This window comes from Gouania willdenowi, chromosome 12 (genome assembly GCF_900634775.1).
Source record: "Gouania willdenowi chromosome 12, fGouWil2.1, whole genome shotgun sequence".
NCBI lineage: Eukaryota > Metazoa > Chordata > Actinopteri > Blenniiformes > Gobiesocidae > Gouania > Gouania willdenowi.
In genome coordinates this window covers 23,544,544-23,601,499 of record NC_041055.1, presented here as the reverse complement: position 1 = coordinate 23,601,499, position 56,956 = coordinate 23,544,544, and the positions used below count along the sequence as shown (strand labels likewise).

The 56,956-nt window shown below is 39.1% G+C and overlaps 1 protein-coding gene across 2 annotated transcripts; it reads left to right on the top strand.

The window, feature by feature from the left end:
• The first annotated feature begins 5,611 nt into the window (after positions 1 to 5,611).
• Positions 5,612 to 56,162, top strand: sema4d (sema domain, immunoglobulin domain (Ig), transmembrane domain (TM) and short cytoplasmic domain, (semaphorin) 4D). 2 transcript variants are annotated; one of them, XM_028463062.1, is made up of 21 exons: positions 5,612 to 5,748; positions 19,633 to 19,746; positions 26,764 to 26,822; positions 38,240 to 38,373; positions 41,397 to 41,542; positions 42,214 to 42,276; positions 43,995 to 44,093; positions 44,170 to 44,263; positions 44,389 to 44,505; positions 45,931 to 46,082; positions 46,319 to 46,494; positions 46,626 to 46,782; positions 47,372 to 47,594; positions 47,668 to 47,780; positions 48,216 to 48,388; positions 48,561 to 48,607; positions 50,099 to 50,476; positions 51,907 to 52,128; positions 53,243 to 53,455; positions 54,370 to 54,461; positions 55,950 to 56,162. In XM_028463062.1, the coding sequence occupies exons 4-21, from the start codon at positions 38,277 to 38,279 to the stop codon at positions 55,968 to 55,970; spliced, it is 2,583 nt and encodes an 860-aa protein (XP_028318863.1). In that variant the 5' UTR covers positions 5,612 to 5,748; positions 19,633 to 19,746; positions 26,764 to 26,822; positions 38,240 to 38,276; the 3' UTR covers positions 55,971 to 56,162. The 2 variants fall into 2 exon arrangements, with proteins under 2 accessions (XP_028318863.1, XP_028318862.1); XM_028463061.1 differs by having other exon boundaries at positions 50,099 to 50,482.
• The last annotated feature ends 794 nt before the right edge of the window (positions 56,163 to 56,956 follow it).

Sequence of the window (56,956 nt, the reverse complement as noted above, 5' to 3'; positions counted from 1 at the left end):
ACTGACACACTTGTTTCTGAGCTTCTCTAACTTTTTGTGTGATTTTAACCCTGGTATTCCACTGAGTAACTCTAATCCTTAAACCTGTCAGATAATTGTATACAGTACCACGTGTAGAATAAATAGATGCCTCGAATGTAAGTTTGCACATAATAGTTGAAACACTCCCATCGCATCCTCAATAATCAAATATCATTTACTAGAAGATGGAATTAAAATGGTAGGCATTGTGTCCTCATGTTTACTGCTTTTGAATATATCACCCATTGGATTTGTATACATACCCTAAAACTTCACACAAATGCAATCTTATTATTAGTATAATATAAGTGGATTCTGGCCCTGACCTTTGACTCCTGTGGCATTAATTCTGGTGGTACCAGCTGACACCCACACTACAATCTCTTTTTGACAGATCTCTGACCAGCTCAGGGGTTTCCGGTGTTGTGAATAATTGCAGTCTGCCTTGTAGCATGGATACACCAGCTTGTAACTCTAAATATATCACACGAATGTGTCTGAAGAGGAGCGCAAGCATAACCGTCATATATTTCTGGCGGTAATCCATACCCTCTCAATTCCAACCTCAATCTATTGTGTCCTTCTGACACTCACTGTTCTTGTTACGTATAGGCTTTGTCACATGTTAATTTGGATTCTATTCCAGTTACAGTTTGATACTGTGTGAACAGGCCTATACTGTGTGCTGCTGTACTGTCCTGTATCTTAATGTCTCTCTATCACAGCGGAGGCCACAAAACAGTGATTGTATGTGATCTGAGGGCTACATAATCAACATTTATGTCAGCCTTTAGAATAATGACTGATCTGAGCATTAAAACGGGTGGGGGTGTCTTTTTTTTGTTTTTTGTGGTTTTGTTGTTTTGACAGTTTCTAGTCATTGTGTTTTTGTTGTAATTTTGTGTATTTATCTGTCATTTTCTGCATTTAAGTTGTCAATTTGTGCGTTTTTGGGGTCACTTTTTGTATTTTAGTTGTTGTTTCCTGTCATTTTGTGTCATTTTATTGACAGTTTGTGTGTCATTAGAGCTATTCTGTAATGTGTTGTTGTTTTTTGTGTTTTCGTAGTCATTTTGTTTGTTTAAGTGATTGTTGTGTCTGTCTGTGTTGCCATTTTGTGGTTTACGAGTCATTTTGTGTGTTTTTGTGCACTTTTTGGTCAATTTGTGTGTCTTGGGTGTTATTTTGTGTATTATGTTGGGCTTTATATTCCTTCCAACTTCTTGAAATGCAATTTTTGGGGAATTGTTTTGGGGCCGCACAAAATTAGACCGAGGGCCAGATGTGGCCCCCGGGCCGCCAGTTGCCTATGTTTGACAGACCTGTCTTAGGTGCACTATTTCATTTGAGCTCCAGTATTCCATTTATGTTTCAACACACATTCCTGGGTCACCTGTTTTCTCTTAGCAGCACATGTTACAGAGTGAGGATATAAAGCCAGCTGTTTTCTGTGCTCATTTCAGGCTGCGCTCACTCCCCCCTCCCCTTTCAACTCCAGCCAAAACTTCCAGACCAAGGTCTCAAATCTCCAGGGGCTAACAAGAGTATAAACAATTTGTAGATCAACTGATGATGCAGCGGAGGTTTGGCATTTTAGAAGATATACGGCAAATCCCACCTTATTGAGTTAACCCTCCTATTATCCTTGGGGTCAAATTGACCCCATTTATTGTCCATCATTCAAAAAATAATAGTTGAGGTTTTTTTTTTTTTTTTTTTGCAACATATTTCATGACTTTTCCTAATTTGATAGGTACAATTGATTAAGCTTAGAACTATCATGGTGACCTTTTTTTTTCTTTTTTTGATGAGCTGATCACATGGTGCCCCCATTGCTGTTCATCTGGGGTCAAATTGACGCCAAGTTGTTTTAGCTGCATAAAACATGTCTGTCAGAAAGGAAGAAGAAAAGAAATATTAACCAAAATATAGTACAATATAAAATAATACAACAGATATAAATATAAATAAATAAGAAAGAAAGAAAGAAAGTACACACAATACGCACAAGTACAGTAAAAATAAGAGTGCAGGTATCAAGGTGGATGTTTTGTTTTTGTTTTTTTGCAGCAGAAGAGTTTAGAATGAATAATCCCAAATATGTTGCAAAAAGGAGATTAAAATAAGAAAATAAATTTGTTACGAGAGCATAAGAAGGGGGGGTGGGGGGTGGTCACCAACATCAATCAATGTAGTTTATTCTGTGAGAGTCGTGAATGTGCACCCTAAATTAGAAAAGATTTGGATGAAAGATTTTCAAGATACACTCTAAAATTGACCTGATGGTGGCGCTGCAGGAAAAGTCATATCATCACCACAACCAATAGTGTTCTTACTCTTGTGGTCATTAATGAGAATATTTGGATGAAAACTATTCAAGATAAATTCATTCTAATTTAAAAGTTTGGCCTGATGGTGGCGCTCGAGAACAGATCAAGGTTTCATTATTAACAGGTTATATATGCATTCAAGTGCCTGACACAAAAACTTGGCCAACTAATTTCTGACAATCAGGCAAATATCCCTAGGGTCAGATTGACCCCAAGGGTAAAATGTGTTGGTAATATTTTAGATTAATAGGAGGGTTAAATTACTTTATATTTGTCTTTTTATGACAAACCCACTATGTGGTTACAAAGATGGATTGTGATAAATCCCAGTCTTCTATTAGCAGGAATCAAGCTTTCATTCAATGATGGTATTGTATTCAGCTCACAGGTCCATGGAAAACCCAAATTCCCCCTCCTTTGCCCTGAAAAACAAAACAAAAACAAAGGTCTGTCTGTATTTCCTCTGTGTTGTTAGAGGATCTCTTCCCCTTTTTGGAAAACATTGTCTAACCTTTGACACTCTACAGTGACCTAGAACCTCTAACCCTAACACACAAGAGTTCCAGTTCAAGTTATCTTACCAACTAATTAAAATAACAATATAACTAAAATAACTCAATAAAATAACGACTGTCATGCTATTTTTTTTTACAAATTTCTGATACAAATATTGTATAAAGCTTTTCATTCTTCCAGATGCTGAAAGTTTGTGGTTGATAGATAATTAACTATTTCCCCTGCTCTAAGTGAGGATTATTTTTTCCCTCCGAATGCAGAAGGGTGTTATAGGAAAATACTGAACAAATAAATAGACCCGTTGCTATATAGTGGGTGTGCACTCTGTGGTCACTTCCTGCCAGCTGTTCATTATGGTTTCAGCCTTGAATGAAAGAAAAAAAAAGAAAAAATACTATAGATAGATTCTTGAAGAACAAAAAACAGAGAAAGCACACTGTGAAAAATCCCCAAAAGTGCAACAGAGCAAAAGTACAGATGTAAGTAAGTAAGTAATGTTTATTTATATAGCACCTTTCACAGACAGAGGTCAGAAAGTGATTTACATATCAGCTCATTCACACTCACATTCACACACCAATGGGACAGAGCTGCCATGCAAAGTGCTATAGTCAACCACTGGGAGCAACTTGTCCTCCTGCCCAAGGACACTTCAACACATTGACCGGTATGATGTGTGTACAACACACACACATGATGATAATTTAAAAGATGCTAAACTCCCTTTAACAAGTTCTTATGAACTCCGTGCGGGCCTGCGGAACGTCTCTGCGCCGAATAGCATGTACCATGTTCTCGAGAATTCAGTAAAATGATTCGATTCCACTAAGTAAAATAAATGAAATTGTGAGACGTAAAATGGTAATCTACGTTAAATTGCTTTTAAAACGATATATCACATCACTAGGTTCCGATTAATTTAGAAATGACTGGAAAAGGGGGTGGTTCCCCGTCCCCCTACCCCCTTTCAAAAAAGTCTCTGAGAGGCTCTTGACATCCGCTCATAGAATGTCCATGTCAAATTACAGCCCGATTCAATAAGCATTAACGGAGGAGTAGTCCTTTAAAAAATGGCGCCTCCGTGGCACATACGGAGTAATGGGCACCACTCATATATTAGTATGTGTCAATGATTCGGTACCACCAACTGTCGCAATATTTGACTCACAAATAAATGAGAAAACGACTTTAATGGAAATTGCCTAAAAAAGTGGAGCAGGCCCCCGGGCCCCTAATCAAATTGAGCAAGGCATAGTCGTAATCTACGTTGAATTACCTTTGAAACGATATATCACACGACTATGTTCTCATACATTTGGAAATTACCGCAAATGGGGGGTGGACCCCCTACCCCATTTTAAAAAAAGGGCTCAGAGCGTCACATCATATTAATTCATAGAGTATTCATACCAAACTACATTCCGCTCTAACGAGAACTAACAAAGGAGTAGTAATTTGAAAAATGGGGCCCCCCTGGCACCCTTGTGACACATACAGGGTAATGGGCCCCATTTATATATTGGTATGTCACAATGATTCAGTACCACCAACCGTCGTAATATTTGACTCGCAAATAAATGACAAATCGACTTTTTTTGTTTCTTTTGGGGCCCCAGTGACAACAAAGTGAGTGGCGTTTTGAGTCCGGTGTCATGTACTGAGTGCGCATCGTACTGAGATTGTATGTACGCATTAATGCGCATGCGCACTACCGGTTTTAATCTTAGTACAGAGGTAAACTCAGTACGTGACACCGGCCTAAAAAGTGCGACTGGATTATTTTGAAAAACAAGGAAAGGCCAAAGCTGAATAACTTGAAAAACAATTGTTTTTTAAATGTTATCTATCTATGTTTACAGTGCAGCAAACCTCCCATACTGCAAAATTAACCACTACATATCCAGTCAAGTATCTAATACACTATAACAATTATTTCATCATATTCTTCCCCCTTATTTTTCATTTGGAACCCACCTATTTTTTTTAGCTACACTATAATCAGAAAGGGAACTTTATTGCAACTTTATTAAAAACAATTTACCTAAAGAAACAAATTATAATGGTGCAATACAGATACATGTATACGTTTTTAGTTATTCTTTTTTTAAACAGACAAACCTCAACAACTGAAAGTATATACTTTGCAATAAACAAGACACTTTGTATAAATAATTTAAAATAACAGGAAACAATGCCAAACATGTGCAAAAATATATAAATATTGGGCCCCTCATCAAAACAACAAAAAACAACAGAGAAGCCCAAAATTTATTTAAACGAAAATAATAAATTCCATGAACATATTTAAATATAGTTGTCAAATTAGAGAAAAAAGTGGATAAATGTAAATGCAAAATTTCCAAATGAGGTTAATCTTCGAAGTCAAAATGTATTGTGTGGTGTATCTACCTCAATGAGAAAAAGGGCAATTAAATGCTCGACATTAGAAGAAATAATTTTTTTTGTTTGTTAAAATTTGACTTATAAAGGTCACTATGGACCCCCTGTAGTTTGCGCAGGTACTCCTCTGGGTACACGTACCTCTGGTTGAGAATCACTGCTTAGAAACATGTTGGAAACCTTTTTGAACAATTTGAAAAAAAAAAAAAAAATTAAATGAAAAGTTCTTGAAAATCTCACTGACATTTTTTTTTAAATTATTTTAAAGAAGAAAAAAAAAAGAAAAGAAAAAGTCGAAAAGCTCGGCTTGGAGCCCTCCCCTCCCCCTGTCTTACTATCGCAGCCCCGGGAGCTTTGAGTCCACCAGCCGCCACCATGCTGAGCTGAGACACAGACACCAGCCGGACTTTATCAAAGCGACTTTCCCCTGTTTTGCACCTGGACTTCTTCCTCGGACCTAGAGAAAGCTGTCAAAGCCACAGTAAGTATTTATTTCCCTCAATGAAACGCTGTTAGGTTCGCCTCACGAGGATTTAGTGATTGTCCCTCAGCCTGGGCTCGTGCTCCAGCTCGAGCTGCACTTGTTCCACTGCACCGAGTCACACTTTAGACAAAAAAGCAGCAACAACATGTTTTAACTATCTCTATTGAACACTAACGGTGCTCTAATAGTTCGACACAATTTTATGCAATATTTTAAAACGTATTTGTGTAAAATACAAAGCTGGTGTGCCTCAGTGAAGCGCAAATGAGCTACTTCTGTTTCCTCGGGACTTGTCGAAGTAAAAGGTCACGCAGGGGTTTCTACTCATGGCGTGTCTAAAGCCTAAATCAAGGCTGACCTTTCATGCATAACAAAAGACCTTCATTGACAGCCTTGAAGTCCACAGCAATGCAGACAGTTTATGTAAGGAGCCAAAGAATGACAGCCAGTGACAAATACCTGCTGCTGCATTCACTGTCTGAGCTGTAAAGGATGATTAGTGCACATCATTTTCACCTGCGCGAAATTTCTAACTCTGTAGAAAAGTGCAAAATGCAGGGAGTAACAAGAAGACATAGTCATCAACATCCCCCGCCAGATTGGCTGTCATTAATTCATGACTCACAACCTTTTCCTAAATGTCCTAAATCTAGGAACTTAGATGTGTACATAAGAAAATATTTTCACATCAGAATATAACATTACTAACTGTCTTAAACGGTTTCTAAGAAAAGCTGTCCCCTTTGAAGATACCTTGAACAGAGTTTAAAAAAATAAAATAAAAAAAAGCACAAGGGCAATAACCCCAGAAAAAATATTTGCGCACTTCTCATTTTCGAACTCCATCAAGGTATTGATACCCTGAAGCCACACACCAAATTTCGTTATCGTATCTTAAACGGTTTCTGAGAAAAGCTGTCCCTTTTGAAGATACCTCTAACAAAGTAAAAGTAAATAAACGGAACAAGGGCAATAATTCTGGGAAAGAAAAAAAATTACGCGCTTCTCATTTTCGAGCTTCATCAAGGTATTGATACCCTGAAGCCACACACCAAATTTCGTTATCGTATCTTAAACGTTTTTTGAGAAAAGCTGTCCCCGTTGAAGATACCTCGAACAGAGTAAAAAAAAAAAAAAAACGGAACAAGGGCAATAACTCCAGAAAAAAAATTGCGCTCTTCTCATTTTCAAACTCCATCAAGTAGGGATGTAACGATTAATCGTAAGGCAGTTAAAAATTGATTCATAGGTATCACGGTTCACATCGATGATCTGAAAATTTAATCGCAGTACTTTTTTTAAACAGCAGAGGGGGCTATATATTTATCCTTTTCATCCAAAAGTGTAGGCGGCGGGCGGAATCTGCTACTATTTTCTGCTCCAACATGTTCATAAATGATTCCTTACCCCTTTAGCACCGAAAGAATATCTGTAATATTACGTGAATATCTGTAAAAGTCACGTTTTTCTATTCGCTTTGTATGTTAGCGCATAGCATCTCTTCTTCACTGCAAGAATATCTGCATGCCAACTGACCACTGGGTTACTGTTAATACAGTGCAATGACTGTTTTTTTTTTTTTTAAGTCCAATTGTTAAGGCACACAATACATTTTCAGTTGCACTTTTAAAAAGAAAAGGAACTATTATGTAGTTTTGCATTGTTTACTATAGAGCCAGAATTTAAATTAATAGGCTTCTTCTTCATTTGTATTATTCCTTTATTTATTTAATTCAAGATTTATTTTTAGTTAAGTTTATCAACGGATTCTTTTGACAATGAAATATTAAAGGAAAATACTACAGTATTTTTCCCCAAAAAAATGAAGGAATCTTTTTCTGTCATCATTTGTCTACACTCCCATTTTGTAAAATAAATCGTGAATCAAATCGTATTGGGAGTTGAGTGAATCGTTACATCCCTACCATCAAGGTATTGATACCCTGAAGCCACACTCCAAATATGGTTATCATATCTTAAACGGTTTCTGAGAAAAGCTGTCCCCTTTGAAGATACCTCAAACAGAGTTTTTTTAAAAAAAAAAAAAAAACGGAACAAGGGCATTAATCCCGGAAAAAAAAAATTGCGTGCTTCTCATTTTCAAACTCCATCAAGGTACTGATACCCTGAAGCCACACACCAAGTTTGGTTAACCTATCTTGAACAGTTTCTGTGAAACGCTGTATCCTTTAACTCGGACGGACGGACGCAGCTCAACCTATATCCCCCTTTGTCACGGAGGGTAATAATAAGCAGTTAATGTTAACTTAGATCTCACCTTTAGAATGGCTGAGTGACGCACTGCACCTGACTGGGACTCATGCTTTTGCTTTTGCAGAAGCGAACTACAGGTTTTAAGAGGAAGTAACTCCTGTGATCTCATGCATTGCAATTGCAGTCATCTGTTGTTTTAGTAAAAACTAAAGGGATGTTAAAGTTATTCATTATCAGAATCAAATTTTTTTATTGTTGTGTGTGCAAGTACAGGGAGGTTGCTTTGGGGTTTTGGTTGCGTAAATAAAACAAGTCTTAAAATATTGGGTAGAATAAATAATTTTGACAGTAACAGGGGGACAGTGATATGGTAGAGCTCAGCACTGTTGGGGACTTGAACCTGTTACAGAGGGGAAAAATATTGGATATTGGTCCGATATTAGAAAAAAAAACCAAGTATCTGATTATATTGGCCTGCATCTAAGATATCCAAAATATGCACTCCAATACATAATTTGTTTTTATTAGATTTATTGAGGTCACTTTTCAGGGTCTTCTAATTTTTTTATTGTATTCAATTATAAAATATTCTTATGTTTAGGGTTAAAAGGCATAACCCATTGGTTAATAATAAATGCGGGTCAGTTTTCCTCATACCTACTGCTACCTGATTATTGGTCCGTTTGATTAATATCACTTGATCAATCTTTTTCTAACATTCCACTCTACAAAATAAGTAATTAAAGTCTGTATAGTTTGTCCAGATTAAAGCTGAAGTATGTAAGTTTTTTTTTTTTTTTTTTTGGCTTTGTTTGGTCAAAAATCCACACTAACCTTTGAGCATACTGTAATTCAAAGTGTTCTGAGAGGACGCTGGACCTTTGCTCATTCCCTCGGTTCTGTATAAGAGCTTTAGAAATCCAGGAGCGTGACTCTTCTTTTCGGCCAATCAGAGATCTTTTTACAAACAAAGTGGTCCATGAGCTGTTTTGGGGCGTTACTATTGGCCGCCTGACTAAACTTGATGCGTCTTAATGTCCTATTAGTAGTAAAAGTGCAATAGCTGACATTCCAGCGGGAGAAGACTCCATTGCGGTGTTGGGCACAATAGTTACACGGTAAAGCAAGCAGAAAAAGGAAGACCGACGTGGTGTAGCAACAGTCAAAAGGACCAAATATACATGGGTGGACATACGTGCCACATACTGATGATAACAGATGGGATAAATTACATGTAAACTTCAGAGAAGCATATCCAAAGTGTACCCATTTGCAGTGTGGTCGTGGAGTGGTGTGGGTCTGTTTTGACCTGTAGCTTGGATCGCTGCAGCAGGATAGTATCTAGAGTGATATAAGCTTTCATGTTAGAGTCTAAAACATCAGAAAACTTTCAAATTACTCAAGATAAAGTCCCTGCATTTGTCACTAGTCTCTGTTGAGAAAAACGTCAATAAGAGCTCCGCAGTTGTCCGTGTTTACAAAGATGCTGGTGAATTTGGAACAGGGAACGTGCTTGATTGCAGAGAAGTCTCACGAGTCTAAATACTGCAGCTTCATTATTGTATTGAGCAATACTCAATGCGGCAATATAGGTTTTATATTCTTACTTTTTACTTTTGTTCTTACTAATTACTTTTGCTATTCTGTGGTGTTGCTGCAACGTGTGAATTTCTCCTATGGGTATCAATAAAAGTTTATTCTATTCTATTATTTATTGGAAGTGAAAAAGTTGTATTGGGACACCCCTAGAAAAAGCTAATTTTGTGGGGTTTTAGTTGCGATGTCTTGCTGCCTCATTATTTAAAAAAATGGTTTTCCATTCCAAGTGCCTATAGTATAACATTTTTTGCTTTCTCCTAATTTAATACAGTACCTTATTTCTTAAGCAATCAAGCACGTAAGCAGCAAATGAATTCTTTCATAATAATAATTCTCCAGTCACAGCATTTTCCTTCATTCTCATGTTTAATCCAAATAGAACTGAATGTTTTTCACTGTAAAGCAACACTCTGCTCTTTATATACAGGCTTGGTTTACGTTTGCACAAGTCATGTGGAATTTTCAACCATGTCCGTCCAGCTAAGTAGATTTCCCTTCAATCCAAAGGTTATTGTGTTCACCTAAATCTGTTTTCCATGCTTCATTAGTGTCATTACCTTCCCTCTCTGATTTGCTCAGTGTTTGACTAAAATTCACTGGCAGTGACGTCCAATACCTCATGGCCCCAATCAGTGGATTCCTCTCCTGGCTCATTGATTTTAATTCTCTGCTGTCTGCGTCACAATCACAGAGTGGAAGCAGAGCAGCTACCCCCGATCATGTCAGTACGATGGGCTGGTGGGACATGCTGGCACCCGTACCAGCCAGACCCATGTCAGCTATAGACCCTGAGGTTGGCTGGGGGGGCTGCACAGGATATTACTGTGTGATCTTTCACCAGTCGGAGACAAATGATTAAATCACTGCCTGCTGCTGAATGTTCAGGCATTCAGGCAGCGACGAGTCTGACTTTCCCTCAGGAAACAGGTGGTGTCTTGTTGTTGTTTCATGTATGAAGAAAACTAAGGAAGATGTTGTAGATCTCTTGTTATCTTTGAAAAAGATACGGACCAGACAGCCTTGATTAATGTAATGGAGTCCTGCACTTGTGATGCTTTTATTAAGCGTTCTTTAAAAACCCTGTTTGAGTGGAAGCTGATTGATCTATAAGTTTCTCCTTTCATCTTCATCATCTTTCACCACTGTAATTTGAAGCACGAGATTTTAATCTATGAAATGAAATTGTACCCCCCACTTTTCTGGGCAATACCTTGATGAGTCAGTGTAATTTACAAATTCACATAATGTGAATAATTATGATTAATTACGGTCAGATCTGCAATTCATTAGTTACTTTTTCCTTTTAATTTATATTAAAATAAATAAAAATGGGGTAAAAATGGAGTTGCGGTAAGAATTGCATCATTCAGACGAGAGTCTTTTTTTTTTATTTTAAACTTAGTGGAATGGCATTTTGTTGTCATTGTCAGGGTTTTTTCTTTGTTTTGACGGAGTGTGTGTTTGGGTTTCAGAATAAAGCTCTGTTTTTTTTTCTTCTCTTTTTTAAAGGTCGGTGCTCGGTTTGCTCTGAGTCGAGCGCAGCCATACATGACAACAAATTTTAGCCTATCTCACTTAATTCAAGGCACATAATCACATGCTTGTTTTTCTAAACAGTCTAAAGTTTGTTTCCTGTGACTGTTTGCTTCCTTTGGCCAGATGTGAATATGCCTGGAGTCTCTGGTGGGGGATGATAAAGCAGCAGATTCCTGCTCGGTTGAAAAATTAGGTCTTGCGAATGAACTCCCAATGATATGGTTTGATTTACTATGAACACCAACAGACTATGGAGTTAACTACAGAGTGCTGACATGCTGCCGCAGTTACACACACGTTGGTCACGGTACCGTAGCAGAACTGAATCAGCTTAAGGTGTGAGGCGAGCATTTGTTTCCTACTAGTCAAAACAGTGTCGCCCAGAAATTTCTATAGAAAATTGTAGAAATGTTTTGATTGTGGCATTAATGTGCATCAAAAGCTTGACTCACTTTGGATCTTTTGTGAGGTGAAAATGCAGGAAAATGTGCAGATAAACTTGACCTAACCTTTCCTTCTGCTGCTTCTGTGTGATCTGACTCTGTTCTTACAGAAAACTCTGCAAACGATGGCTGTGTTTGAAATGGCACACTAGCGTACTGTACACTACAAATTCAACGAGTGTACTGTCTACTATTTACTATGAATAGGATGATGATGACCAGTGAAGTATACTTCAAAGTTTCCCAAGATGCATTTCAAACCTACGACGACAAAAACCTGAAGCACACTGAGGCTAAATATCTCTGTTGATTCGCCACCTTTGAAAGTTCTGAAATGATTTTAAGTGAGAAAGTGACCAAGTAGAATATCAACGTGTTGTCATTTGATCTATAAAACTCACAAATACACATTTCATAACAAAATTTGGGAATTTTTTTCGGAGACATGCCATTGTGCTACTGACAAAACTTCCGGTTAACTTCAAAACAAGAGCCCTATTTACAAAACCCTTAAAAAACTAATGGAAGACAAAAAGAGATACTTTTGTTTTGAAAAAGGGATGTTTGATTTTTAGCTTGAAGCCTGTCCCAGGACAATTTTACGTTCCACTCGCAATGCATCATGGGGTGGTTGAGTATGACTAGTGTGCCCACCGTGCATACTTCAAAAATGTCCCGATATAGTATACATCCGGGTATTTCTCGCACACTCAATCTTTTCAAACTATCTAATGTAAACGCACTACATACTAATTTTGACGTCAAACTTAGTATGAGTAGTACGTTACTATGCCATTTCAAACTTGGCCATAGTCTTTAAATCAAAGATTTCCACCATGCATGCTACAAAGCCCTGATGAGCACTAGGGCTGCCAACTTTGGTTGTTTAGTCGACTAATTGGTCGATGTCGTCGTGGTCAACCATCAATAATATCAGTTTCAATACCGTAAAAAAAAAAAAAAAATGCAATGCGCTTATATAGATAAGGATTAAATATGAAATATAATTTATTTAATGCCGAAACATGATTCTATGTCCAGCGACAGCTGAGTCAGTGCGTGCTGCGCTGCAAAAAAAAAAAGAAAAAAAGTGTAGCACTTTAGCTGTCAGTGCGCAGTGTGCTGTCCTCAGAGCAGATCAGATCAGAGAGCAGAGAGGTAACAAATGAAGACAGGCTTGAATAGGTTTTAATTGTCTGTTTCAGGTTGGGTCAAAGCTTGAATAAAATGGTCATAAATGGTCTGTGTTTAAAATCAAATCGGCACCACAAAACGCCAAAACAAAATATTTGTCTCTCTTTTTCTTTCTCCTCCTCTTTTTCTTTTTTGGTCGACTAATCGCTATGTGTGCCATAGTGTTGGTCGACCAACCATTTACTTGGTTAACTACAGCCTTAATGAGCTCAATAGTATTCTTCTTTAATGTCACAATTTCAGGAAATGAGATGTATGACCTACACTCTGTGCATTGTTTTGGACCTGCAGGATATAAAAGGTCAGAGGTCAGCCTTTGCTGCTCCCCCGTTGAGATGAACTGGACATCTGGCTGACCCCCTCTATAACAAGACCCCAACACCCTCCACCTAATACCATACCCATGTACCTCTGCACCCTCAGGCTGGACTAGCCTCCCTTCTCCATGCTGACAGCGTAGCAGCTGGCACTGTATCAGCTGCAGACAGCGGCATGTGTTGGTGGTTAATGTGTTCATGCATAATGCATCGCCACATTCCAGAGATGCCGTAGCAAAACTCTCCCATGATTGAGTTGTGGTTTCAGATCAATGCATAAACACAAAACTTTATGCCCAATTATTTCAGCATGTTGGTGAACAGCAAAAGTCAGAATCAACCCACACCCTTCAATGCTCATGACAAGAAGAAGTTGTTGCGGTGTGCACAGGAAACAGTTGAATATAGGTGACAATGATCCTACAGCCATCAAAAACAGGAAATGTGTGGGTTGCCTTGCCCACAGCTAACAGTGATGCTCCTGAGACTACAGGAAGCACACTGATTTACTGGAGTGCCAGTGACAGTAATGTTGTGAAAAGATTCCCAGCACTGTGTTAAGCTGGGTGCACGCAGCTGGAAGGGAATGGAGCAGTGAAAGTGAGAGGAGATACAGAACATTGTGTCACTGTGGAGGAGATCTGTTTCTGTCCAGTCGAGAAGGTGTGTTCCATCTTTGTTTGACCTTTTCCTTGTATGAAAGGGGTTTAGCTGCCACTTTGAACCCTTTGTAGATCGTATATCGTCAGAAGAATGAGATCAGTTGGTCAGTTATCAGTTTAGTGTTTGTATTGAAGGACTCAAAGGCAGAAAACATTCCTGTAAACAGTAGGTTTACTCCTAACGTACATCTCTTTATTTTAAAATATTCTTAGAGGGAAAAACTATTTTTTATATAAGCATCCACAAAAGTAAACATTACCGTCCCACGGGCAGGCAAAGGATGCAACACATGCTTCTTTTGGTTTGGTGGATCAGTGTTTTATTGCTTTTAAATCCACAATGAAAACTAGGAATGTAACGATTCACTCAACTCCCGATACGATTCGATTCACGATACTGGGTTCACGATACGATTCTCTCACGATTTATTTTACAAAATGAGACTGTAGACAAATGTTTTTTTTGGGAAAAAAACTAGAAAATGCTGTACTATTTTATTTTTATTTTTCATTGTCAAAAGAATTCCTTGATAAACTATTCAAAACAATGCAATTTACCTAAAAATAAATCTTGAATGAAATAAATAAAGGAATAATACAAATGAAAATGAAGCCTATTAATTTAAATTCTGGTTCTATTATAAACAATGCAAACCTGCATAATAGTTATTTTTCTTTTTAAAAGTGCAACTGAAAATGTATTTTGTGCCTTAACAATTGGACTTTAAAAAAAAAAAAAAAAACCCGTCATTGCACTGATTTACGTCATATTTGTATGGACCAGCAGAGGGCGCTGTTAACCCAATGGTCGGTTGGCATGCAGATATCTTGCAGTGAAGAAGAGAAGCTATGCTAGCAGACAGAGCTAATAGAAAAACGTGACTTTTACAGATATTCAAGTAATATTACAGATATTCTTTTGGTGCTAAAGGGGCAATGAATCATTTATTAACATATTTAAGAGTAGAAGGCAGCCAGAAAGAAAGTATTAGCAGACTCCGCCCACCGCCTACACTTGTGGATAGCGTACTTAACAAAAGTACTGCGATTCAATTTTCAGAAAATCGATAGCAACCGTGATACCTATAAATCGATTTTTAACTGCCTTACGATTAATCGTTACATCCCTAATGAAAACTAAGCATTTAGGTCTGCTCGTTTACACCAGAGTAAGAGGAAATGATTTGTCCTCTAGACTCCATGCTGCCATTTTAGTTTGTGTGTATGACATTTCTGTTGAGATATTGGATTTTTTTGATTTTTAGATATAAATGCATATTTTTACATTCGGATACTTTAAAGATGGTGTGAAGCAAATTCTGACATTTTCTTGTAAACACATTAAATGGGTCATAAATGTATTCCTTAACACGTACAAAGCCATTCAACCATTTATAATTTAATTGTGGAGCTAGGCTTCAAAAACTGTATTTCCAATTTCTGTGTTCCAGATTAAATGGGCGGGTCAGAAATCAGGGAAGCATTACGTAACGGAGCCATCATTAGCATAAACCCGACCCTGCTGCTGAAGCGCACCGAACTTCCGCTGCCTCCAGCGGGGGCAATTCGGCCCCTAGATGAAAACAAACCACATATTCACATTTTTTACTCCACCCGGGAGGGATGCAGATATTCGGAGTCGGGGTGAGCAGACCTTTCCGCTGATATCTCGTTTGTCCCGATCCGAGCACATTTGGAAGCACTATCAACGCTGGAGACGCTTTCACATTGCTCTTTCCCATAGACACAGTAAGGAGGCGGTGCCCTTCCTGCGTATGGGCGTGGTTCCAGCGCAGTTAACTGACACTCCCCCAGCGTCTCAGAGCAGAGAGAAGTGCTTGTTTTTCCATGATTTTGAGACCTAATTTTATATACTCAGCAATTATTTTCAGCTTTCATTGTACCATGATGGAAAAACAAACACCTGATACTCTCTAAGAACATAAAGCAGTTTTGATTAGTCAGCTTATCCCAGGTGTGATATTGTTGGTCATGTTTATTGTTAACACAATGTAAGATGACACCCAATGTGGGTCTAACACTCCCACAGTTGTTATTGCACCTGTCACCTCTTTTACTGGTATTAGTTTAAGCTAAAATGTTTATTTGTATAGTTTGTCTTTTTTTTTAACATACAATTGAAATTCCGTCCATGATAAATTACTTGAAGTGGAATCAAACCTGCAGTCTTCAGTCGCTCCTTTAGCCATCCCCTCTACAATAGACACACTCTAACAGACACGTTAACCTTACTTCAACCCCCTCCCCCCTTCTTCTTGCCCCTTTTCTACACCCCCAAACCCCCTCCCCCTCCTCAGCGATTGTGTCCGTTGACGCTTTCCAGAGGCATGATATTTGCACTCTGCTCCTCACTGACGGGGACAGGCAGCGCTGGCTGTGTAGGGTGGAACAGGTCTGCAGAATAAGCACCATCTCTCCACCCTCTGCAGCATCTTGTGCATTTTTTCCGCCCATCTGCAATTGTCGAGAGCGAGAAGGCAGCAGATGGAAATTGACTTGGCTCTAAGAGGGGAAATAAGATATGACATGACGTGCTGGATGGTTGTTTTTTTTTTAACATCTGACTGTTTGACTGTCACACACGCGATTAGTTTCTTTCCAAGTAATAACGGTGTCACCGAGGCGGATTGCCGAATCCTTCCCGGCTGCGTTCTTCCCCTCCCACCTGCAGGATCTTCCCAATGAATCATGGTAAGATTTCCGTCACACACAGACCGTGCGTTGGCTGCTGCTGGCATCTCAAAACGTTGACACTTTTCTGTTGCGGTGGCAGAAGATGTTACTGCTGACTCTGTGCCACGCAGATGCCTGGTGCATCTTTGAATAGTGAATAATTCATTGTTGCGGTGGATGGATGGTGTCTAATGTTGATGCAGTGTGTGAGATGGTGTGAAGTACTGCCCAGTGCATGCATAGTGTGTTGAATCTGATTGTGGCTACATTTGGATTGTGAGGTTTAGGACTTTAGGATTTAACAATACTACATTGATTTCTTCAAGATCCAGGAAGGCTTGCTTTGCCATTAAGCTTTTTTAGGAGCTTTATATTTTGATTGCTGTGTACTAAAACACTTGACTAAAGGTTGTTGTTGTTTTAAAGTTTGAGAATGGTGGTAGGTCAAAGCCACCTAATTTGTCTTGGAGTGTTCCCATTACTTTATGAACCCCTCAGCCTAAATCTTTGAGCACATCTGTGTCTCTCCTGTGCACACGTGGAAACCACTATCCTTTTACCAATTCTTTGAACACTTATGTAACTCAACAGCTGTATAGCGGTAAAATGTCCTGCAGCACAAATGCTACCTGGTATTATGGTACTTTCTGCCATAGTGTCCTGTTCAGGACTGTGTTTAAAGTTGAACCAGGGTTATTAATACTTTATGTGAGGAGGAAAGGCTTTCGGTGAGGAGACTCTAGTTTGCACGCAAAACTATGTGGATCATCATCCCTGAAGTCGATGTTAACAGCATAAGCTCACTCCCAGGTAACTGTCATAACAATCTAGTGTGAATCCAATAGCCTTCAAAGGCAGTATTAAGCATTAAAGCGGACATACTATGAAAAATCCACTTTTGCAGTTTTTTTTTTTTAATCACATATGAGGTAACTTGAGTGCCTACCGGCACACAAAATGTAAAATAAAACCATCCAGATGTTTGTTTGTGGTCTGTGTAAGTCTTACAACAAAGAGAAAATTGCTCCGTTTAAAATTTTCAAAGTTTGTGACGTCACAAGTGAAGAAAATACAATCTTCTCCGCTGGTAACACCCAACCTGATCTATCGCCTCGTATTGCTGATCTTATGTGTTTATGACACAATCAACGCAGCAGTTGAACAAAACAAAAGATTATCACCTTAAATGCACTATTCTGGTATTTAGAAAACTTCCAAATCAACACATTTTGAATGAAAAAGAGCAGAAGAGAAGATTACTCTTAAGGTATCTGCCCCTTTTTCCTTTCAATACCTTTGGATCAATCTATTAATATTCAACCATCTAAATATTTACAGATTTATAGATATTTTTCAGCATTTTATGTGCCGTATTTACAACATTCACACAAAGAGCAAAAAAGTAAAATTAAAAAATAAACAAAAATTAAAAAAAAAATTATTTTTATGTTTGCTCAAATCAAATATCTAACATCTCATATTATTTATATTCAAATCTGATTTTCATACTTATTTAACATTGCAAATTTGATGTTTCTTGAATTCTAGGAGAGTTCCTGACTCTTTTATTTCTTTCAGAAGTACATTCCATAAACAAATTCCTGTCACTGTGACGGTTTGTTTTATTGCTTTTGAGTTAAAGCTGGGTTTTTAAAAGATGTTTGTTCCTTTTAAACAACAGTGACTTTCTCCTTTTTTTTAAACGGTCGAATATTTCTTTCCTCATCAGTTTTTCTGATTTCTACATGCATCTGCTTGTCAGTCCAACATTTAATATATCTACTTAAAGGTGCTAAGTCCCACTTTGGCAGGTCACCGTCTGTGTTATGTCACATTAACAAGATATAATCTGATATTTCCATAATGCTTCTATCATAATCTTTTAACGCGCATAATGAGGGGTTGGAGATTGATCCGGGGGCAGCTGGGTGTGCTTTGTCTCATCGCCTAATGAACATTTAAATGTAAAAGCGAGCAGCGAGTAAATCTCCAGATGTATTTTGTATTATTTATACACTATTAGATCCTTGTTTTGACTCTTAACACATATCTTGTTAAACATTCTAATGAACTTGGGATTAGGCTTGGGGATGAATGTCAAATGTTACTCAAAGCATTTTTTCCCATTGCCACGTAACCCTGCCAGATAGTCAGTGGATTTCTCGCTGCTCTATTTGTGTTAGCTAGCTGCCTGTATGGCTGCTTTTGTAACCATGGTAACCTTATTGCCAAAAAAGGTGGATGAAATCCAGCCATGGTGGGCCAATTGTGACGTCTACAAGGTCACTTGGGGCCAGAATGAAGGTCTGTTTGCTGGAGGTTTAACTATTTTAAGTGGCCACTCACACCTTTGCATCCTTCATCAGTCAACAATGTACTTTGACCTGCAAAGAAAACAAGACAAAAATAGACAGTCACTGATCCTAATACCCTTTGAACATGAAAGGTCAGGATAAAGCACTGAACCCAATGTTGTTGACTCAAAAAACTCAATCAAAGTCTAGAGCGATTAGGTGCTCTGTGAATGCAAGCACGCTCGTCGTAGATTGAAGCGAGGAAGTATCGGACACGACATCGAACACATGCATTGTGAGTGGTCAGAACAAGTGACAGGGCAAAAAAAGGACATTAATACCACCAAAAGCATGCCAACTTGTTGCTACTGCATTGTTGAATGTTGTGAAAGAACAAATGGAGAAGCTTCTGCGCACCCTTATCCGCTCGCTTTGACCCATCAATAAGAACATCTTCTTTGTGTGTTTCTGTTTTTCTGCTGAGAGAAGTCTCTGGTCCAATAATGGCCCCCTCAAGTGGTTAGCTCAAGTATCTGCACCAGAGGCTGTTTGGAGCGGATCAGAAGTTTGTCTCTGAACGCAAACCAAGGCAGGGTTCTGTTGAGCGTAGGGGCCCCGGACGTAATTTTTCTCCCCTACGGACCGATGGCTCCCCCTAAGTTCAGTTTTCAGGAACGTAGGAGGGATTTTTCTGTAGTTTTTTTTTCTTTTTTTAATTGGTACCGTCGTAATAATTGTTGTATACTTGGACACAAAAGGGACTTCCAGGCATGAACGGGTTGTTTAAACTCTCTTTTAAAGCTGAATAACCCGGAAACATATCCATCAACCGCACTGTCTATTGAATACAGGTGATCTGCTCAGATGCTCGGAAGGTTGATTAAAAGTTGTATTCTTAATTGGTGTTTTTGTTTGTCTTTTCTTTCAGACTTGTGTTGTGACATCTGTTCTGGCCTTCTTTCTCATCCATTTCCAGCTGTTGTGAAGAAGAGTGAACGGTTTTCATGAATCAGTATCTGCTTGTAGACGCCATGACGGACAAGTGAGTGTTTTAATTTGTTTGTGTTTGTACTGTATGCGTATCAAGCCCACTGTTGAAGTGTGAAGTGGGGAGATGTTTGTCTTTTGGTTATGTTTGTATTAGTTTTTCTCTTTGCAGGATTGGAGGAGAACCAGGGGCTCACATAGCACAGAGAGGAGTGTGTGTTGTGGGGGGGTTGGTATAATGACGCTCTGTGTTGCCCCTGAAGACGTATGACATTTGCATCATTGCTGATTTGCATTCTTATTCACTGTGCTGGTATGTTACTGCTGCTCTTTATATCATGACTTTCCAGTGCAATCCATAAAGTTTTAAGGATGTGAGTGCAACATGGAAAAGAATCGGCTCATTTTCATTTCAAACGGGCAGAATAAGGGACATAGAACTTGCAGTTGAAGGGGAAAAGTACAGAAAAGCAAGGCCAAGAAAGGCCACAATGTTTATGTGCATGAGTCACAAAAAGTAAAGGTAGTTTTTAGCCGAATTTGGGAACATTACAAAGAAAAGTTCTTGCACACCTTTGATTCAATCGCACAGAAATGAGCACCTATTTATAGACGACTTCACTGCACTTGTCCACATCCAGCGATTCTCTGCAGATTATTAATGCACCTGTTCACCCTTTTGTGAGTGCACTGTGGAAGGAATGGGCGGGCTCTTCTGAATCACCAGGCTTTTAATTAAACAAGTCTCAGGGAGCTTCTCCAACCAGCTGCTACACTCTTATCACAGTGCAGTAAAACTTTAGCATTTAGTTGTAAAGTTCAATGGGTTATTCCTATAATTGCAGGGTGGGGGGGTCCCAGCAAATTACAAGGTACTATCACATTATTTGTTTCTTTGAGGAGGCTTTGTAATTTCGATAAACCTCGACATGGAAGTTTTTATGAATGCAAAATTAGGTGGAACAAAATATTCACTGCAATGCCACTTTCTACAAAGCCCCTGAAGAGACACAATGTATTATTTGTTTAAAGTGCACACTGTGAAATGTACAGAAGTGGATTAGAGCCAATCAAGAATAAAGTCGAAATTAATTTATTTAATTGCAATAACAAAACATGCATTGCTGTCTTACAAAGATTGCACTTCTTGCAGTGTTGACCTTTGACAGCTTGTGCAGACAGAAGAAAAAGAAAAAAAAAAAATAAAGTCGAAATGTCGAGATTTACATCGAAATTTCCGAAATGAACTCCAAATACAATACCGTTTTAAAAATAGATTGCTTGCTACTTTAATCTCGACATTTCAACTTTATTCTCGTCATTTTCACTTTATTCTAGATTTGCCCAAAATAATTTTTTCCATCAAAATTGACCCTAATCAGCTTCTGTAAAAATGTAAAACCTATCAAATATAGAAAAGGATTTTTGTCACTTTCAAAACCGAATGCAGCAAATGTCTTTTTAATTGCGACTCCTTTTAATCGTCCTTAAAAAAATTACAAAACTTAAGTAAGACAAGTTGTTGACAATCTGCCCCACATGATGAAAGGTAACCAGGCAACCAGTTGTGTTTTAGGCAGTGAGTCAAGGGTGGGGGCCGTCATTGTGCGCTAGATGCTTGTTCATGTTCTAGGATGATTGTTTGACTGGGAAGAATGATAAATTGTAGGGTAAAAGGAAATTGGTTGAAAAGTTGGAGGTGCCCCCTCACCCCCTGATGGTGATGGTGAACAAAGCTTTTCTCAACACGAGACTACTTAAGATTCATGCAAACTTTGAAGAGGAGGGCTGCTTGTTTTCTTTTGGACAAACAACCTCTCAAATTCATCTCAAGTTTTCTTGAACAAACATTTTTACATAGCGGGGTGCCACTGGCATTACTGCACATATACACAAGCTGGTATTCCCAAATTCTAACTAGGGTTTGTTCAGCCATTGGGAAAAATGGAACCGTTACTTTCCCCTTTCTCACACAATGTTCCTCCACAACAATCTTTAGCCTTCTTTCAAAGTTTTTGTGTAGATGTTTGAATCAGGAGCTGCTGATCCGTCTACAGATGTGCTCTTTGAAACATGAACATGTTTCATTTACAGGATGGGATGTTCAGCCAACTATTGTACAGGGATGCTGTGGGAGAGGGAAAGTTTCTAAAGCCAGATTTACTTGTAGTCGGGATTCTTTCTGTTTAAACTCAAGCCTCCATAATCCTCTTCATCTCTCTGCTTTGTGTGTTTGTGCATGTGCTTTAGTGCTGAAGTCCATGGACCGTGCAGAAATAGAATGATCAGAAATGTTACCAGTTTTTTAAATAGCTCTATTTTGAGTAAATGGGACAGAAAGGAAAATTCACAAATGCATAAATCTCAAAAAACTTAACTTGGATCGGATTCATTAATTGAATAGATTTTATCGTAATCAATAGCAATAGTAGTAAGTAATCAAGTGAATGTAATAAGTAAATACATTTTAAGTAACTGGTCATAGTGAGATTGTCAGTTGCCTGATTGCAGCTTTGATTAAGTGCCTCTATTGGAGAAATATACAAAAGATGAGGAAAAAAAATGGGTTGTCCCTCAAGCCCTCAAACCATACTATCCTGTTTCTTTATGCCACGGCTCTATTCTTATCTTCCATATGGAAAATCCTCCTCCTCCTCATTCCTTCTCCTTCCTTTCTTTGTCCTTACTCCCTTTTCTTTTCAACCACTGGATGCATTTGGTTGCTAGAAGACCCTTCACAGCCAGACCTGTTTTTCCTCCCTCTCTCTCTCTCTCCTCTCTTTCTTGACCCCTCGAGTTTTCCTTCCCTCCCCCACTTTCAGCGTTGCTCGCTAACAGCCCTGTCAGGGAGCTGGGATGTTTATGGAAGAACACTGAGGGTGACAGATGTGAGTGAGTGGTGCATATAGAAGGGGTTACATTGGTTTTACTGGTTATATTGATAAGTGGGCTTTCCCAAGCTGCTGTATGTGTAGCTTAGCTTTTATTAGTCAATGTTTAATGCATAAGTGTGTGTATCAGGACAGGGATGATAACCCAGAACGCAAAAAAGTTAAAAAAAACTGGTGGGAAAAAAAAGCCTCTAATGGTTGTGGACTAAACTAACACTAACAAGAACGTAATAATTAATTAAATAATTTTCAAAATACTTAAATAATTACAATACTTAAACAGTTTTCTTGATAATTGATTATATTGATGTTAAATTATTTACATTTATGTATGTATAGTTCTATCACAAAACATAGCTACATTTTTCAAAATGTTCTGAAACTGATTAAAGCATAAAATTTTAGGTTTGTGTGTTAATTTACTTTGATCCATCCTGCATTGCACAGCAGCTCGTGTTTGGACTAACGTCGTAAAGCCAGTAATGGTGGTATTCACAGGATAAGCCCTTATGATTTTTTATTCATCTAATGCATCCAAGAGAAATATTCTGCTCTCTCTTGGATCAATGATGCTTAAATATGAATGGAACATTCAATGTTGGATTTGTTGAAGAACTTTAAGTGACCGCTATAGTTTTTGTTAGTTTTTCTGTGTTTGTTTGATTATCTCTTTGAGTGTTGGCATGTTAGGCAGATGGGATGGTAAGGTTTGGTGCAAAAAAAACAAAACAACCAAAAACTGGCAGATGCAGACACACTGAACAAGTGCATTTTGTCAAGGCTGCGTCTTTGAAGTAGGGTCATTAACACATTTGTTTGGACTAGAAAAGCTTTAAAAGACCTTGTCCTGATTCTCCTTCAAGTCCACTCATCAATTTAAAATCCTCAGACCCTTGACATCTTCACTTCCTCTCATTCAGAGCGATGTGCCCCCATGGCCGTAGTCTGGGGCACGACCACACTCACTCCGGGGTTACCACACCCACCCTGGACATCCGGAATTAGAACATATGAAGAAATGGTGTCACCAGTGTCATAATGGTTCGTTGGTGCATTGTAGAAATCTTTGCATCAGCTGTCAGGGTTTTGTGGATGTAGAGGAAAGCCAAGTCAACCTGCTTCCTGTGGATGTTGAGGGGGATGCACCCTTTGGCCCACTACTCATCAATCTTGTGCAAATGTCATCTGCCATTAGTGCTGCATTGATGCTTTTGGATTATTCGATGCTGCAATCTGGCCTTTTGAAAAAACTGTCTGTGTTCAGGTTAAACAATGAGTGGAAGAGAATGGAGAAACAAAGCAATACAATGCACATGTTGAAGAACTGCACTGCTGCACTTGTCACGGTTGGCTCTTATCCTAAATAGTCGCCTTTGTCTGGTGCGTTCACACCGAAAGCGACTTCAGCGAGTATGGTGACTAGATTACATTCAAAATCCATGTAAATGATGAAACTTCAACTTCTAGCAACCTCCCTTCAAGCCGGAATGCCGGAAGTCGCTCAAAATTGAAAATGTTAAGCTTTTTAAACAACTTCGAGTGACGTTGTGTTGCAACATCCAATCGGCAATGAGTTTCTCCCTACGTCACTTTTCCAGTCGACATGTCACTAAAGAAACATGGAGGAAAGCGTAATCGTGGCTGTGTGTGGCTACCTCGTCTTGTACAACACCTGTGCTCCTTTTTACTGGGGCCGCAATAAAAGGGAGCAAGCATGGGTATAGTACAGTGCCGCAATTGTGGTAGGATCAGCCATATTTTATGTGAAAATGAAAATTGAGCCGAAAACAGGCTTTGAAATTGGCGTGGTAGATAAAGTGATGAAGCTAGGAAAAAGCGTGAATATGTTCAAGCGACTTATCATGGGCGATTTAAGCAACTATAGCTGCTGAAGTCGTGTTCAGTGTGTATGCACCTTTAGACTTGTGACTGGATTGGTTGTTGAAATCACAAGCCGATTTCTCTTCAAATTTTCAGAGGAGTCGATGAAAATTTGAAGGGAAAGGAATGAAGCCTAAGCAAGGCAGCAGTTGATATTTCTTTATGCTGATTATGACAATAACTTACAGAACATATGTGCCTGTTTCTACTTTTTTCTTTTTTTAAACAGCCAAAACCAAAAACTCTCTCATTCAATGAAAATATTTACATTTGTAAATGATCAAACACTAAAAATACAATGTTTTACAAAACAACAAACATACCGATAATCCCGAATGTTTCAAGGAGCTCAGATAGCAGTAACATGTTGTAATTTATGTAATTTAGGAGGTAATCCTGCAGATTTTTCTCTCCAACTTTTCTTTTGGCCCCTAAAAACTTTGTAAACCCCCACCTTAAACCACAAAGTCAATGCTGATTAATCTGTGTGATTTGCTGACCTGAATCTGACTGTATGGAAAAATCGATCTCCTTGTTCTCAGATGCTCCTCATCAGTCCATTCAACAGGTTAAGTCCTAGAGCTTTCACAAACACTGGTGTTGTTACTTATTAAATTTTAAGTCAAGAGCAAAGTACACGTTGACTGCGTTTCCTAAGCATTGGGAGTGATGTGTCACCAAGTAAACTATACTCTCAGCAAAGTCATTATACAAAAGGCCTTGTTTGGGACACAAACAGAGTGGGATTGTGCTGGGCTGTGGGAATAAGGCTGGTGTACTTGTACAGGGAGAAGTTATTCAGCTTTGTAAGGGTTTTCATTTTGCTCAGAGATGCAGTCTAAGGGTACAGATGATAAAACAAGTGTGAATAGAGGCCCAACCGTCTGCCACGGGAACAATATGAAACACTTTTACCTTTACCAAAAATCTTTTTTTTCATGCATGGTAATAGATGCAACAAACGGATGAAAGAATATTTTTGGTTTATTTTATTGGGAAGCCTGACATCGTCTTTAAAGCTGCTGGAGACAAATTGTAGGTCACATAGATCAATAAATTAAAGATAATTTACTCACAAACAAAAGTAGAATGTTGATGAAGATGATCTCCACTGTATACTTGGTTTGTTGACCTGTTGGAAAAGGTTTGCGCATTGTAGGATGTGGAGTCCCGTAGACGGATGTAAAGAAGTGTTTTTATTGCATTCATACTGTTATTTCTTGTGTTTCTTTACTAGAAAATTAGGACAGTGATTCGCCTGACACCAGGCACCGCTTTGGGTCTTTCCTTGTAGGCCCCAAAATAAACATCCAGTATTGTTTTGCTTTTGGCACAACTTTCAGTCTGCGAAATCTCCCGAAATGTGTCGGGAAGTAACTTTGGCAATGTTCTTGGGAGCAAACGCAAGAAATCACGCTAAGAATTAAGTAAAAACTGTTTTATGCAATCCTTTACAGGAATCCACATCCCGCAATGCGTGAAACCTTTACAACATGCTATTAATAGTATTTACAGTGGACATCAAAACAGACTTTTGAGCAGAAGTTTCAATCTTCTAAATTTGTGAGTAAAATATGACCTATGAGGCCTACGCTACATATTTTATCTGTTAAAACAATTATCTTCTGCAGCTCTCAGCTTTCCTTTATGTATTTTTTTTTATTGTTAAATATTGTGTACTAACAGTTTAATTTCAATTACCACGTTTCATTTTCCAGTATCATACTATGCTTTTTTCATATATTTGGCTCACAGACATCAGAGAGATTGGCCATGATGCCAAAGTATCACTGTAATCAGCAGCTTTGACTTTAGACTTCACATCTTAAACCTCAATTTTAGTCGGTGAATGCTTAATTTGTTGAACCTACAACTTATTTTGCTGACTATTTCAGTGTTGTCTGGTTGAAACAATATAACGGTGCAGATTTAAAGCCGAGCTGTGTAAAACCTGTGGTTTTTTTCCTCACACAATCAACTCTGTATTTGGAAATGTGAGCATTATGTGTCACAGGGTCATGTTCCCCTTTTAAATAGTATCTTTCTTTGTACTAATGTGTGTTTCCTGTCTACTTCTTTGGATGTTGTAAACATTATCACTTCTGTGTTCATCCCAGGTAGTTCATTGATAGTTCAAGTGTTCATTCATTGTGTGTTTTCTTTGGTACATTCATGAAACTGTTTAACACTGTATCTAACCAACGCATTCTCAGCTGCCTCCGGGTTAGGCTGAAGGAAGGCACACACGTTTTGTTACTGTCCTGTCTGATCTTCTTTGTCTTCTTCCCCTCCATCCCTAGCGTGAGGATTTTATAATTCTCTCCGGAGGAACAGCATCACATCTTTTAAGGAGCCACAGGTCAGAAACTCTACTCCTCTCCCCCTTACCCCCCGTGTTGAAGCACCGGCCCGCATGCTTCAACACGAATGCTGCATGCTTCTGCAAACCCCGTCTTTGCCATTCTGGGGCCACCTTGGGGCTTTGCTTTTTGTTGTGCTATTGCATGACCTCACCATGAAACTCAGATTTAAGACCTTTTTAAAAAAATTGTTGGTGTTTGAATGCTTCCCTTTGCTTTGCTCTGTGGTTTTGTGCTCGTCTCCTTTTAAGTTGTGATTTTACAGTTTTTCCCTTTTTTACCTGAAATGTCTTGATTTGTTTTTGTTTGCCTTAAATTAAGTAAATGTTCCCCTCCAAAAAAATCTAATAAGTGTTCTAATAGTTTTCAACACCGGCTGTTTCTTCCTGTGACCCTCTGAGCGAAAAGTTGAGCTTTTCAGCTTTGCTCTGAATTGATTTGAGTCCTTCTCCTTAGATACTGATTGTTCACCTGTTGCTTAGCAACTCTAACTATGCACAGTACCTCCGCCACAGTCTCTGTTTCTACGGATGACTACGAAAACTGAATAAAAGACATTTAGTCAACCTTAAAAATTGCAAATATTGGTAACAGGCTAAGTCATGTGAAGAATCTGACTTTAAATGTAACACATTGCCTACATTCAGGCCACTCGATTACCAAATAAACCAGACTTTTTGTCTGAGACAAGGCTTAAGCAACAAAAAAAAGTGGAAAAAACACACATTTACCAAATGTTACTATTGTAACTGTATTATTTTCTAAAATTAAGAGAAAGGGAGAGCCAGAAAAGCATTCTTTTCCCTGCACTTTTTGTGTATATAAGATTTGAGGTATTTCAGTACTTTCTTAATGTTTTATTTGAGTAGCCATAGAGGTTAAGATGGAGGTGCAGCAAATAAAAAACTGAATGGGTTTCTGTTTATAGTCAAAATGTACACAAACTCACAAACACTGACCCAATTTCTGAACTTTTTACTTTATTGTCAGATTAAAGGAAAACTATATTTAGTACATTAATAATATGTTAATACATAATATTAACATTAATAATTCCAGTAAAGTTCAAGAACTTGCTTGAATTATTACGCGGGAGTCAAGGAAACATCAAAGCGATCAGCAGACGTCTCTGAAGAAGACTGGCAGTGGACAGTCCAAACATGTCAGGAGATCATAGTAAATTTCCTGAAGAACATTTGTCTGAATAAATGAAACCAAAATAAGCAAAATAACTTGCTGAGATTATATACATTTAGTACAATCATCAACAAACAGCCTTTAATTAACAGCTATAGTATGTGGAGCTTCATCTTGTCATGTTCATGTATTAAGCTGGTTGAAGTTCCCTTTAGTTGAGAAAAGTTCAACTTTAAAAATAGTTTTTTTTGGTTCCCTAGAGAAGCTGATGTATCTACCTGCACGAAACACTGGTGGGACACAATGTTGTGTTGTGTAATGAACGACATCAAGTAGCCGGTGTTCAAATATTTACCCCTAAATCGTGAGAGTTAATCTGATCCTGGTGTTGTAAACACTGTGCGAAAGTAGAATGCTTGACCTAAATCTGTGGCCAGATCACGTGAAATCAGTGTGATAGGTGTTTAAAGGTTTTTAGAAACCGCTTTGTGTCATTGATCCCTTTATGTGCTGTGAAGGAAACAGTGTTTTAAAAAGCTATGGTATGCCAAGTTCAGGAGGACACACTGTTAGTGCTTTGGCAGACTGTGGGTAATGGGGTGTGTTTTTGCACTACGGTCCATAGGAGTTTTTTGTCTCCGCCAACCAAATTACCACCATAAAATCAGAGCCTGCTGAAGGCTGCATAGAGAGGAAAGAAAAGAAGTGCCTTTTAAATGCAGAGATAGTTGTAGACAATATAGAAGAAGTTGAAAAATGTATTATCTCTTCTCCCATGTCTGCTTATGTCGTCATAGGTTAGAATTTCATGTAGTACAATCTTTTCATGACAGTTATGGATCTTTCTCTTTTTTTAATCAAAAAACACTTATTATTTTGCACAACTATGACTGTCCCCAGTCCTTCCTAAGTAAAGTTAAGCTTCAGCTGCCCAAAATAGTTTCACATTATCTTCTCCAAGGTCTCGCTAAGCCAACACATCAGTTTAACAAAAACTGCTTCAAGTGAAGATTATGACCTCGGATTGTTTCGCAGCCGAGTGTGAAGCAGCCAGACGCAAATTATCTTCAAGAAAAGTGGAAATATGTGGTAAAGTGGTACTTTTTTAGAAGAAGCTGTGCAGAAGTTTCTTTTATTGTTTATTTTAATAGACTAGTTAGGATTTTTGGAAGATAATGATTGTTCTGGAAGAAGCTAATGCAGGTTTAATAGAAGCTAATTTGTAAATGTGAGTGGCAAATAAAACATTACTCACCTATTAGACACTAAAAAGTCCTGAATGTTACAGGGCATTGAGATCACTTTCATGGGAATGGTCTCCCCTAATTTATATATATATTTTTAGGAACTTCTGTTATATCATTATTAGTCAATAGAAACCTGAACTGAAACGATCAGAGGTATCAGAGGTAAGGGAACTGAGTTCCAGTAAGTGACTACCTAAAACATTTACTACATTTACTAAAGTAACACCTAACCATTGTGCATATCTATTAACTCACTTACCGAAATTCCTTTTTTAAAAATGATGTACCACCTTTTATTTGATAATGTGTATAATTATGCATGACAAAAAATAAAACTGTGCGAATGTGTTGGCTCACTGCAGTGTTAGTCCCTTACATTTGTTTTCAGAGAACCAAATGGTATTTCGGACATTAGTTGAACACTGTCTCGGTCTTCGTCATACTCTGTTATGTTAGTTTTTAAAAAGTTACTGAATAAAGGATAACAACCCATTTCCCAGACTTGTAAAGGCATCTCTCCGAGTTGATTTCCCTCTTTTTTTTTTGTTGTGCCATCGCTAATGTAAAACCTCCTTCACATAGTTCCTCCTTTGTAATTAAAAGAATTGGAGCCTGGTGATTATATTTACATGTCAGACTACAAAGGCACACTCAGTACTCATATGGGCAACACCACATAGTAATCCTTGTTCCTTCAGGCAGCTTACTTTACTCGCTCGTATGTTTACAGGGACGCTTTTCAGCCATGTGACTCAGAGAAAGGGTGTGTTGTTTTCAAAAAGCTTGCCATCGGCAGACTAAATATACCCTTTACTGGACCTGACCCCTCATTAGCCTTTGCTGTGGCTACTTTAAGTTGAGATGGTAGCTCAGCAGGGGCCAACAACTAGTGATTATATAGGTGGTTTCCATTTTACATCCTTTGGATGGTGTTGACTTCACACAAGCTCTTTCCCTCACTTCAGACATTTGGGGATGTCATTGATGGTTTACCTACATTTTAAATCTGCTGATTTCATCTCGGTGCAACCACAAATTGTTTCTATCCGGGTTGTTTCACATTCATTCACTTTTACTCAGGAATTAAAATTGTGAGTGATGATGCTCTTAATCTGTGATATGGCTTTTGGGATGTTGAACTTCGCCACCCGTCTGTCATTCTGCAAGCTCACCATGGATAATGCACCATTTACGCTGACTGCTGCATCATCTGTTGCAGATTGTAGAGGATTTTCTCCATATGTGCAACCATCAGCTGTGCAGTGGATGTCATACAGTTGTTTACAAGCCGTCCGTAATCACAATGGGACTTGGAATTTGAGTTTGCCAGTATGCACAGCTAGATGTAAATAGAGGAAGTTAAGTAAGAATATCTTAGATTTTATTAGGTCAGGTTGTGATTCTATGAAATTAATGCAAAAGTAGAGATTGGCTTGAAGTTCATATGGTTTCATTGAGGCCAGGCTGTCTCAATGATAATCAGATTTAAGTGCAATAGTCATCTGGAGCTGTAAAGCCAGTGGACTATAGCCAGCAAGCAGCAGTCAGTATAAAACCTTGGCTGTCGGTACTCGGAATGTCAAAAAGGGTTCATTAGGCTACTGGCAAGTAAAACCCAAACTCAGCTGATACAGCTGGACGTACTTTAAGATGGGTTTTTGGCCCGTGTTTGCTCCTGTAAGAGTGATTTGATGCCCACAGTTGGTATCCTAGTGTCCACATGTGATCAACTCGAGTCTCTAAAGCTAAACTCCCTTAATCTGTAAATGACATCGGAGCAGGCATCTCTCCCCATCAGTGTGTCATCCTCTTTGGTCGCAGTATTTAGTTTCAAGCCAAGGGCCTCTTGCTTTTTTACATACTCATGCAGGCCTGCTTCCAAATAACCCACAAACCTCTGGAGAGCGTAACAGCTGTGTAAAAGCGCTCCGGTAGCTGTTGGAGCCACCTGGAATGGCAATGAATCTTTCAATGAATCGTAAAAGCATGGTGTTTGGTTTAAATCTGTCCTGATCTTTTAATTGCATCATGTAGAGAGTGTGTTGGTACATTTAGCACATGTTTATCTATCTATCTTATTGACTTGCACCTGCTTTAGTCAAACCAGGGTCACAAGGATTTGTTGAACATTGTTGAAAAGGCAGCATGGACAGAGAACCCATTGGCCTTTCATCATACGGATCCTTTCACAGGTCAAGCTGACCCGGAATACCACAGAGGGGTGGGGGCTCTCAACGAAGCCAGCATTAAGGGTGCATTCACACTGGTTTAGTCTCAGACTCTGTTTGAATGGGTGGAGAACAGCTGATAATTGTATTACCTTGGTTTGGCTCGGTTTGTATCCAGAGCACAATTTCTGATCCGTTCCAAACAGTTTCTGGTGCAGTTGCATGAGCCAACCACTTCAGGGGGCTGTTACTGGAGTAGAGACTTCTCAAGGCTGAGAAACAGAAACGCTAAGAAGAGGCTCTCATCTATGGGTTAAAGCGAGTGCTTAAGAGAGCGCAGAAACTTCAGCCTTCTCCGTTTGTTCTTTCACAACATTCAACAATGGAGCAGCAACAATTTTGCAAGCTTTTGGTGGTTTTAATGCCCTGTGTTGCGCAGTCGCGGTTTCTCCTGACCACCCACAATGTCGTGCAAACCACGTCATCTCTGATATATTTCCTCTTATTAGTCCTTTTCTAACACGCTTGCGTTCACAGCATACCTAATTCTAGACCTTGGTTGGAAACGCTTCGAAACTGAAGCAAACCTTGCCTCTGTGTAATCTCACACCAGGACTAGGTTCCCTAAAAAGACAGAAACTGGAGGATACATTTCCTCGTCTGTGGTTAAGGTTATTGGTCAGATTCTGCACTGTTCCTTAATCATTTTGTGTGACTGTACCTGTGCAGTGGTAGTAAAAGTTTTCTTTTACCGTGATTAGGGATAAATGCATGCAGATAACGCCGGTTGAGAACATCTGACTGGAAATAACCTTAAGTTAAGTTGTGGATAAAGTTAGGTCAACAATGCCATATGATAATTAATAGGTTTCCTCTTGTGCAAGACCACCTTACCTCTGATAGTGTGGAATTTGGTCTACTTTAATTACTACTGAAGTAGTTGGAGTGCGTCACAATATTAGACTCATTCACACTTGCATTCATACACCAAAGGTGAAAAAGATTATATTTGCGTTACTGCCATATATGAATATTCTAGCCATCCAATGACCGGACACTGATTTGATGGCTGCATGCATCAGAGAAAACAACAAGAACCTGAAAGATGAAACCTTTTCTAAAGAAAGTTATTTTCACCAAGAGAACGTCTTATGGCTAAAGGCTGCATGTCTTACCAGTTGACCAAAGCTCTGTTTGTGCATGATCAGGCAGATTGTATTTGTATTATAGCAACTGAAAGAGCAGGAGGAAAATATATTTGCAGCCTCTTGGCATGCAAAAGGAAGAAGAGCATTGATGCTTTGGATGAGCGAGTGCATGGAAAAGAGAGCCAGTGAGAGGAAAAAGAAGTGAGGGGTTGGAGTTTATTGGCAGGCTGTGAATGTTCACCTCCCTCCCATCCCTTGGTATCCTCAATTCACTCTCTGCTCACAGGATGCAAAGCTTTTTGTCTGAAGTTTCCGCACTGGAACTGAAGAAGCCTCCGCTTGTTATCAAAGCCAGATTTGTGCATTTTGAAACAAACTGGATATTAGACCCAAGAAACAACTTTTTTTTTTTTTCATCCACCGCACAGAATTTTATGCAGTCGTCGTATAGTGGACAAGGCAATTTTTGCTTAAGTCATGGGTATGTATGCATTTTGTAAGTGTGCGGTGGTTTTTTAACTCAGCAGATTTATCTCGGTTACACCAATATGCAGAAGTGTTTATTAAAAAATGCTTTGTCCTTTGGCAAACAATATAGATACTATGCCACATTGGTGTAATAACTTACCCGAGCTTATAGAACACCTTTCAAATCTCAGTACAAGTGATTCAACTCGAGAGCAATAATATAAAAAAATATATTTTGCTCATGGAAACCATGTTAGCATTAGCATGCATGTTAAAAGTTGCTGGAGACGGCAATTCTGTAGGCCTCATAGATCAATATATTGAAGATCATTTTCCCAGAAAAAAAAGTGCAAAAGGTAGAAAATGCTGCCCGAAAAATGTTCATCTCCGTTGTAATCATTTACAGTATTTACTCTGTTGCAAAAGTTTCACACATTGTATTGTGGGATTTGGAGTCCCTTTAACAGATACATGGAAGAGTTTTTCCTTCATTCTTACCGTGATTTCTTGTGTTTTTTGCCAGACAAGGAGGACAGAGTGTATGTTCCATGTATTCCCTGTAAACCCCCAAATAATCATCCGCCAACCTTTAGACTGTGAAAACACCAGAAATGTGTTGGGAAGTCAGTTTGACAGTGTTTTGGGGGGAAAATACAAGAAATTATAGTAAGAATGAAGTAAAAACAATTATATGCATCCTTCTATGGGACTCTACATCCCACAATGCAATGTTCGAAACCTTTCCGACAATGTCAAAAAGAGAATGTTTACAGTGGCGATCAATACAAACTTTGTAGCGGCAATTTCAACCTTTTGCATCTTTTTTTGAGCAAATTATTTTCAATTTTGATGTCTGAGATGTACACTATGAAATTAATCTGATTAAAAAAAAATTGTCTCCAGCAACGAGTTCTGACTACATTTCTGATTGAATAGTACTCAGTATCGTGCACTGGAATGCTGCGCTCCAGTTTCTCCTGCTCTCTCCCCTTTCTTGACCTTACTGGGCAGCATGCCAATGTCTCTGCCCAGTAAGCGGTGCAGTGCTGGGAACCCCAAGGCCCCGAGCAGGTGTCAACCTCCTTGCCCAACCAAAGGAGCTGAAAGGGGAGCACAAAGAGCTCAAAGAAACCTGCCAGCATGGTAGGCGTTTTAAATGTCCCAGGCCAGCGTGGCCACTCCTCTAAATCTTTCCGCAGCATAGGGTTGCTGCCAGGGCGCTCTTTCTGCTACTGTAACTGGGAATCTCAACAGGGCTCGCAGCTTAAACTTTGGCCTAAATGGGGCCCAGAATGCCAGGATTGATAGGGGACGTCAACAGTGCACAGATGAGGAGTTGCGAGCTAGTTAGAGGATTTTATTTATAGTTTTGTCCAGGAAGATGAAATGAGTAGGACCGAGATGATAACATTTAATGGATTTGAGGGAGTGGCTCTTGGTATTTCAGTCGTCTCTTTGCCTTTAACTGATATAGTTTTGTCTGCTGTCATCTCAAGGTTTGCATCCCATCTCACACAGTGCCTCCAGATCTTATGGTTTTCTTGAATTATTGAAAACACTCACTTGGCTCGGGGGTTTTTTCCTCAAGCTAAGCCGCCATGGCATTTACATTGGCAAGTGTGCAGAAGAGCTGGATAACTGCGGAAAACAAAGCTTATTCGTCCCCCCATTCTCTGTTTATTGTTGCCTGCTCTGCATCGATGATGTGGACATGTAGGGGGAGGTGAAGGGAAGGCTACCCACATCTTTGCCAAACAATGGGTCTCTGTATATACGAACCCCTGTTTAGCAGAGCAGAGTTCTGAGGCCGAGCTGGAATTCCATCGTAGCTTGATATTTGCAGATGGAATTCATCATGAGGCGGGTCCTGGCCTCTGGGGTATTTGTTCTCGTTTACAAACAAATCAATAATCAATTATAACTAGCCGATTTATCTCTAGTTGTGAGCCTCATTAGTTTTCTATATGACTGTAGCACACACTACACCTCCCCCTCTCGTGGATGACTGATTACTAACCTATTTAACTAAAATCTTTCAAATAGGTCATGAAAAGATGACGGTGATTAAAATTTGGACAAACCGTGATTTTAGTTTAGTAGATTGGACATAAATAGTTCAAATAAAATTCACCTCATACACCTTACACTATTAAATGTTTTATTTATTGAACTGGAAAAGTGTACTTTAAATCTGAAAGAACCAAAGTTATTGAATAAGATCTGCAAGATATCTCTTGCCTGAAATTTCATTGGAGATTGTAATAGCATTAATGAAACTTAAACCATACAAAGTGGGCAACGTACAGTGGATATAAAAAGTGTGCACACCCCTGTTCAAATGCCAGGTTTGTGTGATGTAAAAAAATGACACCAAGATAAATAATTTAACAACTTTTTCCACCTTTAATGTGACATATAACCTGTACAATGCAATTGAAAAACAAACTGAAACCTTTAAAGGGGTTTTGGGTTGTATAAATATGCACACCCTTAAACTAATACTGTTTTGCAGCACCGTTGGCTTTTATTACGGCACGTCTTTTTGGGTCAGAGTCTATCAGTGTGGCATATCTTGATGAGGCAATATTTGTTCACTCTTCTTTACAAAACCGCTCCAAATCTGACAGATTGCGAGGGCATCTCCAGTGTGCAGCCCTCTTCAGATCACTCCCACAGATTTTCAATGGGATTCAGGTCTGGACTCTGCCTGGGCCATTCCATTACCTCAATCTTATTCTGGTGAAGCCATTCTTTTGTTGATTTGGCTGTGTGATGCTTTTGTGCCAAATACACCTTTTGGAATTATGGCCAAAAAGTTCAACCTCGATTTCATTGGATTACAACACATTTTCCAACATGCATTTGGGAGACTTCAAATGTGTTTTTGCAAAATGAAGCCAGGCTTGGATGTTTTTCCTCATAAGATAAGGCTTCCGTCTTGCCACCCTACCCCATAGCCCAGACATACGAAGAAAACAGGAGATTGTTGTCACATGTACTACACAGCCAGTACATGCCAGAAATTCCTGCAGCTCCTTCAATGTTCTGTCGGCCTCTTGGCAGCCTCCCTGACCAATTTTCTTCTCGTCTTGTCATCAATTTTGAAGGGAAGTCCTGTTCTTGGTAAAGTCACTGTTGTGCCATATTTTCTCCACTTGATGACTGTCTTCACTGTGTTCCATGTTATATTTAATTCCTTGGAAATTATTTTGTACCTTTCATCTGACTGATATCTTACAATGAGATCCCTCTGATGCGTTGGAAGCTCTCTGCGGACCGTGCTTATAGAAATGTCAGGAAAAGCTTACTCGGACAGCTGAACTTTATTTGCGGTTAATCAGAGGCATTTTAAATGGTGACACGTGTGTGTTGACTCCAACTTAACATGTCTGAATGTGACTGATTAAATCCGAACCCAACCCCGTACCCAGTTATAAAAGGGTGTGCGCACTTTTGCAGCCTCATTCTGTTTTTTTTTTTTTTTTAACTTCACCTCCCTGGAAGGTGATTGTACAGGTTATAGGTCACATTGAAGGTGGAAAAAGTTGTGAAATTATTTATCTCGGTGTCTTGCCACTTCTCCTGTAGTGATAGTTTTCAATCTGTCTATTCTTTTAACTCTCATCCACGTTTCTTAATTCTTGTTTTGAGACCTTAAACCTTGACTGGTCCACTCATGTGGATCATGCAGGTCCTTTTACTTCCTTCGAGGACTGAAAAAGCCTGAATAACCTGCTTTGTGCCAGATCGGTTTACGTGGTCTAAGGGCCGTACTTTTTGTGTGGCTTTTTGTAACACAACAGGCCATCAGTCATTACACGTCAGCATTAGTTACCATTAAAGTAAACACATGAGGCAATGACAAAGAAACTGAAGGTGATGCGTTTCTGATGGAGAGATAGAAACCCTGAAGCATCGCAATGAAATGCAAGAAATCTTTCCAACCTATTATCTAATAAATCTTTATATTCAGGGGAAGGACTATCTATCTTACCATCTAATCAAAGTAACTTTATCACTTGTATTTTGACCTAGCAGTGCTTAATGCCGTTAGAATTTGGCTAGCACAGTATGTATTAAAAGCCGGATTTGGACTACATTGTGAGATTTATTTGATATTTTAATGACCAATGTTCTTCTTTTTCACCCAGGCTTCTCCTCTGATTTAAATCTGAAAAATTTGTTTGTTTTTGACAAATTTAGATACATTTTTAATAAATAGATTTTAAAGTAAAGACGACTGTTAGTTTTTTCTATACTGGTAAATTAATATGCTAACATCAAGTGTTTAATTGGACCTGGATAAGTTAAACATACGTCTCACTAATAACGCACTACAGTTCAAAGGTCTCCTAATCAGGTTTGTTTTGATTTAAACACATGAGGAAGTTCTCAATGCCTGGCATGTGAAACAATTGACAGTAAATGACACTATTATCTGATGAAAGCTGATGGCTAACAGGATTACTACAATCACTCTGGTCGCTGTCATCATTATTGCCGAAAGCCAACAAATGCACGGATCCGTGTCAAGAATGAGAATCAGGTTGCAAAACTTCCCATTTGGTTATAAACCAAAGTGCTACAAAGAACAATCTCTACATGATGAAACCGTAAGATGGAGATCTCACGCTATAGACTCATTAACACACACTGCATGCTTCATTAAGCAGATACAGTAAGTTATTATGAATATAATTATCATTTAACTTAACGTCTTAATAACATTTTAAATGCTTTTAGTGAATTTTCAATTGTAATACATTTTTATGATACATCCTGTTGTGGTCACTACTGGTAAATATAGATGAAATAAAATTATTCATCACATTACCTTTTGCACTAAAGAAACAGCCTGGAATTAAATTGAGTTGCTTAAGCATCTCAAGATTAAAAAAAAACAACAACAAAAAAAGGACTATAATATATTTTTTAAAAGTTATTCATTATTAAGATATGATGGCAGAGTGAATTTACGTCTGTATTGAAAAATGTTAACATTTACCACATGACTGATCATTTAAAAAGGAGAAGTATTTCATAAGCCAGACAGTGTCTGCCTATAGGATTATTATCGTAGTTGTGTTCGATGCTTGTGGTGAGCTATTTAAACAGAAGTTAATCTTAAGAGGAAGTATGAAACCCTTCAGCTTTTAGCCAAAAAGAGTTGGACTTGCACACTCGTGAAGTTGTTCATCTTTTTAGCTTTTGGGGAATCATTGACATTTCTCCTCCTGTGTCCTTCCAGAGGAAACTTCACTGTTCCGAAGTTATCAGAGTCTAACATGGGGTTGAGCGTCCTGGGAGTGTTTCTGGGGCTGCTCCTCGAGGTCTCCACTCACGGGCCCCACGCTGTGCCGCGAACATCCTGGAAACATAAAGGTAGGTGCAGATATATTGATGATCTCAAATAGTGTGTCAACTTGCAATACATGTTCGACTAACTGAATAACTTTTGTATATTCCTATTTTAGAGAAGATAAATAAAGGGCTTGGTTGGTTGTTACAAACTAATAAACAACAAATTATTATAGGATACAGAGGCAAACTACAATGGCCTCAAGGTAACGATTTTCGATATAGTCCAATATGGGGTCCAAAATAAAAATATGACAGTCCCATAAAGAAAAGTTGTTTTATATCCCAAGAAAGAGTAACCTTTATACTATAAATTAAAATGTAAATCAGATTTTTTTTTCTTGCATTACCACATGGCAGGTATGGGGCAATTCTTTTGGATTTCAAGAGACTGTCACCCAAGAACCAATGCATTTATCTGACTAATCATTAACAGTCTATGTGCATAGCTCAAAGCTTATAAAAGTTGTTTACTGAAGGCCCAAACATGTTTGACCCCAAAATACCGACAAACTTTTTTCCAAATTTGAGGGGCTGGCATGCCAACCAGATAGAATATATAGCAGATCTTTTCGTATATTCTGGGAGAGTAGGTGGAGCTGTAATACTATACCAAAATTTCAGTTTTTTATGTGATATAGTTCCTGAGATATTGGAAGCTGAAAATGGAAGAAAAAGAAGGAAAACTAAACAAAAAATTTACAATGTGCCTGTTGAGTAATCATGGAACAATTGTAAGAATTGCTGATTTTTTTTTTTTTTTTTTTTTTAGACAGAAGTGCGTGGGCCATTTGTTGAAATGACATGGAATGACCCAGATGCATCTTCTGATATAGCGTGTGAGAAGCCACGTCACATGTCTGATCTGGTGTTTTTGAACTTGCGCAATCTCAAAACCAGAAACTAGAGATAGCAATATAAGGCCGAGAAGCACCATCAGCATTACAAGAAGCAACCTTTCACGTGATCCATATGCTGATACACTAGCTACCCAAGCTCACAATAAAAAACCACACCGACACCTGTTGACTCATTTGATCTCAAGGCTGCCCCCCCCCCCCCCCCCCCAAGTCTAACCGCCAGTTACTTTCCCCTGCGTCCTTTTACAGAAATAGCTGCAGTAACTCAGCCTCTGTGTGGGAACGAGCAGTACTGTGTTTTTTCAGCTCTTCTTGTGGCTCAGTCACTGTCTCATTCAGTCAGTCAGTGAGGGGATTCGCTTTCATCATTGTGGTGTTTATGACTGCACAAACGCAATCCAAACCAAGCCACACCTGGCACAAGCAGTATCATCCAAACACAAACACTGCACTTAGTTTGCAATCAATCACAGCATGAAGTCTTACTTGCATAACGCTGAAAACATGTAACCATAATCATGCAGAGCCTTCAACGGTCTAAGCAAGCTAAACGCAGAAGATTGAAACCTGTGAATCTATCTGTCAAAATAAAACCTGGAAAGATTTAGGGGTGGATTCACTAATATCTGAAATAAAGGGTGGTAAACCAGTTGCTTTCCTAAATCCTTTGTTGACGCAGTTTCCTCACCTGCTGCAAGGAATTCACTAAGCTTGCAGCAATGATTAGTGCACGTGCAGAAGTGGTGGAGACTGCCCTTTTTGAATTAGCATTTTGTACGTGTTATGTTGAACATGGAGCGCGAAGGAGATCTGAGTGCATGGTAGAGGTAGTAGAGGAAGCTAATAAAAAATGGATGAATTACAGCAAAGTCATACGAAGATAGATAGATAGATAAATAGATTCTTTATTCATCCTGCAGTGGGTAAATGTGCGTGGATGTGTGCGTGTGCCTATGGGTAGATTCCGACACGGCGACCGGGACAGGTAGTGAGCTTATGTTTATAGTGCAGTCAGATAATAAAGTGCAGTTCAGCAGCAAAGCGGCCTGTTCTTCCTACTCGGTACCATCTTTAACAAGTGTGAGGTGTACAGAAGTGATGCCCGGAGGAGAATCAGCCTCTGGCCATGGATAGTCTGCTGTGTCCCTCCAGCCACGAAAGAGTAATGGTTTTAACTAGTGATGTAACGATTCACTCAACTCCCGGTACGATACGATACTGGGTTCACGATACGATTTTCTCACGATTTATTTTACAAAATGGGACTGTAGACAAATGACTGAAAAATATTCCTTTATTTTTTTGGGGAAAATACTATACTATTTTCCTTTTATTTTTCATTGTCAAAAGAATCCCTTGATAAACTATTCAAAATGATGCAATTTAACTAAAAATAAATCTTGAATGAAATTAAAAAAAAGGAATAATACAAATGAAGAAGAAACCTATTAATTTAAATTCTGGTTCTATAGTAAACAATTCAAAACTGCATAATAGTTATTTTTCTTTTTAAAAGTCCAACTGAAAATCATTTTACTGTATTTACGTGATATTTGTTTATACCAGCAGAGGGCGCTGGTAACCCAGTGGTCGGTTGGCATGCAGTTATTCCACCAGTGAAGAAGAGAAGCTATGCTTGCAGACAGAGCTAATAGAAAAACGTGACTTTTACAGATATTCACGTAATGTTACAGATTTTCTTTCGGTGCTAAAGGAGTAAAGAATAATTTATGAGCACGTTTAACAGTAAATGGCGGCCAGAAAGAAAATAGTAGCAGATTCCGCCCGTCACGTCCGATTCTGGAAGGATTAATATATAGCGCCCTCTGCTGTTTAAAAAAAGTACTGCGATTCAATTTTCAGAGCATCGATGTGAACCGTGGTACCTATGAATCGATTTTTAACTGCCTTACGATTAATCGTTACATCCCTAGTTTTAACGCATTCTTGAAATTGTGACTTCATTCATCCCAAATATATTAACTCGAGGTCTGAAAATGCCATCGTCTTTTGTCTCTCCACAAATATCACTGCTGCCATCACTGCGTAAAAAAAACCTGGGGGTGTACTTACACTTTCAAGAGTATTATATTTGATATATTAAGTCAAGATTCGTCGTTCAGATGCTTTTTGTTTACAGTTGTTGAAGATGTAAAAAATAATATTGTGTGTGAATCATTTTATCAGAGTTGGATCTGATGTTGTTCTCCGAGCCGGGAATCTCCAACTACTCCACGTTACTGCTGAGTGAGGAGCATGACGCGCTGTATGTGGGAGCACGAGAAGCCATCTTTGAACTGAGCAAGAGGAATGTGACCCTGAGAAACAACAAGGTGCTTAAATATTATTGAAGGAAATGCAAATATGTATTTGTTAAATGAAAATCAATTGGTTATAAGCAGGGTTGGGGGTCAATTACATTTTACAGTTACATGTTCAAATACAATTCAGTCATGATTACAGTTACAAGCATTTTTTTTCCAATTTCAATTAAATTGCAAGGATTTTTTTATCCTCAGGAAGACAATTACATTTTGAATTCAATTCAACTACAGTTACTGAGCCTGAAATAAATAACCTAATAAAAGTCAACCTTCCTCTTGTGTTAGCTTTCTGTTCGCGTATGTTACAATAACCGGCCCTGAATCAGCTATAAGAGATGCTAAAAACAAATATCTATCATCTAATTTCTTTCCTTGTTAGGTTCCCTAATCAATGAAAATATAGGTTTTAATATTTTCTTAAATGGTAAAATGTGGGAAAGCACATTTTAATAATTAACTACATATGTGTAGAACTGTACATAGAACTGTTTCGTGGTTCTCCAGTGTTGCGTTTTTATAGAATTTTCATGGCAATTACAATTACAATGTCAATTACAATTATAATTACACCATAATTGTAATTAATGATCAATTACATGATTACAATTATAATTGACCCCAACCCTGGTTCAAAGTATTCAGCTTAATCTTTTTTCCATTCTTTGTTCTAATGTTCAAAGGTTCAGTGGACGGTTGCAGAAGACCCCATGACGATGTGCACACTCAAAGGAAAATCCAAAGAGGTTAGTTATAGTTGTGTTATCATTACTCAGTAATAACTCATTCAGTGCCAACCATTTTCAGAATTTCTACCCCCCTCAGTGCCAGTCAATTTAGAGCATTTTGACTGATTTTTAAAGACCCACAGAATATTTTTCATCAGAAAAACAATAATGTTTGTAGTTTGTTCCATTCTTCTGTAATCAGCAGTTGAATATAGCAAGTTTTAAACAAATCGCCAGTTTCAGAGCAAAAAGCTGAGAAAACAGGCTTTTTTTTAAAAAAAAAATCTCTGTGACTTTGAAGTAATTTTTTTTTGGCTTTATTGAAAACTATAACATCAAGGCTTTTGATGGCAAAATTATTATTTTGCTATCTGGTTCTCATTTGAATGTTTGCTTACTGTATTTTGTATATGCTCGCCCCGTCAATCACACAGACGTAACTTCCTCTTCCTCCAGACATGTAGCGATGACCCGTTAGGCCCGGTTAGTTGATGGTGCAAATTCCATGAAAAAACGTAATTGACGAATTATCTCGTCAATGGCACTGAGTGAGTTAAAGGTCCAGTATTTTGCGATTTTTTTTACCTATCTCCAATTGTTTTAAGAACCCCAACAACATAGTATTTGAGGTTTATTTTCCCAAACTCTGCTGTTTTCTGTAGTTTTAGCCCTTTGAAAAGTCACTTTCAGAGCTCTCCTAAAAACAGGCCATTTTTTGCATATGCATGAGTAGGCGTAAACTGCTGCTTCAGTGTTTGTGCTTATCACAGCAGCAGTTAATCTTTAACAGTCTTCTTTCTCCTCCTTACCTCGTCTGAAAACAGAAATAGTCAATGTAAGACGATAGTACACTGTTTAGTCAAACCGTTGCGTTGCATTGGGTCATAAACACGTCAGATCATCCAATAAAGGCGATACAAGGTGGTATAACGGCTACTAAAAGTGAAACTGATGGTGAGCGCTTGTTCTGCGCTGCAGGGAAGTATACTCTCAACTATCAGCTGAGTCAGCTGTTTCAAACACTCACATGAGCTGCTACGTCTCTTGTCCTCCTTACCTCTTCTGACCACAGGAATAGTCCATTTAAAACGATATTTTGTCCAACACGTCAAATCATCCCATAAAGATGATACGAATCAGTATTACAGCTACTAAAAGTGAAACTGATTGTGAGCGCTCTTCAGTTCATGTACCTGCCAAAAAATTCCAAAAAAATCAATTTATTGATAGGAACCAATGCATTTTTGTTACTGATGTTCTACTGCTGCGGTGAAATATGACTGTACATTGTTTACACTACATAAGTGCAAGCTAATTGTGCCAGCTTTACAGCGGAGCTTCTAATTTCCTGTTAATCGTTTACATTATAGAATATTGCAATCAGTGTTGCACAAACAATGTTTTGAATCACATGAAATGTACTAGTTATAACCTTTGTCTTTTAAAGACGTATTAGGTTATTTTTTGTTACCCTTCAGTTATACACTTTCTATGCAAATATGTGGTTATAATAAACCTTTTTTTCAATTTTTTTGTGTTTATTAGTAGCTGACAATGCAATAAACTGTGATTAAATGCTGACACGATTAATTGCGATTAATTTTTTTCAGATTTGTGATTAATTAGCAAGTTTTTTTTAATCTATTCGCGACCCTACTTTTTACATGTTTTAGGAATACATTAATGACCTATTTAATGTGTGTAGAAGAAAATGGCTGAATCTTTAATCATTTCAGAGGGATTGTCTGAACTATATTCGAGTGCTTCAGTTGGTCGACGCCGAGCGGCTTTATGTCTGCGGTACGCACGCCTTTCAGCCTCAGTGTGATTACTTGGTACGTTTACACAAATAAACGTCTTTCCTCAAGTGTTCATCTGTGATTGATTTGAAGTACACGCTTCTTCCTTTAGAACCTGGCCGACTTTTCATTGGCCGGCCGACCCGAGGACGGCCGAGGAAAGTGCTCGTTTGATCCAACCCAAAGCTTCACCACTGTCATGGTTGGTGAGTCCAGGCCACTTTTTGTTGCCTTTCACAACTCAAAGCTGTTGTGGTCAGCAGGAAAAGAAAAGAAAATCACAATGGAATCACTAGGTATTATTGTTACCATGGTTACTCTGCTTTTCCAGATGGTGAGCTGTACTCAGGGACGGCTTATAATTTCTTAGGAAGTGAACCCATCATTTCTAGATACTCCCCATCCCAGTCTCTGCTGAGGACGGAGTATTCCACATCGTGGCTCAACGGTGAGTCGGTTGTTGATTTGTTAGGATACAGAAAGACTTTCAAATGTTATTTGGAGATAAATTTAAAACTGTTTCATCTCACATGGAACAATAAAACCTTTAAACCAGGGGTTTTCAACTGGTTTCATCCTGGGACCCACATTTTGCCACGGTCATTAATTCGCGACCCACTCTTTTTTTTTTCTTTTCTTAGAATTCTTCAGACCACGTTTAGTTTTTCAAAAATAGCTGTTGAAAACACACATACATAATCTTTTTTAAAACATAGATCCATATTTTTTTGTGTGCAACATGCATTTCACAGCATCCCTGTCAAAAAAATGTTTCTTTAAAAAAAATAAAAGACTAGTCCAACATGAGAGACATTAAGTGTTTATTTATTTTTGACCAGCTGTCCGCGACCCACCCAGTGCTGGTCTCCTTTAAACAGTGTAAAACGTTTACTATTGAACACAAGAGTCAAAATAAAAAAAAATAAATAAATTTTGGTAATAATTTTTTTATTTGTTAAAGACGGACAAACAGTGACAATTACCTCAATAATATCATGATTTTCAAAGGATGGTGAAAAGAGAGAAAAACGGTCACAAACCACAATAACTAATAATAAATAATAAATGACCACCTAAACCTCAATGATAATAAAAGCAGCCGCAGTAAAGTTCACAATAAAAGCCCAAGTAAGAAACAAAACTAAACAAGATGAAGAAAAAAAATGCAAAATATCTCAGGTAAATACATAATGACATTAATTAATTACGACTGTAATTACTTGCTTTAAATTGTTTTTCTGTATTAACAGTTTGCAGACAGAAGTATGCGACAGAAAATGCAGTCTTAATTTACAAGTCATTCTTTCTGTTAAATACATGTCTTTTACTGTATTAAGCCATTTATATTTAGTTGCCATGACTTCTGATAGCCAATACAAAATTATAAGTATGTTGTCTAGAAAAGGATTTGTGCAATTGTCAGGCATTACCCCCAATATCGCAGTTTGGGGAGTCATCCTCCAGTTTCTTTTGAAAATAGAATTCATATTCAGAAGAGAAAAAAAACAGTTTTCCAAAATATTAATATTTTACGGCAGGACCAAAATATGTTTAGAAAATTTGCAGATTTAAAAAAAAAAAAAAATGAATGCAATTTATTTAAAGACCATTTGGGGCTTAAATTGTGTTTTTTTTAGCTTCCAGTCATCAGTACTTGTCACACTATCACTTTTTCTTTACAGGGTTATGGAAAAGAGTTACTGAAAGTGAAAATGTTGAGAAAACCTTTTTGATCTTCTCCATCATGTTTCATCTTTTCATTACACTGTTACTGTATAGTATATTTTATCCCATCATGTTCTGCCTCTGCTGTATCTTTCCAGTCTCTCTGACACCTTTGTTCATTCATTCCTTGTTTCTCTGTCGTTCTCAGAGCCCAGCTTTGTCTATGCTGACGTCATCAGAGGAGGCGAACATGAGGAAGACGGTGAAGATGATAAAATCTACTACTTTTTCACTGAGGTGTCGGTAGAGTACGAGTTCTTTGGGAAGCTGCTGATCCCCAGGGTGGCTCGTGTCTGTCAGGTCAGTGCACGTTGGAGCACTTTATGACTTCAACAACCAGAAAAGTGTTTTGACTTTCTGCTTTTTCATCATTCCTGTTTACTTCACACTTTCTTTAGCTGTTTTAAAAAGGCTTTGACAACAAAATGTTGAGTTATTTCCACTTATTTTGAGCACCCATCCATGTGCAACCCTCTCTGTTGGTGTTTATTTCTGTACGCTCTTATGTGCCTGGTGTGTTAAATATTTAACCACAGGGCGACCTTGGCGGGCAGCGCACTCTGCAGAAAAAATGGACGTCCTTCCTAAAAGCCAAGCTGGTGTGCTCCATGCCAGAGCTCAATTTCGTCTTCAATGTCGTGCACGACGTTTTCATCCTTAGGGCCTCGGAACCCAAAGAGACAGTTATCTACGGTGTCTTCACATCTCAGTGGTCAGTGATGTTTTCTATTCAGAAAAAGACTTGAGCACAATTAGGTCAAATGTGGATCTGAAGCGTGACCTTTAGTTTACTGTTTCTCATTTCCCTCTTTTGTTTTCAATGTGAACGTGCTATCCTCACAGGGGTAACGTGGGTTTGTCAGCTGTGTGTGCCTACGACATGAGGGCGGTGGAGGAGGTCTTTTCAAAGGGGAAGTACATGCAGAAGGCCACAGTGGAGCAGTCCCACACCAAGTGGGTGCGGTTCAACGGCATCACTCCTTCGCCACGTCCTGGTGCTGTAAGTCTAAGAAAAACTATCCAAACAATGCAAAGCATTCTATATGTGTTTAAAGTGCAATTTAAATGATTGTGTCCTAACACAGTGGTTCTCAACCTTGGGGTCAGGACCCCATTTGGGGTCAAAAGACACTAGATGCCTTCAAGAAACTAAGAATATTTTTTCAACAATTTGAGCCCGTTTTTGGTTATTTTTACCCTTTGTCTGCAACTACGCCAAACTTGCCATATTTTAACCTATTTTCATCACTTTTTTCTTGCCATATTTTGCTCCTTTTAATGCATTTTTGCTACATTACTCCCATTTCTGCCACTTCTCCATCAAATTTCAATGCCTTTTCTGCACATTTCTTTCCACTTTAAAGACATTTGCACAATTGTTCCTACTAATTGTTCCAGTATCGACACCTTTTTACTACTTTTTCAGTCCATTTTTGCCACTTTTAACCAATTTCTGTGGTTTTTCAAACCGTATTTCACCACCTTTTATTTTTGGCCCTGTGGGCTGAAAAGACTGAGAACCACTGTCCTAGTTTATCATTTGTAGATGTAAGAACGTAGTTAATTTTCAACAACGTATCCGTCTCCAGTGCATAAACAACCAGATGCGACAGCAGAACATCACCAACTCGCTGCACCTGCCCGATAAAACACTGCAGTTTGTCCGAGACCACCCTCTGCTGGAGGACACCGTGCTGCCCATCGGCAACAGGCCTCGTCTCATCACCAAAGATGTGAACTACACTCAACTTGTGGTGGAGAGGGTTCAAGCCTTGGACAGAAACATTTATGATGTCATTTTCACAGGGACAGGTGGGACGGTCATTGTGTGTCATGTTGTGTTTTGAAGTGGCTGTTTAACGTATTAAAGCATCTCCATCATCAGATAAGGGCGTCCTGCACAAGTCGGTGGTGTTTGAAGGAGGCGTTCATATGGTGGAAGAGCTCCAGCTCACCAAGAACTCTGAACCAATCAAAACCCTGCTGCTGTCCTCAGAGGTCTGTGCCTTTAAATTATTAAAAGAGCTCACTGAGAAGTTTTAAAGTTTTTGTCTCATGGAATTTTACAATCAGGGTTTGTATATACATTAAATGATTAGATAATGTGTGCTTGTATCGAAATGTCATTATTGTCTCATAACCTTTAATACAAGGAACCAGGGTTGGGGTCAATTACATTTTTAAATTACAATTACATCTTCAATTATCCATCCTTAATTAGTTGAAATTAATTAGGGGAAACTATAATGAAAACTTTTGACCACTAGGGGGGGCAATGCTCCCCCTGCTCCTGCAAACTCCACATATTCTCCTGCATCCTGACTAATTATGTCATAATAGTAATTAATTACTAATTACGCAACTACTTTAGGAGAAGCACAATGATTACCTGCGTCCTTCCCTCTGACTCTTGACGTAAACTTGCTTCCACAGACGCGCTCGCTGTATGCCGGCTCCGACTCGGGCGTTGCCCAGTCTCCCACTGCGTTCTGCAGCAAGTATTTATTCTGTGACGACTGCATCATGGCCCGCGACCCCTACTGTGCTTGGGACCCGCCCACCGCCGCCTGCGTCAACATCATGGACGCTCCCAGCCAGCAGCTAAGGTGAGGCAGCAGTTGCTCACTGTCACACTCCTCTATCCTGATGATCCCTGCAACATGCATGCCTGTTCTCTACTCATGCACTGCTGCATCAGCTAACACAAGCACAGAGCCACACTCAGGTTTGTCTGACTAATGTTTCCACATCATAGACTCAAAACTGCCTGTTTTTCAGGAGGTTGATCCAGAGCCTGGATGGTAATGCTGACAAATGCCCTGCAGGTAAGAGTTTTGTCAATCAGCTCTCATTAGCCATGACCAGTCTCTTTTGGGAAAAAGAACAAATTCAGCATGTGCTGTGGTTTGCACTTCCACATATAAATGATAAATTATATCAGTCTCTGCAGGATCTTCACTTAAATTTCCCTGATTTTTGGAATTTGGGGATATTTTGTGAAATAATTTGAGGAAAATATGCCAGAGTTTTTTGAAAATTGAGAGTTCTTTAAACAATTTGAGATTAAAAAATGACTGCTGTCATGAAATATAAGAATTGAAAAACTGAGCTCTTCAAATATTGTGGCTTTTAAATATTTTTTGTATTTGGAGGGGCTGAGATATCTAGAACTGAATTAATTGGTGATTTACAAAATGTTTAATGTTTTTTTCTATCATTTTTTACTTTTTTTTTTGAGTGGGCCAAATTTGATGCTCTAAAGGGCCGGATTTGGCCCCTGGGCCTTGAGTTTGACACGTGGTATAGACCATAGTCTGATCTGTGAAAGTCTAAGATGAAAACAAATTGCAACAGAAATGAAATCCTCATTAAATTTGTGGTATCATGTTTAAAGACTTAATTCAAGGGGTTGGAAAACGTGCAGCTTTAAGCAATTTACTTCATTCCTCATTCTTTAAAAAAAAAAAAAATCTTTCAGTTTCAGAATTCTTCAGCCGCCGATCTGTCACACTTGGAGGCACACATCTACTCCCTCTGTTCACTTTTAAAATGTCAAAGTGACTGCCCTTTATGGGTTGAACGCCAGCTGTTGCAATTGAATTTTGCTTTCGGCTGAGATTAGATCAGTGACATCACGGACCGTCACTGTTGGCTCCACCCCTCCTATAAAAGATGGGAGGGACTAGGTTTCGACTAGGTTTCGTCCTCTCACAGCCCTCAGTGAGCATTGATTGACAGCTCCATGTGGCACTGTGCAGCGCTGTGGGGGCGGGGCTGCTGTGACTGGACGTGTCCTAACGACTCTAGGAGCCACGCCCATAATCAAGGCATTTTTTAAGTTTCCTCCTAGTGGCAGGAGAAACCTGGGGGTGTACGTTACACTTTAAGCATTGGGATGTTTCCAAAAAAATATTCTCTGTACATATGTCACACTACACTCCTACAGTAGTAGCAAAAAATTACCGTACACCAACAGCTCAACTGACTTATCTCACTCAGGTGTAACACTGCCCTCTATTTTAGTATCTTTCCCTCTAATAAAGTCAATCTTGACATTCACACAGGTATGTAAGACAGAATTTATTTTGTGCATGAAAAAACATGCATAGTTGTTATAATAAGGTTGCACTACAATCAGTGTTGACCTTTAATGACAAATGCAGATTTTGTTAGAGATACAAAAAGTCACTGTTTTCCATTTTCCACCACATACAGTAGGTGACTGGCTTATGGCTCAAATTGGTTCTAAATAATTGAGTATTTTACAGTAGATTTATCTGTGGTGATTAATTATATTTCTGTTTGTGTTGTTTTAGTGCCTCCTCTGTCTCTGAAGGACTATCAGCGAGTGAGTGTGAAACCAGGGAGCTCTGCGGAGCTGCCGTGCCTGCTGCGCTCCAACCTGGCTCAGGTGTTGTGGCGATCCAATGGCTCGGTCCTCACCGACGCCTCTCGCTTCCACCTGGTCACAGAGAACGGGCTCCTGATCTACAGCGTGGCCCCCGAGGACCAGGGTTCCTACGAGTGCTGGTCTGTGGAACTGGCGGCTGCAGTGGGAAAGAACTTCAGCCGCCTCCTGGTCAGATACATCCTGACTCTAGATCTCCCTCCAGGCCCCGCCCCTCGCTCAGGCCCCGCCCCTCGCTCAGGCCCCGCTCCCCCCTTCTTTGGCGGGAAGGAAGACGCTGCTGAAGGTAATGGTAAGACAGACCGAGTCCCACTAACTTTGGCTTTGGCTCCTCCCACGCTGCTCCTCACCTCCCAGTCCCCGCCCCAAACTGACGCATCACTAACTCTGCCCCCAAGTAGCAGCACAATCAAAATCCAGCCCAAGAAGCAGCCGCTTCCCCCGATCTCCAACGTGCACCACCCGGACAGCCGCGACCCCGCAGCCGAGTACCTGCAGCGCAACAATGCCACTGCCCTGCTTTTCCTCTTCCTCCTCTTCTTCCTCCTCTTCCTGGCTGCGCTGGTGTACAACTGCTACATGCAGTACCTCCCCGCCCCCTGCCTGAGGCTGCGCGCCGCTCTGCTCGGCGACAACAAGAGCACCCATCAGCCCGAATACCTGGCGTGTGAGGCGGGGTTAATGGAAACATCCGCAAATGACAAAATCAACCTGACTGAGCAGTCGACGCAGAACGGCAGCCAGAACACAAATAACCTGCGGGCGCTCAGAGACACAGGATACGAGACCGAGCCAGAGTGCGCCAATGGTCAAGTTCCTTCCCACAGTTCGGGAGGAGACAGTAACTCCCAGGAGAAGCCATTCGATGTGGACTGTGAATTTCAGCCCATTCAGTTTGCAGACGCAGATGACTGCTAGCTAAAGCTGCTACACGCACGTCCTGATGACACTTTTGTTCTGCCATCAAAGTTTAACAGTGTTCACCACGTGTTGAAGGTTAACCATTACAAAGCCGACAAGTTCTGTCTAGTTTTGGGATTTAAAGAAGTGATACCTCCCCCATCTCAGTCTAGCAACACATGCTATAATTTAAGTTCCAAATTGGAAACATTGTTTACCAAATGGGTAAGTTTCTGTGATGTTTTCCCATTTGGAGCTGCTTTTTTTTTTTTTTTTTTTTTTTTTTACAGCTGAGTGAAAAACCACAAAATTTTTCCATCATTTCTGTGACTTTCATTCGGTATTTTTTGTTGGAATTTCTCAGGGAAGCTTTTTCTCTCTAAATGGTCTTAATGGAGAATTGCTGAACTATATCCTGGAGTTCTTCCAGGTGGCGCCGCTGCATCTGTGGCGTGTCGAATTTTCTTTTCTGTCTGTGCAGACGACATTCCTACATGGATACATACCCGATGGTCCTGTGTGTGCATTTGTGTGTATTAATCGTCATTAACCGTTTGTTAATATACTGAAGGAAAAGCTTGACAATAGAGCCCTGGAAACAATCTGAAGTAGGATTGAAAATTTAAGGAACTTTGAGTTTTAGAAATATTTTTTTATTTAAGAGAGTCAAATCTGTGATAATCTTGTCTTTTTAAAGATTCTTATTCTTCTTATTTATTGCAGCCGATTTTTTAAGATGAGCATTTTGTCAGTTTTTGTTCCTTTTCCTCTTTTTTGGCTTCATCACTATTTCTTCTCCACCACTCCCTCTCACAGCTTCCTCTGCTGTCGACACTTCCTCTTCCTCCTCTGGAACTAAGCTCCCTTCTGACCTTCCTTCCACCTCCTCCTCCTCTTCCTCCTCTTCTTCTTCCACCACTAAGCTGCACAGTGTGCAGGCTCAGGAGGTAGGGGTGAGTTTGCTGCCTCCCCTGCTGAAGGATCAGGCCTGGGGGGTTCACGCCCACGAGCACTTCCTACTCTTCTGTCTCGCCCTCGGTGAGTGCTGCCTGTGGATCTGACTCGGCTTCATAACGTTGTCTTTAACCCGTCTCGTTTCACACGTGGGCTCGTTGGCTTTGCTCAAACTAACTTTATGGGGCGCAGAGTGTAAAGTTGCACATGCTAATATAAACGGCAACTTTTTTGCAACATTCAGTAACAAGCCATGTTTAAATGTTTTACGTTCCTTTTGACCAGATTTACAGCAATGTTTGTCGTAAAAACATGTCAGTGTTAAATTGAAATCTCAGTGTTAAATAATAAATCTAAATGTTAAATCTAAATCTTTTTATGTTAAATAGAAATGTAAATGTTAAATCAAAATGTTTAATGTTAATCTAAATGTTTAATATTAAATCGAAATGTAAATTTTAAATCTAAATCTTTTTATGTTAAATCAAAATGTGAATGTTAAATTCAAAAGGTTAAATCTTAATCTAAATATTAAATACCAAAATAAAAGCTAATTTACACGAACAAATATTGCTGTAAATCTGGTAAAAGCAACATGAAAAAATTCACTTCCTTTGTTGCTAAATGTCGCAAAAAGTTGCCGTTTATTTTAGCATGCGCAACTTTACAATCGGTGCCCCATAGCGTGTGTTTCATTTCTCTATTTATTGTTCTCGTAAAATGAACAATAAATAATTTAGCTAGTGTTGGATATCAAGAGCTGAATCGACCTTGGTTCTCGGACTACAACCAATATCTGCTTCTTTTTTTGCTATTTTCAAACATCTCAATCCTTTTTCAGGGTTTTCCGTGGCTGTAAAATTGTGTAAATATGTTTGTAGATGTTCCGAAGCACCTTTTTGAAGATGTAAATATTTGGTAAGATGTTATGAGACGATGGACTTTGATATAGAGGAGAAATAAAAAGTTTTCCACACTCATTTGTTTCCTTGCACAGTTTTTCTGAATGTGCTGCTTTAAAAATCAACTGAGAAATAATAAAGCTGAGCTGTTTTGCATGGATTGTCTCTGCATGTGGTTAACAGAAGCTCAGAACCACAGCTTTGTCCATCCAAATAAAGGCAAGTATTCCCAGTAATACATAGAAATAGTTTCCACGTCAAGCGGCTCAACACCAGGTCCACCCTCTGTCCTACAGGTCCCAGTGATGTCCAAATACACTGGCTCATGAACGGGCACAGTTTGGACTCGCCCATAATGGAGTACCGTCGGGTACTGGGTCAGAAGGAAGTGCTTGTGAGCAGTTGGGTCAGAGGCGGGCCGCTGCTCAAGGACGCCCGGTATCACTGCGTGGCCGAGGCCAGCACTGGCAGTGACATGTCGGGGGTGGATCTGCACCTCTCAATTGGAGGTACCAGAAAGAACTGATGACTGTGCAGGTTCTTACAGGAGAATAAATGTCAGAACTTACTTCCTGTTTAGAATAAATGCATTTCTAAATCCATCCTGAGATGCAGGGGTGGACTGGGACAAAAATTCAGCCCTAGCCTTTTCTGTCCAGACCAGCCCACTACATTATCAGCGACGCCACGTAGAATCTGTTATTAGGTCAGTGATGCTCAACCTGTGGTTCTGTCTGAATTTTAATTATTATTCCCACAGAAAACCTTAAAAGGGGGAAACTTTTTAACTTCTTTATACTTCTTCACACCTTTTTTTTGGCCATTTTTGCAACTTCCTTTGTCCCATTTTTGCCCCTTTTGACGCTGTTTTCAGACTTTAGCTACATTCCTATTGTTTGTCCATTTTTGTAAACTTATTTTTGACACTTTTTTCCCATTTTTGTCCTTTCCTTAATATTTATTTGACACTTTTCATCCAAATAAGCTAACTTTTGCCCAATAAATACCACTTGTTTCCTTTTACCCCTACATTTTACCCCTCTTTTTGTTGCACATTTTTGCCCTTTTCACTATTTTTTGCCACATGTTTCCCTTTTAAACTATTGTTTGCCCATTTATACCTTTTGTCATTACATACCACCTCGTTCCTCTTTATTTGCCCATTTTTTGGCCACTCCTGGCAGTTTTTGGCCCATTTTAGTCACTTTTCACTCTTTTCTTGCCACTTTTGGTCCATTTTTGGCCACCTGTTTCCATGTCTGCTTCCACTCGCTCGTAAAACAAAAACGTAGTGGACTGGACCGGCCCACTAGGGTTGATGGTCCACTGAGATGATGCCTGGTATGCCAGATGGCCAGTCCACCCCTGCTGAGATGAAGTGATCAAACCAATTCGTATCTACTAAATCTGCTGTTATCAACAGATGAGGAGAACATTCCGTCCAGGGATTTGAACCAATGGAGAAGTGCTCTCACAGAGCATGAGCAGCTGCTAAAGCGATGGGAGAAGTCCTGGGTATGTTCTCAGTCATGTAGTGGCCTGGATCGTATCATGTGTGATTGTTTTAACAGGTCCCAGTGATCATTGCTCAGTGGGAGAGTGGGTTGTCCAGTAACTGAAGGGTTGGGGGTTAGAATCCCACTCTATCCGAGTCATTGTCGTTGTGTCCTTGGGCAAGGCACTTTATCCACATTGCCTTGTATGAATGAGTATGAATGTTGGTGGTGGTCAGAGGGGCCGTAGGCACGGAATGGCAGCCACACCTCTGCCCCAGATCAGCTGTGGCTACATTGCAGCTTACCACCACCTGTATGACTGGTGTGAATGAATAATGGTTTCTGTTACGTGCTTTGGATCTTCTCGAAAAAAGCGCTATATAAATCCAAGCCATTATTATTATTATTATTATTAATATTAATATTAATTTTGACAGAAAATTTGGATCTAGTTTCCATCTTTTGACTAAAAATGCAACTATTTAGTATCAGTCTAGTCAAGTTTTTATTTAGTCAATTAAATTACATTAAGATTTCAGTCGACTAAAATATATAGCATAATATATAGCATTTTTTTTTTTTTTTTTACATTAATGTGCATTATTAGTTCACTCCACACACAGTGGTGGTAAGCTACTATTGTAGCCATAGCTGCCATGGGGCAGACTGACAGAAGCGAGGCTGCCATAGTGCACCATTGGTACCTCCCACCAACACTCACTCACTCACACCACATTCACACTAGGCAATGTGGGTAAAGTGCCTTGCCCAAGGACACCACAACGACTTGGCTATAGCGGGATTCGAAACCCCAACCCTTCCGTTATTGGACGACCCACTCAACATGGCATTTCAACCCCTGCAGGACCTTCTTGAGCCTGTTAATGACACATGATGATCAGCTAAAGTTACTAACTTACATGAGTATAACAATTCAAGCAAACCAACATCAATAATAGTTGTGTTTTAGTTCAAAATGAATCTGTCCCTTGTAGGTTGAGGCCCCCTAGTGGTGGGGGATGGAACTGGAACTTGAAAAGCAGTTTCCACATTCCAGAGTAGTTTGAAGTTAGAGTTTTAGTCCATGCAAAATGTATCATCAAGGGGAAAAACAAGCACAAGTATAATTTAGTTGTATTTCTGCATACTTTTTTCTCATTGGTCTAATTACAAATATATACTTGCTTGTAAATGGCAAATATCACTCTAGTGCAGTTTGTCTGAAAATAATGAGTTACAAGACATTGTAGGCAGGAGGAAGTTTTGAGTATACATTGTGTGTTGAGAATCTAATAATAATAATGATTTTATTTACAGAGTGCTTTCAATCAAATTGCTGCACATCAATTAGAACATGTGAAAAATAATAACAATGTGAAATACATGCATAAAAACATGAATTTTAGGTCTCAATATATTCCAGGATGAGGTGGTGAACATCATCTTTCCAACATTCTCACTCATATGTCTGAAGTTCCTGTGGTTCAGCTCTGTTTTCCCACTGCAGGAATCCTGTGAGGGCCACTGAACCCAATGAAGACTTTACTCTGACTGAATGTTGCTGTGACATGTGGTCCTCAGTGTGGATGGACCACACACACACACACACACACACCCAATGATGATACTGATGCTATTTCAGAAAGCGCTGTGTCATTTTATACAAAGAGAGGTATGATAGATGATGGAGTGAAAGTTTTCAGTGCTGGTCTCGCAAGGAGGAGGAGGAGGAGGAGGAGGAGGAGGAGGATGATGATGATGATGATGATGATGATGGGACCCCTCAGATCATTGGTGTCTTCAGTGTGAGGAGCTTAACCTATTTGGAAAAAAAATGCTTTTGTTTCCTGTTTTTCATCCTGAAATGCTTGTGAAAGAATAAATAAAAGTGTATTCTTGAATCAGGTTATGTGCTCTGATTCTGGTTTACCATGAAGTGGCTGTATTGTTTTTGAAAAGGCATGTTCTAAAAAATGTCAATTTGTAAAAAGAACACTTTCTTCAATAAATAAAGTTTGCACATATGATCGTCTTTTGTTTTCTATGATCTCAGATCTTTTGGTGCTCCAACACATCTGCAGTAAATAAATAATCAGGCTCTCTGCACAGTTTCATGATGACACAGTCCTTTATTTAGGCTTGTTGGAGCAGGGAATCATTGGAAACCTGCAATTTTGTGATGCTTCAGGGAAGTGAGACTGACAACCATGTGATTAGCAGTACCCTCAAAGTATTGCATACATTTCAGGTTGCTTATGTCATGTTTAGAGCAGGCTTTTGATGGTAATGCCAAAACGTCAACAAAGGATTTGATTGAATTTGTCCTAATCAGTTCTTATTAAAAAAAACATAAAACCACAATCAGTATTTGCTCCAAAAATGGTCTATCGGTTAAATATTTATTGAAAGGTTGAGGGTCAACCTGTAATGGTTTTCATCAATAGTGTTCAACTTATTAAAAGACTGCACAGTCATATCCTGAGGAATGGTGGTTGCAATATGTAATCTGAATAT

Bases quoted from the DNA above. Each gene is read 5' to 3' on its own strand.
- sema4d (XM_028463061.1), top strand. From the start codon at position 38,277: ATGGGGTTGAGCGTCCTGGGAGTGTTTCTGGGGCTGCTCCTCGAGGTC. The intron at 52,129-53,242 runs GTGAGTGCTGCC...TCTGTCCTACAG, and splicing joins ACTCTTCTGTCTCGCCCTCG to GTCCCAGTGATGTCCAAATA. The intron at 54,462-55,949 runs GTATGTTCTCAG...TTCCCACTGCAG, and splicing joins AGCGATGGGAGAAGTCCTGG to GAATCCTGTGAGGGCCACTG.